This window comes from Centroberyx gerrardi, chromosome 18 (assembly GCF_048128805.1).
Source record: "Centroberyx gerrardi isolate f3 chromosome 18, fCenGer3.hap1.cur.20231027, whole genome shotgun sequence".
In the NCBI taxonomy this organism is placed as follows: Eukaryota; Metazoa; Chordata; class Actinopteri; order Beryciformes; family Berycidae; genus Centroberyx; species Centroberyx gerrardi.
In genome coordinates, this window is record NC_136014.1 from 4,310,298 (window position 1) to 4,382,386 (window position 72,089).

A 72,089-nucleotide genomic window follows, 5' to 3' on the forward strand; every position below is an offset into this window, starting at 1 on the left:
TCTACTCCATTATAACTCCGAAATCTATTTTGACCTAGAAAAATGAACGTGAAGCCTGCTGGAACTGGTCTATTCGTTAAAAGATAAATCGGTAACTGTCGAAAACTTCAAAGGCCCAGAAATGAAGCCAACAAAAGAAAACGTTATATGGATTTCACAGTGAATGAATATGATTAAGTTTACACAACAGTGTTTAAAGGTAAATTAAAGGTAATCGTGTCAATTGATCCAAGTGATGTACGCAGCCTCATTCCTGTTACCTGAGGCTGGCTGATGTCTAACAGCTGCGTACAAAAGACTGTTAGCTACGTTTACATGTGGCCAGTTTAGTGATCGATACAACCAGGCTACCTTCACATCAGGAAACCTGTTAGAAGAAGGGAAAGGTACAGTTAGAGTGGATAGAGCATTTTAAAATATCTATTCATGTCCAAGTAGTGGTGGAAATTGTAAGATAGCATTACATACACTGGATGTACAAAATATTCTTGATATTGAATTGCAGGTCCTTCTGCACAATCCACATTTCAGTTGTCTCAAAGCTTAAAAATCCTTCTTTAACTCCTCTGCTTGTCTTTATCTACATCTCCTCCTTTGTGATTGGTATAGATTTAACACGGGGAATCAATAAGGGATAATGGCTTTTACCTGGATTCAGTTTACTTCATGAAAAGAAGTGTCCCTAATATTTTGTACATTCAGTGTATCTTACATTGGCTGTTGACTGTGCTGTCGGTGGCCTCAGCAGAAAGGTCTGACGTCTCATTGGAGTCTTTGGTGACACTTTCATCTGCCTCTTTCTGGCTGTAGTCTTCCTCGCTGGAGCGGCGCCGAGGTAGGACTTTGCAGGGGCTCTGTTCCAGGAACCTGTGCGAAGTGAATGTACCAGGCTTAAGGTTGAGCTCAATGTCTTTAGCTTGGAAGTTTATACATGCTAGGGATGGGACAATTCGCTTAGGCTATTTCGCGATACGATTTGATACACGATGTGGGGTTCACGGTTCGATACAACCACAAAACGATGTAATAAATAACTTATGTGCAGAATTATATTTATTTCTGAGCCACATATCTTTCCTGCAATGGCACTGGCTTGCTAGAATGTAAAGAATTTAAAAATGTCATTACAGAGTGCATATAATACAATATATATAGATGGAGAGTTTGTGAAATTGTGATGGTCAAGCATCTCATTTGTGATTACTACGGCAAAATAAAATGGAGCTGATATCACCATTAATTTTTCTGCCCCATGATACGTATTGATACATTTTTGTATTGCGATATATTAATTTTCGATATATCGTCCCATCCCTAATACACACAGTAAAACATCTGCCTAAAAACAGCCTAAGTACATGCAATGATTAAAAACTAAATGTTGTTCATCTATCATCTCAAAGAAACGTGCTGTATGTAATTAAAATGAATGATGTGAAAAAATTAGTGGAGGAATAAAGAAATAAAGGGCTGATTGAAAGAATGTGTTAATGATGTACATGCAGGTTGATGATCATACCTCAGTCCAAGCATGACGTCTATGTAATTGGCATGTCTGGCGTCCACCAAGTCCTTGGCAACATGGACGCCGTCTGCCAGGAGGTCCACCTCCCAGTGCGCATCTGAAACAAACTCCCTGAAGAAGATCTGGAGGTTCTTCTGGTACAAACGCTCCTGGAAGAAGACCGCTGCTTCGTCCGTCCACTGGCCATCCGCTTGAATCGGCTTCACTCCCCTCAGGACGCAGGGGTAGGTCACCTTAGGGAGTCTCATCAGCGCCTCCGGAAGCCTCTTCAGCTTGGCGCGGTCTTCGTACGCCACGGCCACACAATGGCCGTAATCCACCAGGTTGACCACCACTCTGTCGTCGGCGTGCGCAACTTCAGCCCTGCACCACTTGTTCTTGGCGTCCGATTTCAACAGGCAGCAGGAGCCGGGGACGAGCTGGGCTTCGGGAAGAGGAGGCGTCTCCCCGGGGACGTCGTCCAACATGATGGACACGGTGTGCATGATGAGGAGCAAGTCTTCCAGGACGAGGTGAAACTCGAAGGGAGTCGTCACTGCGGTGGCGAAGCCGAAATACGCTTTGTCCATATGGATGGGAGCGAAGAAGAGTTGCCGGGGAGGGCTTGGGTCCGAGGTAGTTTCTCTTTCTGCCGTCGCATTTCGAGCCTCCGTGGGTAACGGGGTCATGTCTTCGCCACGTTGCTGTAAGGTTGCGATTCTTTTCGGAATGAGGAACAGTCCATTCATGACTATTTCAACCAGCCAAAAGTTATCTGCTTTGGAGTAGGACACAAACAGCAGCTTTACATCACTGCCTATCATTGGTCTGAGTGCTTCCTGCCACAAGCTGTGAGCATCCTCTCCCACAGTGAAGCCAAGGTTATTCAACCTGCACAGTACTGCAAGGCTGGGGACTTCTGTAAGGTTAATACACAGCCCTCTGAGGGAGCCAATAGTCATTTCTTCTGTGATTCCATGATCCACAAGGAAGACCTGACATTTGCCCTGGTGGACATGCTGAACAACCGCCCTGTGCCACTGGTTCACCCCTTGTACTTTCGTTAAGCACCTGAGCCCTTCTTTTACCTCCTCCTCAGCCAACACCTCACACTTGTACAGGTTTTCAGCTATGAGACTTTCCAGTGCAGCGAAAAGGTCTGTGGTCTTATTAAGTCTCACGTAAAAATCGCTGTTACATAGGACAGATAGAAGTGTCCCGGTCTCTGTCTCTCTGGCTTGAATAATTGGAGGTACTGTTATACCTCCAGGATCACTCATTGCTTCAACAGAGGAGTTGGAGGTCTTGCTTGGTTCATCCGGGATCTTTGGAGAGTAATCGGTGTCTCCGGAGGGTTTTTTGCTATGGTAATGCTTGCATGTCTTTAACTCATGTTTGGTTGACGATGTGGTAGGTGGTGATTTCAGCATGAGTTTTTCACTTATGGCAGTGAACATGACACCTTCAGATTCAGTTCTTGTCTGATTCGCTCTCTCTTTGACTGTAAAGGAGCTTTGCTCATAGGGTGACAGTGCCTCTTCCATTTCAGATGACCTCATGGGCAAAGCAGGGGCCTCCTCTTCCTTTTCAGTTACATCGCTACTTTCAACAGTTGCTTCAGGTGCCACTGGAAAAGCTGGGATCTCAATCCTAACTTTCCACTGAGTGCCAAATTGACTGACAAAGTCAACCATGAGAGGCTTTTCCACTACAGCGTGAGTGAAACAAGCATCAGTTTCGTAAGTGCTTGTGTCTAGGGAGCAGGGTATGCTGAATCTTGGCTGAGAGAGATACTCCCTTGTTATGGAGTAAAGCTTCTCCTTCCCAACGACTGCGGAGTTTCCATAGTCCACAAACTCAACTTTGAAAGAGCCACTCCCTTCATAGCCCTTCACAACAGAGCGATATAGAGCACTATCTTCTTCATACTCAGCTAGAACAAGGTCGTTGATTCTCAGATCCACTGGTGTGGTCTTTGTCAGGGCATCTCTGCAGAGATCCGAGTTGAGATCTTGCCCCATTTTCAAGATGGCCGGTTCATCCTCTTGCATTTGAAGGAAAAAGCTGTTGACTGAATCAATGTGGGAGGTATAACACTTAGCCTTGAATCCTGCACTCACTTTCTTGCCAGGCAAACAGGAGAGTTTAGGCATTTTATGTGTGTGTGGTGGTTGTTCTGATACACTGTTTGTATCATGGTGCTCCATTTGTTGCTTTGCTGAATTTGAAGACGGCCTTCTTTTAGGATGGTTGTTGTAGCCCTTGACCAAAGTCTTCATGTTTGTGTGGTTCTGCATTTTACATTTTGTCTTTGTGTGTCTGTCTGTGTCAACACTCACCACCAACTTTGGTTTGGGTTTTAGACTGAGAATGAGCTCCTTCACTTTGTCATTAATGTAGACGTCTCCATCAAACAACTCTATTACAAGTGAACCATCTTCACTCTTTTCAACTATGACGGCTCTCACTTCCTTATTGAGGATGGTTTCATCAAGCCACTGTTTGCCCTCTGCACAGAGCTCTTCCTTCGGGACTCCAGCAAGGCTACATCTCACAGCCTGCATGGGTGTGTACAGCAAGTCAGCAGAATCCATGGGAATAAACATCACATTGGTTTTCTCAGATATGCTCACATTTCCATAGTCCACAAAGAACACAGCAAGATGCAGAGGTGACTGAACAGGGCGTGCAAAGCCCCTGTACCATTTGCCATCAAAGTATTTTGCCAGGCACAATTTCCCTACAACAGCTCTTGTGTTGGCTTGCATCATTTTCTCACTCTCCACTGAGACTTTCTTTTCAAGTTCTTCAATGACTTCACAGTTTCTGTCGAGGTGGCAGTAGACTTCCCACAGATTGCTCACGTGAGTGATGTAGACTTGTTCCTCACTTCCGGTACTTAGTTTGAACGAGGAGTAGACGAAAGACTCAGGACATACAGTTGACAGTAGCTTTGTTGAGATTTTCACTTCTCTTGCCAGGCCCTGTTCCACAAGCATATTTGTTATGCTCTGCTGAGTTTGAGTGTTGTAGAGGTCCACAACATTGCACAGCCCTTTGTTTTTCACATGTAATTGAGAAACAACAGAACATCTTAGACTAGAGTTGTCTCGCACAAAATCCTTCAGTGAATTACACACGTTTGCATTCCAAACGCCGCAGCTCTTGGGGTCAACAGGTTCGATCAGGTTGTAAAGACTGCATCTGAAAGCTTGTCCTTCGAGTTCAACATATTCTGGTAGTATTGTCTGAAGATTGTGCTCCTTGATTTGGACAAACATGCCATAGTCAACCAATATCACTTTGACATAACCTTTCTGTTGTCCTGTGATGCAGGCCCTGTACCATCTTCCATCCTCGGGTGACTTGGCAACACAACATGAAACACCTAACTGGACTGGAACTGTGTGAGTTGTGTAATACTGCTGAATCTTATCCATCAACTCATCCAAAGCTGGAACCTTAGTTAGAAGCTGGCACCAAAAATCCGATGGAGAGTTGACGTGAGAGCAATGGACAGCAAACTCACAACCAGGCTTGAAGCTAAAAGCTTTGAATTTAACAGGAGCTTGGGCCTTTTCAATCTCATTTTTTTGTGTGTACTCTCCCTGCAAGATTTCAGCTATGACTTCAGTGGCCTTTTCATTCTTCTGCTTACAATCCTCCCATTGCGCTGTATTCCCACTAAATCTTTTGTGTGATGTCACACTACATTGTGGGCCTTGTGTGTCTGTTTTTTCTGTCACATTTTTTTTGTTTTGCATCACAAGCTCTGAAGGAATGTTGTTCCAGTACTCAGCTTGATTTGAAGAGATCAGAAGCTCAGTGATGCTGTGATTGTTGTCACTTCCCATCTCATAGAGATCCACAACGAATTTGTGTTTTCTCAAGTGGACAACATGGCTTAGTAGAGCTTTGTTTGACACGGCTTGTCTGAACAAGTCGGCACTGGCGCTGGTCCACACGTCACACACAGGAACAACATTAACAAGAGTACAACAGAAGGCAAATGCTGGTTCGCTGGCAAATCTCTCTGGTATTTTCTTAATCAACATGTGTGGCACTTTCTCAATGTTTCCAAAATCAATGAAAAACACTTCAGCTCCATGCTCAAGAGTGTCTGTCACTACACCTCTGTAGTAATGCATGTCTTTCTCATACATTGCACAGCAAAGTGTGCCAACCTCAGGATTCGTCAGTACTTCCTCATCCAGTTTTACTTGACTGAAGTGATCAGCCATTTTTTTCATCATTTCTTCAAAGTCATGATTGCGTTTTTGTGTTCTAATCCAGAAGTGGCTAGGACTCAAGACATGCTCCACGTAGCCCACAAATACAGAGTCCACCTGTACGTTCTCTGCTTCAAGTGTTTCACCTAAGGCTTGAGCCATGACTGTCTCATAGTATAAATAACCACCCTGAGGTGGCATTTGCTCAGTCTCGAACACTGTCTCAATCTTCATTTTGGGAAGTTCTTGGATTGGTTCTGGTTCCTTCACATGATCTTTTGCACCGAGTACTGTGATAGTATACAGATTCTGCTCTTCATCAAAACTTCTGATCTCCACATCTAATACTCCTCTGAGCAAGCCTTTCTTGAGGAAACTCAACTGCTGAGTTTTCACTGCCTCATCTTGATCAGTCACAGAGGAGAGTGAGCATGGGAAAGCCATGATGGGTGTTGAATGGAAATCAGGTGGCAACCAGTGGACATTCTCAACTTTGACAGATTCACAGAATCCATAATCAACAAACAGCACTCTTACTTGAGAGTTCACTGGGAGAAACTGTACAAAGCCTCTGTACCATTTCTCATCTTTGCCTTTGACTGAGCAGAGTAGGCCCAGGTTTTCTGGAGGCTTCTGCCTGGGATCTTTGGTTCTGGACTCACAAGTTGTAGCCAACTTCTCTGACATTGCCTCAAGAGCTGTTTCCACACTGGTCATCTGACAGTAAAACAGCCCAGGGTTGACTGCAGCAGTTACTCTCACTGTAACACGTGTCCCAGCAATCAATCTAGGCCCACAGAATGACAAAATATCCTCAAATCCCTGCAAACTGGTTGGTTTGAAGCAAAATTCTTGTCCCCTTGGCTTTTCAATCAGCAAATCAGGAACAGGTTCGATATTCTGCTTGAGTGGCACCTCTGTGAGCATCTCAACCAAGAGGAGGAACGTGTCTGTGTCCACATGCCTCCCAAAACCCAATCTAATGAGATCGTTGTTGACATCAGGGGCTTCCAATATGAGGACTTTGTGGGGAAGGAGGGCTTGGAGGTATCCTGTGACATTTCTCCCGATTAGGTTTGAGAAGTACTGCTGCACTACAGAATCCCAGCAGTCTTGAAGTGGCAGCACATTCGCAAGAAAGCCGCAAACGATCTTGGGTGGAAGAATGAACAGATCATTTGAACAGGAAGACAAGTGGGCAATGTCGACACTCAAGACATTTCCATGATCTATGAGAAACACATCAAACAAGTCGTTCTTTCTGTTCTGAACTCTTCCTCTGTACCAGCGGGCTGAAGTCAAATCTTCTACGAGGCAAAACTCACCTATACCCACTGCGGTTTTTGTCTTTGGTGTGTTTTGTATTTCTCCCTGCACGATGTTATAGTCAAGTTCACATATACTGAGATACTGTCCCTGAAAGTGTATCAAGGTTGCTTCAGGGCTCCAGTCCAAGTGAGTTAACTTGAGGTCCACCGGCCAAAGAGCACATGGAGCAGATGGGCCTGGATCCTGAGACCTGCAAATTAAAGTGGACTATATTAGCATTTAAGATAACTTTCACATTTCATATGTTCAGCATCAAAAGACTAGAGTGACTTCTAGAGGCACACAAGTGACTAATATTTTCCCAAAAGCGTACCCATTTGCAGTCCCAGTTGTGAAAGCTCTTTTCCCCTTGTATTCCCACCAATCAATGCAAGACATATTTCAACAAATGTCATATTTCACAAATACATATTTACTGAAAATGAAATGGTGGAGCCAAAAATGTATGTGAAGTCAAAGGAATGTTATACATTAAGTTGTTTTGCCAAGCAGGTAAAGAAGCCTACTGACAAGAAGCATAAACTTCAAATTCCACTATGGTGAGCTTTCACAAATCTTTGTGAGTGGGAGTTGGCAGTCAAAATAAAGCTGCAGGTGGTAGTGATGCTTCTTTTCTTCCTTAAGGCATTCTTGGGCAGAAGCACTCTTAATCTACAGTGATTTTTTTAAGAGCATTAGTTATGATGCTTTTGGGAAACCCGCCGTAACCTTAAGATGTTTCTTACAATGTACTTCATGAACATTATTAGCTTACAATGCTTTTGGGAAACGCAGCCCAGGTCCTTAAATTAAAGGGAGCTGTTAGAGCTTATTTTCTATTTAATTTCTGCTAAATTTGTACAGGGTAGGCCCCTAAATTGAAGTGAGCTGTAACTGTAAATTCCTCTTTTTGCTTTAATTTCCAGCAGATTTCTTCAGAAAAGGTCACTACAATACGTACAAAGTTTTGCCTGACTGTAGCACAGTGTTTCTCAAAGTGTGTGGCGCGCCCCCCCTGGGGGGCACAGAGGCATGACAGGGGGGTGACCGGGGGGGAAAATGTAGTGCGGAACTAATGTTTTGACGTCGGAATCTTTTTCATGGCGGAACAATAAACAACCCGTGCTTTCACGTTAGCAATGGTGTTCATTCAGACAGAGAGTCTGTAGGTTTACAGAATGGAGAGATATTTGACAGGGACGAAAAGAAAAACAGGCGATGCTTCCGAGACAAACAAGACAAAGTGTGACGGTAATCAACCAAAAACCAAGTCAAGAAAATATGACGAAGCCTATCTTGCTCTTGGGTTCACAGTGAATGTGGTGGGAGATGAGGAGAGACCAGTGTGTATTTTATGTCTGAAAACTCTGGCAGCTGACAGTATGAGACCCAACAAATTAAGAAGACACTTATTTGATTTTTCTCTATTTTTGAAAAAGCACACAGACTGATGGAGCAATCTAGTGACAAATGTCACAAAAAGTGGTTTGATAAAGTTGAAGTGGAAGTTGCATTTTTTATTTGCACAACATAAATTACTGAAAGAAAGGTGAAAGGAATGTTCTGATCTTGATGTTATTTCAATAAAGTTAAACTTGGCCCATTTTGTCACCATTTTGTTGGGGCGGGGGGCATGAAAATTTTTCTTCCTCCAAAGGGGGACATGACAGAAAAAGTTTGAGAACCACTGCTGTAGCACAAGTTATAGAGTGATAATCAACAATTTTTATACAGAAAACGTATTTCATCAGTTACATCCACTCAAATTCAATTACATCCCAAAAAAGATACTTAAAGCCCTACTTCACTGCTGTGAATGATGATTTATCAAAACTAGGTCACCCATGTAAATGTGCAATTATTTTTTAAATTGGAGCCCTATGACCAGAGAAAACTGAGAAAATGGCTGTAGATTCCCCATATCGCTCTTAAGCGGGAATCCTACAACAACCAGAATGCATTGCACGCGTCACTGACTCTGACGGTGTGTTCACGGCCAGTGTAGCACCAAAGACAAAGTTAGCAGAGACAAAGTAGCATTATATCTCTTTACTGAGGCTTATTTTCATTTACAAAACATTTTTCCTCATCGAGTCTGGATAAATCACACCCGTTTTCAAAGGATCATAAAACAAACCAGCGTGCTGGAGTCAGTTACGTTATGTGGATCAACTTACCGAGTGCTGAACGGTGACGCTGGATGTAGCCACAAGTTACAGGTAAAGTTAACACAGTCGCTGTTCGCTGTTGTTCTGTATTCAGAGTTGGCAAAGTCCGATATAATATTCTATCAGAAAACAGTCAGGTTCACCAAAGCACCGTGAAGTTTGTTGCAGCGCAGAGTTTTCTGTCTGTCCCCCTGACGATCATCACCGGGCGTTCACAGGTGTTCAGCCTGCAGGTGCGTCTCTCTCGGCTGACGCTGTTACAGCTCCCGTGGTCGCCCTCTCCTCCACACTCTGTTTTGTCTGATTCCACAGCACTATATTCGGCCTCATAAGTTGTAATAGTGGCGCCACATCTCTGCTCCGACATTATATTGTAAAGCTAGTTGTTTTTTTGTGTTAGATTCAGCTCTTCTGGATGAATCACGGAGAAACTTAGCAGCTTAGCTTAGCTGCGGCTGAAACGTCGCTCCGGTCCGGTGGTCGCTTCCTCTTCCAGACTCTGTTGTGTCTGATTCAACAGCGCGATATTCAGCCTCGTATCATGAAACTAGTTTTCTTCCAAATATACTGATATTTTAAAGTATTTAGTAGTATGATATTTTAGTGTCTGCTTTTCCCTATCGCTAGCGTAGCATGGGACGGGAGTGTTTTGGGAGATCCACATTTTACCGTCCTTGAAGGCACCACTACAGAAAATGCGGAAACGTAGTTTGTCGATCTCCAAAGTCCGCCGGATGACGCGTTTTGCGTCACCCGGCGGACTTTTGCCGGCAAATGAGCGGGGAGCTCTGGGTGCAGGCAACATGGAGGGAAGTTAAACATTGTTCATTTGTATATACTACCCATATTGTAATGATACAATGCTGGTTGAAAATCGGCGAAGTTGCCCTTTAATGACTGTAATTCAAATAAACCAGTGCTACTATCTTTCCACTATAGGTAATCCAGAGCCAATCATGCCTTAAGCTGGGGACAAATAAAAATATTTTTCCAATCATAAATGACAATGGAAAGATTGAACAACTGAAATTTGCAGATTTCCAGTCTCTTGTGATGCACACACACAATGGCTGTCTTTGAGGAGCACAAATCAAAAGACCACAGACTGTATACAAAAGACTGAGACTAAGCGGCCACAGTTCTCTCGCAAGAATGCGATTTTTTGTGGAACACCTGCACTTGTGAGAATGTATTTTTCTGCTATATTTTGATACCAAAAATAAACGTGCCGCAATCATAGTTTGTGCCGCAATTTGCATTTTAAAAAGGCATTCAACACATTCAGGTTTCTTTTTCTTTCCTGCCTCAGTCACTGTACACGTTGGATCTTATGTTTATATGCACATATTTTTTCCCTCTTGCTTCGTCTCTCGAAATCTCCGTTTTCATTGCCTATTGAAAATTTACGTTAAGATTTGAGTCTTTGACAAGCACACACCACAGGATCACGTAAAGACGAGCCCCGATCAAACATGTTTGATCTAATCGTGAGGTTGCTGATTGGGATCATAGGAGAGAGATTTGAGTCTTTCACTTCCACACACACATAACGATTACAGCCGCAACTAAGCAACGCGACCACCCTGGTCTACCCTGGACTACCACCGACTCTGCCCCATCTCAAATCGTTGCCAAATTGGGCTTCAAAAACGGGTAATGTGTCTCCGGCTTTAGTCAGAATTTCAACATAATAAACAGCATTGCCACTGCTGTGCAAATTACAGCCAAAGACTGGGGAGCAGTGTCACAGTTAACACCTGCTAATCGTCCAGGTAGCACTCACAACGTAGACAGGTCTCAATATAGTTGCGCAAAATGAAGGCAAAATGCGCAAAATGAAGGCAGCGATCAGCTGATGTTAAATGTCAACTTATCTTGCAATATTGAAGAATGAGGAGGGGAGTGGTCTCTGCTCCAGAAGACAGTAGAGAAGCAGCAAAACAGTGGCAATATGCAATGCTTGTTAGACTGCAATCCTAAGTGCAACACTTAGACCCACTGTAAAGGGTGTCAAACGTGTGTGTTAACTTAACTCAAGATCTGCTGGGATTCGGTCTGTTGTGTTGTCAATAACAAATGCAAATCTCAATTTGATCACATGGGCTAGGCAAAGAGAAATATACCACAACTTTGTTGAATTAGAGTGACAGAATCTGAATTCTTAGCGTGTCTTATTATGGGAAATTCTCACTTGCTCCCCCTGCAAACTGACATTAATTTTACCAGCAGCCATGTTAGGGCTGGGCATGACAGTATATACCATGCGACGGTAGAAATTTGTCAACCGGTAGAGATTTGTTTCTACCGCGGTAGCCATCTCTTTAGTATCTCTGGCTACACATAGCTACTCTTGTTATGTTGTAACTTGTAAATCAGGGGAATGAGCGCTTTACGACAATACGTCACGTGTTTTGGGTAGGACTGCTTTACGTGATTTCCATGTGGGTGCGATAGTAAGACATGGAGGAGCGAGATTGCAAATATAGAGCGGGACGATGCCTCCCAACCAACTCAAGATGAAGGAGGAGAACTCATTACTAAAAGAGGTGCAACTTCTGTTGTGTGGACATGGTTTGGATTTAGAAAATCTGACACCGAGCAGAAAACGATACTCTGCACACTGTGTCGCATGAGCTCAGCTTCAGAGAAGTCTGGAAGAGTCTTTTGCCCGAGGCACTCCGTCCGACAGAAAATCAAGAAGATGTAAGGAGATTTAGTGAAAACACTCAATCCAAGATACGTAATGCCAAGCCGCAAGCACTTCACCGAAGTTGAATTGCCACGCGTATATTAGAGTTGTTCCGATACCGATACCAGTATCGGAAATGCCTCCTATACAGCCTAAAATGCTGGATCGGGTATCGGCAAGTACGCGAGTCTATGCACCGATCCGATATCACGTAATTTATTAGCCCCAAAAAAACTTTTCAACTTTAAAGAAGTTTCACCCGTATAAAACGGCCGTTTTCCCGGAAATCAATTCTTCTTCGCCGCTCTAAAACAGTAGCCTACACAGCAAGTTGTGCTGTGCTGCCACTGGCAACTAGTGTTTTAGAGTGGCGAAGAAGAATTGATTTCCGGTTATTTATCACGTGACGATAGCTCATTTACGCTACACAGGCAAACAACAACATGTGCGGTGCTAGCGGAGAGTGTAACAGTAGTCCGAGCTAGCAAAATGTCAGCAATTTGGCAATACACTGGAAAACCCCACCAGTAAAACGGCGATGTGTACAGTATGCAAGGCTTTAGTTTCGAGGGGTGGCACTAGTGTTGCCAATTTCAACACCAGCAATCTTATAAAGCATTTGAAGACTCATCACGCGAAAGAGCACGATGAGTTCACCAAGGTAAAGGGGGAAAAAAAGGACGAACTGCAGCAGCAAACGTTGGAAACCGCATTCCAACGACGCGATAAATTCCACAAAGACAGCCCAAAAGCGACAAAAGATAACCGACAAACTTGTCGAATTCATTGTTCTGGATGACCAACCCCTGTCGGTCGTCGAAAACGTGGGATTTCGCCACTTAATGGATCATTTGGAGCCACGGTACAGTTTGCCAGGTCGCAAATACATCTCCGAAACTGCCCTCCCCAAACTATACGAGACAGTGAGGGAACACATTTCATATAGGCTAAAAGACATGCAGGCGATGAGCTTTACAACTGACATTTGGAGCTCCGACGTGTGCCCAATGTCTTTGCTCAGTTTAACTGCACAATGGGTGGACACGGCTTCGACATTTGCTCGTCAAAGTGCGGTGCTGCAAGCAAACGAATTCCATGGGTAGGGATGGGAATCGAGAACCGGTTCCCGTTGAGAACCGGTTCCTAGTTGTCCGATTCCTTGGAATCGCATGTCTCCGTGACTATCGATTCCTCTTATCGATGCCATGTTTTTCCGACAGTTGCGCATGCGCAATGACGTAACGCCATACGCACGCTGTATCATGTTTCAGTTTGTTTGGGACCGGAGCCATGGCGGAAAGAAAAAAACGCTCAAAAGCGTGGCTGCATTTCACAAGAGTAGATGACAACAGCGCAAGTTGTAATATTTGCAAAATGTCAATTTCATCCAAGGGGGGAAATACTAGCAATATGCTGAAGCATTTGTCAACACAGCATGCCCTTAAAGTGCAGGAACGTCGTGTTTTTGATACTCTACGGGTGAGTACTGCATCCCCTCAACCCAGCAGCGCCGCTAGCGCGTCGTCCATTACCGAAGGTAAAATCCTGACCCTGTTTATTAAAATAACGTTAGCGCCATTTGTTTCCTTGACTAAGAAAACCTAGATGAAAAACGAATGCTTTCACTTTATGAATATTCTCCCATTTCATCCATTTTAGATGATGACAGTCAGACTGAGGCTGCAGCTAGTGCTAGTAGTTCTTGCGCACCTCAGGAAAATCCTTTCACGCTAGCACAGCGGGGTAAAATGACTCAGGAAAAGGTGAACGAGTGTCATCGAGCAACCACTAGATTTGTGGTGAAAGGTTTGCACCCTTACGCCACGGTAGAAGCCTCTGAATTTCGGTAGGTTAATTTATTGTATTTTTCTGACATGGGGGCTCAGAAATGTCAAGTTGCATGTTGTTATGCTAACCAGCTTAGTTCTGTTTCATTCCCACAATATATTTTCTGTAGGGAGATGACAAAGGCTCTCAACCCAAAATATAACCCCCCATCCAGAGAGTTTAACCAACCGCCTGATCCCTGCATGGTATGACGTTGAGAAAGGCAATTTGATTTCGGAGCTAAAAAATATAACGAAGGCAGCCATCATTGGTGATGGATGGACAAGTTTTAGTCAGGACCACTACCTCACAGTAACACTGCATTATGTCAGGGAAGGTCAGATAAAAGAGAAGGTCCTCAAAACTAAAGTGGTGTACCAAGCACAGACAGGGACAGCTGTGGCTGAGGAGATTGACGGGATCCTGGAGGAGTTCGGAGTTAGAGAGAAGGTTGTGGCAGCCACCATCGATAACGCAGCCAACATGGATGTAGCAGTGAGAAGGCTAGACATTATCAAGTTCCCATGTTTCGCCCACACACTGAACCTGGGAGCACACAAGCTATACAACTGCGATGTAGTTTCCAACTGGGCGGCAAGGATCCGTGCCGTGGTCGTATGGATGAAGAGATCCCACATGGCCAAAACAGTCCTCAAGGAGAAGCAGCGACTCCTCAGTAAGAATACATTTCAATACTTTCTTTAGATTATAGCCAACATACAATGATAATAACACATGATGATAAATGAACAGATGATGGTCAATATAAATGATAACAAACTAATGGTAATAATATTATTTATTGTTATATAAGTGTGATGTGCTATTAATATAGATGTATGTTTGCCTTTCAGACCTGCCCCAGCACATGCTCATCTTGGATGTGAAGACACAATGGAATTCTCTCTTTTTGATGATTGAGAGATTCTTCGAGCAGTTCCCCGCCATCCAAGCTGCAGCTATGGACCCACGGCTAAGAAAGCCGATGGAGAAGGACAGGTAAGGGGGGGGGGGGGGGGGGGGGGGGGGATTATGTGAATAATTCAATATGGCTTATTTAAAACTTGGTGGATTAAAGTCATCAGAAGGATTGTTTTAGTTTGCTTATGCAATATAATTATTTATATTGCAGACTGGACAAAATGGACAATGAGGACTTCAGGAAGGCAGAGGAGTTTGTGCAGCTGATGCGTGTGCTGCACACGTCCACACTCTGTGTCTCCAGTGACAAAAGTCCAACCTGTGGCCAGATTCTTCCCATCCTCCAGAAGTTGCAGGACTATTTTACAGTCCAGGTGGAGGACTCCACATTCATGAGGAGCATCAAGGAGAAGATTTGGAACGATCTCTCCAAACGCTACAAGGTACAGTGACTGACATTTATTCATTTATCATGAATATGACAGTTAATCACACTAAAGGATATTCACATTCACATTTTTTTCCCTAATTTTGTGTTATACATGGATGTGTCTTCCATTTTAAACGAAAGGATGACGATGTCCAGTCCTTCCTGGAGGAGGCCACAGTGATGGACCCCAGGTTTAAATCTAAAATGGATAGGGATGCCATCTGGGATAGGGTTAGGGAAGCAGCAGTGGCAGCAAATACTACAGAGGCAGCTGCAGAAGAGGTATTTGAATTTGACAATCCCTTTGATTGTAGCACATTTCTATTGTGAGACCTTTCCTCTGGCTCTGTGGTACTTAAATGGTGAATTTCTTCTCAAGCTGTCAGAGCAAGAAGAGACACAGACACAGAGGCAGGGTGATGAAGAAGAGGAGGAGGAGGAGTAAGAAGAAGACTATGTAAGCTTAGCTCATTGTGATGATGATCATAGATGGCATGGATTAAAATATTAAACTTCAAACTAAACCATTTGGTTATGGTCCATTTAATTTCAGACTCCACCCTTAAAGCAATGCAAGACAACCTTGGAGGAACTGTTTGCAGAGGAGGACAGCAAGCTGCAGACAACAACGCAACAGAACACCCTGTCCATCACCGAGAGAGTGGATCAAGAAGTCCAACTCTACAAAGGCCTGCCTTCCATCCCCATGTCAGCTGACGCTGCCCTCTGGTGGTGGCAAAAGATAGACACTCTGCCCCTGCTGTCAGATCTTGCCCAAACATATTTATGTGTTCAGGCGTCTTCCACCCCGTCTGAGAGGGTGTTCTCCACGGCTGGAGACACCATTAGCCCAGAAAGATCACGAATCCTCCCAGAGAAAGCAGACATGCTTATTTTTCTGCAGAAGAATTGTTGATTCAGAATTGTTGACAGACTTGCACTTGACTTGATTGTATTTTTTGCCAGTTTTATTTTTGGTTCCAGCTTATACCCTTTTAAAAAGGAGCATTGTAATTTATTCTAGTAACATGTTCAAATGTTATTAGATAGACATGCTTATTTATTTTCTACAGAAGAATTGTTGATTTTATATGTCAGTTTTATTTTTGGTTCCAGCTTATACCCTTTTAAAAAAAGGAGCACTGTAATTAGCAATAACATGTTCAAATGTTATTACCTATTTTTTAGTTTTGTTCTTAGGTTATTTAAAATGTTGTGTGGTTTACTGTATATGCTGTATGTTCTGTTCAGAGATTAAGAAATAAAAGTAAGTTAACGCTAATAAACCTGTATGTACTCTTTTCCACCCAACAATTTATCAGGAATCGATAAGGGAATCGATAAAGAATCGGATTGATAAGCAGAATCGATAATGGAATCAGTATCGATAAAATCTTATCAATTCCCATCCCTATCCATGGGTCACATACTGGCACGTCAATTGCCGAAACAATTGAAGGGATGCTGGTAAAATGGAACATCCCCAAGTCCAACGTTCATGTTTTTTTGCATGACAACGCAAGCAACATGAAGAAAGCGATGGACGAGATGGACGTGTCGAGTTTGGGATGCTTCGCCCACTCGATCCAGCTGGTGGTGCACGGTCGTGGTCAGCTCCATATGATGAAATTGATCGCTTCTGCTCCAGTAGACTCTTGACCATATAGAACGTGCTGTTCCACCTCGTCGCCACGTCTTGGTGCAGACGTTTGGTGGGCATTTGGAAGTCTTTCTGGATATCCTCCAGGCGTGTAGTAGCCAGTGGCGAGTGTTTAAAGTGCCCAACTATCTTTCTATCATTCGCCAGCACAGCGAAGTGTGAGCGATGCGCTGGCGAATGGTAGAAAGATAGTTTAAACACTCGCCACTGGCTACTACACGCCTGGAGGATATCCAGAAAGATTTCCAAATGCCCACCAAACGTCTGCACCAAGACGTGGCGACGAGGTGGAACAGCACGTTCTATATGGTCGAGAGTCTACTGGAGCAGAAGCGATCGATTTCATCATATGGAGTTGACCACGACCTGCCAGCGACCCTGACAGCCAACCAGTGGGCTTTGCTGGAGAAAACCATCGCCGTTCTGGCACCATTTGAAGAACTGACCAGACAGATTAGCTCCTCCACCTCCTCTGCAGCTGAAGTTATCCCCTCGGTCACAGTGCTAAAACGGCTGCTTGCTCGGGAGAACCAGGAGGACACGGGTATAAAAACGATGAAAACTACCCTCCTAGAGTCAAGAAAAGATTCGGAACCATCGAGGATGAGCCCTTGTATGCAGTTGCCACTCTCTCCCACCAGCTGAAGCTGCCACAGATGAGCCAGAGCTCCCTGCTAAGAAGAAGAAGAAGAAGAAGAAGAAGAAGAAGAAGAAGAAGAAGAGTTTGGGCAGCTTCTTCAAAACTGCACCATGCCAAGGCCAAGCCGTCCTTCAATCAGACAGCGAGTCCATTGAATTGGAGCTTAACAGCAATCTACAAACGGTGACAGCTGATGGTGAGACCAATCTCCTGGTATGGTGGAGGCAGCATGAAATTTCCAAGAGTGGTTAGCCTGGCAAAGAAATACTTGTGCATCCCTGCCACAAGCACCCCATCAGAGCGGGCTTTCAGCACAAGTGGGAACATAGTCACATGCAACAGATCAGTACTGAAACCAGAGAGAGTTGACCAGCTTGTGTTTCTTGCTAACAACCTGTAATTGGTTTTGACTGAGAAGTATCTATATTTATTTCATATTTATTTTCTTAGCTGCACTTTAAGGTGGAGTTACATGATTACCAGACATTTATACACTGTAGATTATTTCAACACTGTTTTGGCAGCTTTTGAAACTAAAGATGAGCAAATCCTGTCAGAAAATAGGGCTGGGTATCATTTAAAAAATTACGATACCAGTACCAATACCAGTACCCTTAAAGTGATACCGATACCAATAGAGTACTTCATTCGATACCTTTTAACGTTTTGGTGGCATCTCGGCACGCTGAACTGCCAACTCCGTCACATACACCGTGCTCGACTTCACCACAGACTGTATGGGGTGTAGCTGCTGTGGTAGTGGGCCAATCACACGTCGCATTAAATCGAAGAACGCTTGCGGTGATTGGCTGCGAGCAAAACCATACAAATAGTCATTTTTTTCTAGATCTGTGTACAAAAAGTATCGAATGCAGGTATCGTTTGACTGGAGAAGTTTCGATACTACTTGGTACTGGGTTATTTCGGTCGATACCTTAAAGGTATCGAGTACCGATACCCAGCCCTATCAGAAAATAATATTTTTTTAATAATATCCAATCCTTTAAAACGCAAAGCTGTGTGATTTTATTTTATATTGCACTGACTCAAGCCAAACAGGTATTTATTTCATCCTTATTTCTTTGAAGCAGGAGTTACAGTAGTTTATTATGACACTTTTTTTTCAGCTGTTCAAGAAGTAAGCTGAACAAATACTGCAGGAAAAGTCAAGTTTTTGTATAAACTGTCTGAAACCAGACTGCTATTTATTTGCACCTGTTACAACTTAATAAAAGAATGTCTTTAGTTTGTAAGTGTTTTCTAATGTGAGGCAGTTCATCATCCTCATTCAATTGTTATGTTTATCTTCTCTTTTGGTTTCGATCTTAAAGTTTGTGTTATTGTTCAAAATAAAAAAGGGAAAATAATCAAATGTAATGAAGTACCTTTAATTTGTCAAGTATTTAGTTCACTGGATTAGCCAAAAACAGGCATTACCCTACGGTTATTTTATATATAAACCATTTCTTAATTGAATTTCCAGAAAAATTACTATATCGTGGTATATATCGTTACCATGATATCAAATTCCATATACCGTGATAGAAGATTTTGGCCATATCGCCCACCCCTAGCCATGTTATAGCCCACGTCTGGATTAAATGTCAGAATTAGACTAATCCTTGTTTGTTTCCCTAGGACATGGATGAAGTTCCCACCTAGAGTGCCATAGAAGAGAGGAGGAAGAACATCTATGGTCTTGGATGAGAGCAAATTCTGGCATAAAAGAAAGATATTGTTCCACATAAGAACAAAAATATAGGATGGCGGTTTACATATGTTTGACAGTAAATGTAGCCATGTCAACTTAATTGCTGCAACGACTAAAAACTACATTTATAACCAGTTTTGATGATGATGATGGAGTGATGGCGTGGCTGGTCGCCTTTTCAAGGACATAAGGGTGTTCTATAAAGTGTGAAGGGGGGCCAACATGACAACTGAAGGGACATGGAAAATATGTGGATATTTGGCATGCCCTATGAATTTTTCATTTGTTAAACAGATATTGCTCAGCTGCACTAATAAAAATTAATTTCCTTTATCTTAAAATCATCAAAATATTTGTGTCAAATTATTTTTTTTATTTTTTATAATTTTTTATTTAGTGTAATTTAGTTGGCCTACTCGGTAGAAATCTGGCAGAAACTAATAAGAAACTAAGAAGTAAGAGTTCACTTCAGTTTAATGGCCTACACTGGAGAAATCTGGCTGAAATTAATTGGAAAATAAGATTAATTTAATGGTTTTCTCCATAGAAATTTGGTCGAAAGTAACTAGAAAGAATGCATTAAAAATACACTTTAGTTCTGTAAACTTCAGGGTAATTTTCTTGATACTGTCAAGTAATGTCACAGACATTTCTAATATCTGGGTAAATTTATGTAATTTAAATGAAATTATTTATCTTATCGTAGAACCCTTTGGAAATCAGCAACTGATGGTAAATTTGATTATTATGACTTTTATTATTACATTCTTCTTATTACTATCATTATTATTATTATTATTATTATTATTATTATTATTATTACGCTGAAACTCTTCATTAGAAATCTGTATGGAGAAAGGTCCCGGTAGAATAGATGTTGTGTTCAAATTACGAGCGACAAAGCTACAAGACAGGCAAGCGTAGCCTGCTACAATGTCGCAATGGGTCATGTTACGACACTTTTACTCAGCAGCACTTATAATTCAAAAGGTAAACACCCAAGTGTGGTAATGAGAGATGATGATGAGCAACATAATTACAGAGCAATAATGTTGGCAGCATATGGCCTATAGTATGTCTTTTTTGTGGTATTTTATTTTATTAAATTTCTAGGCTACAACTACTACTACTAATAACAGTAATTATTATTATTATTATTATTATTATCACCACCTGTTGTACTCTACAGAAGGTGACATCACCTGGCACAAAGAGCAGCCAATAGCAGATGGCCAGTTCAGTACCCTATGTTTCACCATTAGGTGTCAGGCTTCACCACAGATTTGGGTTTGGGGTTTAGTTACTCTTTAAGATTTTAGTGTTACTTACTTTTGATGTTCTGAGCCCAGCCTCGACTTCATGGCAGCAGCAACTGGAACTGCTAAATCCTAAACAGAACAAGAGAAAGAGAAGTAGTAGATAACCAAATGTATTCAGAGGAAATACAAGTACTTTTCCAGCTGTAATGTGAACCTTCAGAGTGTATGCCTAAAACCTAGGTCAGACTACAAGACAACAGACTAAACAACATCTACCTGCCATCCCATTGGAACTGTTCACACTACATAACGGGAAAAAAGATGAAGGATCGCACACTACCCGTACTCACAATCTCATGCTCCAAAGACCAGTGCTTAACCACTCTGCCAACTTCCACTTTGGTATTCCAAAGTGGGGAAATAAAACAAAGGGTCATAGGTGATAGTCCCACCTATGTTGAAAGCCTCAGAAAGAATATTATAACTGTATCAGTGCCCCACATTAATCAATTTAAACATGGCTTTACAAACATCATCATGAGAGTACAGACATTTGTCTTTAGTTTGATGAAGATTGATCAAACTATCTTGAACATGTCACAACGTCAATTTATCAAACTATTTGCTGCTGGGCTTTTTGATCTACTGTACACTCAGTTTTCAAGATATCATTAAAATGTTTTGTCGGTTTAATGATGTACGTATGACGATTAGGGTTCGACCAATTTATCAGTTTACGGATTTATCGGGCCAATATCCGCTTTGCAACACTCCTGAACATGTCTTTCAAATTTTGGTCTGATTAGATGAATGGTCGATAAGTTATGGACAATTTTGTGATAGGGCGTTCTTCATTAAAAGTTTATTGGCTGAAAAAAGATAACAAGATGGACCACAACAAGTTGTGTGTGACTCTGATGAACGGCGCAGGAGGAGTCGTGAAAAAAGTGGAAAAAATGGCAGAAAATCCAATATGGAGTGATACCTGTATGGGATGAACTCAGCACCATCCAAAGAATCTAAGGATACAATCATTTTCTCTATGACAAACGGTTCAGAAGTTATTGGCCAAAACATGAAGTTGCTTGTTATAGCGCCACCACGCGGCCAATTGATGTAGTTTTTGTTTCCTGAGTAGTGGGGGGCCATAGCTGCCCACCTGCCGAATATGGTTGATGTAGGACTTAGTTTCCAAGCTGCAGACACTTTTAGCAAAGAAAGAAAGAAAGAAAAAAAATGCTATAGGGTGGACCCTTAATAACTGTGTGACATTTTCTCATCTTCATTCTGTCACTGCAGCACAGAGGAGCTCTGTGCCACTTGATTGACAACATAGAACACCAGCCATCTAAAAACTGCTTTGTTCCAGGATACGTTTTGTCATTGTTTTCAACCAAAACCACTTGAATGCGCCACAAGTGCTATATGACTTCTGAACTCAGATGAGGGAGTTGAGACCCTGAAGACAGCATCTCTATGCAAGTCAACAGCGCCGTCCAGCGGCACTGGACTGGAACAACACCATGAGAGGACGCCGAACGGGCTCAGTTTAGCGGCACTTACTAAATCATTAGCAATGAGCTTTACTGTCCTTGCTTCACTTTAGTTTATTCCGTTTATTTTTTACAAGGGCAGCGCGCATTAATGAGCATTTCTGTAGCTTAAAGTTGTTAGTATTGCCAGCTATCTAGTTGACTGGGCATGATGTTAAAAACCATCAAAATGACAACAAATACGACAGAGCAGTATAAAGCTTTATGAAATGGCTGGACAGTGACACAAATAATACTCATAGCATGCAGACGGAACATTTCCAAAAAAATCGTTTCCCCGAAGCAACTGCAAAGAACGACAACACAAGTGCAATAGGAGCGGGCGCCTTGGCAGACATTTTAACAGCGGTGTTGCGTTAACGATCCTCTACAGCTAGCGGGGCTTAACAGCTAGCAAAGACAAGCTAACGACGTGCTAGCTGTGCTCCGGTCCGCCTACACGTTTGTCTCCAATTAACCCTAATCACCAGGAAGACCGCCGGTTAATCGGTGATAACTGACTAGAGATAATTTACATTTATGATTATTTCCATACCTTGTCCACTGCCTCGTCATGTCCGCAGCCTGAGGTCAGGGTGATGGCGATTCCTATCAGACCATATAGAACCTCCTTGATCAGACCACGTGTTTGATCTCATTTCCTGCTTCACTGACTAGCGATGTCATAGGTTATTTTTAGTTCAACCAACTAAGATACATTGTCATTCCACCCAGTTAAGATCATATTAACAATACATGAAATCCATCCTTTGATTGATTACTGAACAATAAAGTGAATCAACTGTAAAATTGTATGCTGAATTCAAAATATAGGTGGAACTATAAATCCTACTCAAATTTACACTGCAAGCTTACACTTTGTATAATCTTGTGCATTTTTGCTACATCAATACAAAAAAATATATTAGCTATTGGCAGAAAAACACACACTGATGACAGAGGTATTCATTTGGCAGGTCTGAAGGGGGTTTAAAACATAAACTACACAATTTTAGCCTAAATCACTGTGGTCTTTCTTACAGTATAACTTTACAAAGGGACAGCTGATCGTCAGGTTGTGGAAAGGGAGGATGGCTAGATGGATGGATGGATGAGGGGGTTTTCTGTTAATCATTGATAACCTGGATCAGCCCCGGTCTTCTGTAAATATGATGAATGCATCCACAGCCTCATTAGCTCTGCCTTCCCACAGCACTGCTTTATTAGTCTAAGGTTGTTCTGTCAGGTTTATCAAGGCCCCAGAGACACACAGACTTTTCTTGCTTTCCTCTAGGCTTCTTATGAACTGACCAGGCTTAGAAAATGCTGGACATTGCAATATTGCATATTGGTTTAATCTTTTCTTGGACTTGTGTGAGGATGGGATTGGCAAACGCAGAACTAGTTCACAATCTGAAGGACAAATGATCTGCAGTGGACTATTTTTTTTTCCACAGCAGGCTGACGTCAGTTTTCCCCTTATTTACTTTGGTTGATTTTTTTTATTGATGTTCTTTACGTTATTATGCCAATGAAACGCAACAGTGAGAGTTCAGTGCGGGATGGAACGTTTCTTATTCACTCCTCAGCCAAGACCTTGTGCAGCTCTCCAGTGGAAACTCACAGAGACTTTATTGGACAGACACATTTCCAACAAGAAGACGATTCTGGGATTAAATCAGGTAGAGTACCCAGTGTGACATTTTATAATCAGTCTAAATTGATGTATTATTAGTAGTAGTAGTAGTAGTAGTGGTAGTAGTAGTAGTAAAAGTAGTAGTAGTAGTAGTAGTAGCAGTAGCAGTGGTAGTAGTAGTAGTGACAGTAGTAAAACTAGTAGTAATAATGGTAGTATTAGTAGTTGTAGTGGCCTAGTAGTGGTTGTAGTAGTAGTTGTAGTAGTAATGGTAGTGGTGGTAGTAGTAGTAGTAATAGCAGTATATAGCTTGTGTAATAGCTATACAATGAAGACACAGTCTTAAGCTACTTTTCATATTCATAACACAATGGTGAATGACAAAAAGGACAAATTGTTTTCAAACTGACATTATTGAATTATTATTATGTAGAGGTACTTCATAAATTTTCATTACAACTAAAAAGACAATTTAAGAATAATAAATAACATGATTATTATTATTATTACAATGAAACTAAATAGGAAAAATGTAAGAGAATTGTGTTTTTTCAACCCCAACAAAGAATTTCACTCTTTCAGTCAATTTATATTTTTCATTCAATTTAGATTTTTTTTTCAATTCAGCCTGATTTTCATAGAAAAATCCATACCTACATATTCTTGTATGTTCTGTTTAGTTTTCCACTTCAGCAGGCATGACTGCTGCCCTCTTGCTCAACTCATTTCATTCAGTTTAAACACACACAGACTACACTCTGCTAAAACCTCTTTGCTCTTTTATCTCTATTCATATTTTGTATTATTCCTTAATATTCTATGCTATTCCTTGCTATTCCATGCTATGCTTTCAAGTAGCCCAGTTTTGATCTATCTGGTTTTGTTCCATTCTATTTCACTGTATTTTCTTGCCTGTTTCTTGTTAAATTGTTTTTCACCACCCCTCCTATTAGGCCTATCTTTAATTTATTTCATTTTAGTCCACTCTGCTATCAGGGTTCCACAGGTCTGCAACGTTTTGAAAAGTATGGAAAAATATATTTGTACTGTCCTGATATACATGCAATTACACATTTTCTGTGGTTTTAGAATTTAGATCCCTATTATCTCACATATTCTGCTATTCGTCGCAGTGAAGAATAATCATCTACATAGGGCTTTCAGGTGACATAACACTCCCTCTAGCAGCCATATTGGAGGTTTGTGAGCCTATGAACAACTTATTGCGTTTCTAAACTTGGCCGTCTCAACAGAATTTAATCGACATAGTTAATGTCTGTGCTGTTTTTGACTGAGAACTTATCATTTCATCACTGATAAGCCTACATCTGATTAAGGGTGTTTTCACATATAGGCCTAGTTCTTTTCAAAGGAACCGAACTCAGTTCTTTTTAAGTGAACCAAAAAGTGAACCAGCTGCATATGAACTCAGTCCTTGTGTTCACAGTGTAAGTGGACTTACAAGATGACTCAGCTCTTGGACTGAGTCCACTCGAGAGGCTGAAAAGGACCAAGTGTGAAACATTGTGTTTACATAATGTCAACTTGTTAGGTAGCTAACCATAGTATCTGGTCAGCGAACTATAGAAGCTAGCATTAGTAGTGGATAGTAATTGCATGCTAACATCTCTTGCTTTGCTAAATTAGCCTGGCTACTGGCTAGTTAGCTAGCTAGCTAACAAACACAAAAACAGTTGTTTGTCCAGATTAACTGAGCTGACTAGCTACAACTATGCAAATAAACTTTACCTGACCTTTGGAGTAGAGACTAAACTCTAGAAAGACAAGACAGTTTACTGTGTCACAGTAACCTAATTTGAAAACAAATTTGTGTTATCAGACCATTCACTTTACTTATGATGTTACTAAATAGACCTACAGCTACACCACAATCTTTTTCAGGTGTCTCTCTTTTTCTAGCCTGGTTGTTAGGTATATATTTAGCCATTATTTGTACTCAGCCAATTCTCCATTGGGAATATGACATTTGTGATCCCAGAAATAGAATGAATTTCTATTTCTAATAGGCCCTTTTCACAAACATGGCTACTTCTGCTGGGCATAGGCCTAGATCGGTTCTCACCATTGCCAGCAATGTTAAAAAAGCAAACTTTCTGTCGCCCATAACTCTGTCTGTAATCACTTCTTTTGTGTTTCAACATAATGTTTAACACAATACAGGTGTTGTCACTGACATACCTGCCCTTCCTTATCTGCCCTTTCCCTGGTTATTGTACTCTAATCTGTCTACTGTATTTCTCTGTACGGTGTCTCAGAAGCAGAGGACAGTAATGAGACGCCATCCTCTGAAGAAGACCAGGACCTGGTGGACTATAATACAGACCTGGCCATCAGACAGAGCAGCTCCTCCTCCAGGAAGACCATCACTCAGATCATCAAAGACAAGAAGAAACAGACACAGCTTACCCTGCAATGGTAAGGCCAATGGAAGAAGTGTTTGCTCCATTGATTTTGGATTATTAAAGGTGCTACGTGTAGCATTTTTAAACATCAATATATCATTGTTAGATTTATTGTGATACCTTGTTGTAATTACCCTAAACAAATAAGACCATGGTTTATAAGCTTTAGCTCTGATTGTGCTGGAAGAACGGCGCGCTCTTACTTTGTTGTGCCATAAAGCAACTTCCCTTTGTGCTGTAAAGCAATCCACATAGTGAACTATGGGCAACAACCGTCCAGCATCTCATAAACAAAGCATCATGACAGTGGGTTGAAATGTACTCAGGTATCGATTTTAGGAAGTTTTGAACATTACATTACAAATAAATTGTTGAAATTCTAATCATGTGCAAGCTGTTTTGGTTTGGCAAACATAAGCTTGTGAGCTAACGTTAGCTAGCTCACAAACTAGTGACTAGCTAGCTACTCTTCTTCTGTAAGACAAGATCGCATTGCATTGTGGTATACAGGAGAAATTGTAGGGTAGGCTACGTCTGTTCACTACAATTTGCAGGCATTGTGGGTATTTTATAGTGAACTATATACTGAATCAAATTAACCACTGACAATTCAGACACTAGTACAAAATGGTGGACACACGTGTATAGTGCACTATTTCTGTAATAGGGAACGGTTTCGAACAGAGCTTAAAACTTACGATGGTAGTGATTTATTGATGTTAAAGCACTTCACCTTCAAAGTGAAGAGAACTTACATATTGAGAAAAGTCAACAATGTACAAGCGTCTTGCTCATCATTGTCCCTTTTTATGTACATACTGTATGTTACCACCAGTTGAACAGCTAATACTCCACATGTGCAAATCTGCACATACTACATACATTTTATCTACCTAAGGTAAACATTTTTTCCTCTTTCATAGACACTTTCTGTAGGGTTAGGGTTAGACAGACATTTGTTTTCATCATATTCCCAAATTCTCTCTTGTATATATTGTATGTATCTCCATATTTCTGATTTCTCTTTTTTACATTTCCACTGAATATGTTCTTGAAACATTGAAATTATAAGTCACATTAAGTTTGCTCTATTCTTATTTATATTCTATATTTCTTCACTGTATCCTATTACAGTTTACTACTGCAGCAACCCAATTTCCCCACAGGGATCATTACAATTTCATCCTCTCTTACCTTATCTATAAAATTTGGCCTTGTACAGTGTATTGATTATGCATTCTTACAATCACAGCAACATCAATCACTCTTATCCCTTTTATGGAGTTTATTGTGTCCAGTGTGTATTTGCACACACTATATTTACTGGCAATTAAGTGTGTGGTGATATACCATATGAGTGATTTTCTCTATGATGTGTTTCAACAGGCTGGAGGAGAATTATATAGTATGTGAAGGAGTGTGTCTGCCTCGCTGTATCCTCTACGCTCACTACCTGGACTTCTGTAGGAAAGAGAAACTAGAACCAGCCTGTGCTGCTACCTTTGGAAAGGTGTGTGTGTGTGTGTGTGTGTGTCCTTTGTCTAAATGTCTAAATTGTCTAAATCTAAAGCCTTAAAAAGTATTAAAATGTCTTAAATACAGTAAATAGATGTCTTAATGTAAGGTTTAATTGATGCAACTATAAAATTAGATAGGGGTATTGACAGATTATTTTCATTTGGTGATATCTAGTTGGAAAGTAAGGCAAACTCAATATGACAAATGCCACTGAATTGTATAGTTTTACCAAAAGATGTGAATGAGACCAGCAGTGGTGTTGGTTTTATTTTCTGATGGTGATTCATTTTGACCCACATGCCTTTCCACTCTTAGATGAGTACAGAACAGTATTGTACAGTACAATATGACAAACATGTCGGGCATCATGTCCCTAAACATTTAATTTCCTGGTGCCATTTTTCTTATACTGCCCATTTATAGTTTCAGAGCTTTCATTTGCTATGTTCAATAGCAATGTTTATTTCTTTTTGTGGTTGTTAAATTGGTCTCAAATTCAATTCCAGGTAGCCTTAATAAGGTCAAGGTCAGGCTTTCTGAAACCTGCAGATACCGCGAAAAGTGCAGTACAGTACAGTTAAACATACAGTATATAGCAGTGGTTCTCAACGTGGAGTCCAGGGACCACCAGGGGTCCTTGAGGGGGTTCCAGGGGGTCCCCAGCAAATTCATAAATTGTTAACCTTCACCGTTATTTCATTTACAAGAAGTTAACACAATTAGAGAATGTAGAAGAATGACTGTTTTGATCATAGTTTCTCTGTTATCTCTCTACCTACAATACAGATAGTCATGGAATTCTGCACAAAATCATATCTAACGATAAAAATATTCTCAGATTTGGGTCTGAGAGACAAAATCTCATAATATGGGGGTCCGTGGCTCTAATGTGGACTAAATTAGGGGTATCCTTGATATCCTATCCTTGAAATCCTTGATATGAAAAAGATTGTGAATCACTGGTATATAGTATAGCATAATAGAGTGCCTTGTGAGTGTGGAATCCTATTGATATTGTGTGTGTGGTGATAATGGTAATGATAATGATAGCTGATGAATGAGTTACAATATTAACATTTGAGATTAAAAAAATGGATGCCTCTGTAAAATTGTTAGGCTAATATTTTAGAGGGAGCAGCTGACATTGGTATAACCCGAACTTTTTACCTTCTGTGCTCATCAGACAATCCGACAGAAGTTTCCTCTTCTAACAACGAGAAGACTGGGCACCAGAGGACACTCAAAGTAAATGCAAAACTTAACTTTCACATGGAGAAGTTGATTTAGAAGCGTTGCAATATATGATCATTATTTGATGATATTATTATCTTGACGTTTTACAGATATCATTACTACGGTATTGGCATCAAAGAAAGCAGTGCTTACTATCACTCTGTGTATTCAGGAAAGGGCTTGACCAGGTGAGATCAATGTACAGTATATTCATATTTAAAGTGGTAATCCTTGACTTCCAGAGATCACCTGTCAATCAAACTGTGTATAGTACTGTGGCGAAATTTGAGACATTTATCTATATGAAAATGTCACAGATTATTACTTTACCCTTTCTAAAAGTAATGAAATGTACATAGTTAATTATATATGTTTTGTTTACTCAATTCATACTATTATGTTCTGTCAGTATTGATATCCTATAATGCATAGAGCATTGTTCAGCTGTGTTTTTTTTTTCAAAGATCTCAAATTGTACATGCAATGAAAGCTTTGTATTCTATTGTATTTGTATTATTATTATTATCTAAGATCAAATCTGTTTCTCTGTGATCGCAGATTTTCAGGGAGCAAGCTCAAAAATGAGGTAAGAAGAAATGGTTACTTCTGCTTAAATAATAAGCGTATTATCAGGGCCAGCTAAGCAACTATCCTAACATTGTTGTGTTTGGCAGGGAGGCTTCACCAGGAAATATTCCCTAAGCTCTAAAACTGGAACGTTGCTCCCGGACTTCCCCAGCGCTCAGCATCTTCTGCTGCAAGGGAACATCTCCAGAGAAAAGGTTGGGTACTAAATGTCCCCTTTCATTCAAAGGTGCTGCGTGTAGCATTTTCAAATCAATAAATCATCACCACATTCATTTTGAGGCATTAATATAATTGCCGTGCTTTTTACATGGCGTGCCACCTGGTCCGGCTTGGGAAATCTGCTGAATTGCAGCGCGAATGCCTGTTGCTTTGTGGCACAAAACGGGAACCGTTTTTACTTTGCATGTAATACAGTACATAACTTTATTCCAGTTCCACTATTCTAACTGCATACTTTCAACTTCTTGTTAGGTCACCTGGTCAGAATGTACAGTATGTTGGCTGTTATCAAGGCCTTTTATCTTTCTTCTTCTCTTCTTTTCTTCAAAACAAACAACGGCAGGGAGGAGGAGAGGGGACAAGTAGCAACATTCTCTCGCGACAGGAAGCAATGGGATTTATGGGAAATGTGGTCTTTATTTTGAGATACACACAATGTAACATTGATAATGGCTGGCTGGCTGCAGATGGTTTCATCATTCTTGTTTGTAAATGGATTTACTGTCAGATTTTTATTTCCTATTGTAGGTGGACACTCTCATCATGATGTATAAAACACACTGCCAGTGCATCCTGGACAACGCCATTAATGTCAACTTTGAAGAGGTGATCCTTATTACTATTATTACTATATTAGAGCATTTTAATGTTACCATTGGATATTTGAGCCCAGTGAAGAGAGAAAACTAAGAAAAGAAGGGTGTGATGGAATTAGGATTTCAGCCCATGCAGTCATGGCATAGCAAAACAGATCACCCTCCACTCGAACTCTTACAGCACTGATATGACTCTTCTAATATTTTGTTTCAGATCCAGAATTTCCTGCTCCACTTCTGGCAGGGTATGCCTGACCACCTGCTGCCACTGCTGGAGAACCCTGTTATAGTGGACATTTTCTGTGTCTGTGACTCCATTCTCTATAAGGTAACTTCTACAGTTCCAGTTTACAGAATAACAACATGGGTGTGCAGGCCCCATAATCCATTGAAGACTAACTGTAAAGAGTTTGCACTCACAAATAGATAAAAGCTAAATAGAAAGGTAGATAAAACTTCTCAAACTGTAATGTTTAATGGATAAGTTTGGCAATTTTGGACCTATATATAATTTGTCTCTTACATACCTGTAGTACTTGGATCCACAGAGAATATTGACTGCCGATTCAGCTGTCTCAACCTTCTAATCATGAATCAAGATAGATAAAGTATCCAGGTCTGCATTCTATCTCAATGATAGATATTAGCTGCACCATCCATGTATTTTTACCACTGTGTTCTCTATTTTGTCAGGTTCTAACAGACGTTCTCATTCCTGCTACGATGCAGGAGATGCCTGAAAGGTTTGTCATTTCGACTTAGAGTAATGCTTTTCACCATGTTCATCAATGCCAAATGAATTGTGATTCCTTGGTTTAATTACTGTAAACAAATGAGACCATGTTCAAAACGATTGGTAGCCTCTATCTCGCAGTACTAGTGTTTCTCAAAATTAAGACTACATTTCCCATAACCCCTGATGCTCCATGTACGGCTCCCCCTCCCTGGCGTCTTTGTCTTTCCTGAAGAGCATAAACATGTTGGAAGTGATTCCTCCATCGGCCTTTCACTCCTTCCACCATCTGCCTTGGCCAGAAACTCTGAAAGCTTTAGCTCCATTTGAGCTGGATGAACCAGTCAGCTGGGCTTGGGCCAATATTCGATATTATTGAACATTGCGATATTTCGTAAATAACGTGATGTTTCCCGCGATATCCAATATCGTTCCCCACCCCTCCCGGCCATGGCACCACGTGTTGCTTAGATCACAATTGTACAAGCTTTTAAACTTATAAACCTATAATCTACTAGTGGTAGGACAGTAAAAAAACAAAAATAATCATACTTTGAAGTGAAAAATTTGTCATTTTAATTCAAATGGGTTCCCTTTTCCACAATCAGCTCATTTTTCTGCCAATGAGCAAATTATACCAAATGTTTCCTCCAATGCTTGAATAGTAAGATCAAATTTCTAGGCTGCGAATAATAACAATAATAATTATTATAGCCTAGATAATATTGTATATCGCGATATTTTGGCGGGACAGTATCGCGATATTACATTTTGAATATTGCCCCAGCCTACATTCAGCAGATTTCCCGTCAAATCAGGTGGCACACAGTGTAAAATGCAGTGTAGATGCCGGTAGAGGCTGCCAATCTTCTCCGCGATGGTCTCATTTGTTTCATTGTTTAATGCAATTATACTAATGTCTCAAAACTAACGTCATAATGATTTATTGATGTTAAAACGATACAGTGACCACCTTTAAATAAAGCAAGCTCTTTTAGTCAGTCAACAAAGACTATTCTATCGTGCCTTGACAGCATAGAGCAATGTCAAGCTTATATTATCATCGAGTGAGTGGGACGATGAGTGATTGATGATTTGACAGATTGATTGATTGATTGAGATTTGTGAAGACGTCTATGTGAAGACCAATTTGTTCCTTAGTCTGTTGGCAGACATCCGTAACTTTGCCAAGCACTGGGAGCACTGGCTCGTCTCCTCTCTGGAGAACCTCCCAGAATGCCTTACAGCCAAGAAGCTCCCCATTGCACGGCGCTTCGTCTCGTCCCTGAAGAGACAGACCTCCTTCCTACACCTTGCACAGGTACAACAATGACCGGATCATAGAATAGAATTGGACAGAAGATAGAGACGTGGAACAATTATTAACTGTAACCCTTTCTCTTAATTTGATTACGTGCAATAGTACTCAAAAAATATGGGTAGGATTTGCACTTAGGGGGCAACCCGATTGTACCAGATAGTATCTGAATCTATTTTAATATTAATTTAAAATATTAACTTGTGTAAAGGTAGGCTACTGTACACTGTGGTTCAAATACTTAACCTTCTACGCACTGTGATTTTGCACTAGATTATGTAGTGTGATTGAGAAAACTTGCCCTGATGTTGATGGGCTGATGATGGGCTGATGTTTTGGTTAGAGGAGCATCACTGGGATATTGGTTCTCCTATCTGTGTCCCAGGCTATACTCAGGTTAAACTGACTATATACTGTAACTATTATGTCTCTCTACTAGAACAAGAACTAGAATTTCTGTTTTACCTCTACTAAGTTGTAAGAAGTTTTGGGACATTCACAAATGAATGTCTTCAGTACAATTAAAGGTGTCATGTGTAGCCTTTTTAAACATGGTCAGGATGATTGGTAGCCTCTATCTCACACCAGTGGTATTGTTAGTGCTAGTGTTTCTCAACGTTAAGACCACATTTCCCATAAGCCCCGTTGCTTCCTGTCCCCCCCCCGAAGAGGATCAATATGTTGGATGTGATTTTTCCATCAGATTTATTGATGTTAAGATGATACACGTAGCACCCTAAATCAAGGTGTTACATGGACCCACTTTTTCCTATCTCCTCTCCACCCTCCCCTCCCATCTCCCCTGTTCCTCCCATCATTTCAGATAGCCCGTCCAGCACTGTTTGACCAGGCCGTAGTGACCGGCATGGTGCTGGATATTGACAAGGTGGATCTCAGCAGCATCAGCTCTCAGCCACTGCTCAGCATCACCGCTACTGGGGACCAGGACCCAGACATGTACTCTGAATGTAAGCCATCAAGCCATCAAGCCATGGTATCCATCAAGCTCATATTTCTTCAGAACAGTGCTGCTTGCTGGTGGAAATGGAAAGAATTGATATTAGATGAGATGAAATTTGAATAATTCTAATGATGTGGAGAAACTGGGTCGTTGCAGCAGCAAATAATAGAATATAGCAAAGAAAAATAAAAAGCAAAATAGAGCAAAATGGGCGTATAACATAACAACATAACTCAACCCTCAATTTCAACACTAGAGCATGTTAAATAGAAATGTATGAATAAAAAGTGTAGGATTACAGTTTTATTAGTGTGGAAAATAGCAGCAGTAGAACATACTGAGGCAAAGAAAAAAGGAATGAAAAATATACAAATAATATCAATATATTCAGCATGAAAAAGTGAAAAATATAAAAATATCAAGGTAAATGTAATAATAAATGCGTAGAATATAAGATTATGAAGAAAACAAATATGTGAATTCATATCAGCAGGATTTCAATAAGTGTTTAGATGTTAATCTGTTTGCTAACTGACAAAGCAAACACCTGAAATTGTGAAGTTATTGGATTAAAGTCTTGGTTGCAAAAGTAAGCTAGTAGGCTACAAGAACAAACTACTAGCTAATGTAGCTAGTATTGTTAGTAGTTAATATTGCTATGTCATATAGACCTAGCTAATACCAGTTCAATACAATAGTCACATAAGTTGTATGCTCTAAAGATGTATGCTGAGCAAGAAATATATTTACATATATTTGCAAGTATTTGACATTGAGGTGCACTTGATTTAACCTCCTAGACATCAAGGGCTCAAAAGTAGACAAAAGCGGACCCTTGCAAAACAGGATAGGGTTCAACCGACATGGGTTTTTGAAGGCTGATACTGATACCGATATTTTTGGATTTTAGTTGCCGATAGCCAATATTTGTACTGATATATCTCTAAATCTGACAATTTCCATGGCACAAAATTACAAGTATTCACTGTTTACCCCAGAATTTTATTCTGGGGTAAACACTTTAAGCCTCTGAAACAACATTTAGACCATCATGGGACACTAAAACTCTCCACTGAAACCCAGGAGAATACTACTACTGCTACTACTACTTCTACTACTATTACTACTACTGCTTTTACTACTATTACTACTAGTACTACTGCTACTACTATTAGTACTACTACTATTATTACTACTAGTAATACTACTACCACTACTGCTACAACTACTACTGCTACTGCTAGTTAGAATAATACATTTTCATGCATACTTTGTGGAATCTGATCAAAATGTCTCATTCGAATCAATTCAGGTTAAGGTCTTCCCATAGACAACCAATGTAATATCGATCAATTCTACAATAAATATGTAATCAATCAAACTGCTTCACAGAGTATCTATAATATCAGAAGTGGACCACACTGACTGGACCGGATCCGGTTGGACCCATATATCGGCAAACCCCTATATTGGTCTTTCTTGTATTCAAAATGGAACCAGCTGCTATTTCTGTGGAGGTCTGACGGTCCCTTCTATTAACCACACAGCTCCATGTCTGTCCTCTGGTCTCTCCTCCTGTCCTTCCAGACGACTCAATCACTGTCTTCCAGGAGCTGAAGGAGCTGCTGAAAAAGAACGCCACGGTCGAATCCTTCATTGAATGGTTGGACACGGTCGTGGAGCAGAAAGTCATCAAGGTGCCCGCTCTTTACCTCAGTGTCGTCACTGTTTATTTCTGTGTGTACTCATGTTTGTGTGTGTGTGTTTGTGTGTGTGTTAGGCTTGGGCGATATCCAAAATGTAATATCGCGATACTGTTCCACCAAAATATTGCGATATACGATATTATCGCGGCGGGAGGGGGAAGAGAACCAACTTGAATTAAAAGGAAAAAAAATAAATTTCACAAGTATGATTATTTTTGTTTTTTTACTATCCGATATTCGATATTCGACTGTCATTGATTTAAACTGATTTTAAGTATCTTTCAAGACTAGTATTACTGACTTTGTCTAGGATACTAGACCAAGCTGTCATTAAATAAACTGATCACATCTGAAATGCAATATGCAATATAATATAACTGATAGGGTTAGACTGATATTGGCTGATATGGTCCAGTCAGTGTGGTCCTCCTCTGATATGATGGATATAATGCAGTTTGATTGATTACATATTTCTTGTAGAATTGATCAATACTACACTGGTTGTATATGGGAAGCCCTTAACCTGAATTGATTCTAAATGAGACATTTAAGGATGCATGAATATGTTTTTCCTATTACCGCCGCCAAAGAGGTTATGTTTTAGTTTGTCTGTCTGACTGTCAGAAGAATATCTCAAAAACGTATGAATGGATTTTCATGAAATTTGGTGGACAGCAAGGCCAAGGAACAATTGATTAGATTTTGTTGACGATCATCCGGATCAGGGATTTCTGCCAGAAAATCCCTGTAGCCATAACTGAGATAGAGACTTGATTCCAAATCTGAATGGTAGCCTATGTTTGCAGAGTCAAGAAATCAATTTAACTTAAAAATTTAAGTGAGAGCAATGATGTCTGAGGGTGTAACAGCAAGTTGGAGAATTGTTCAGCATTGGCGGAGGTTTGCGCTCTCCGATCGCCTTCTAGTTATTTTTATTCTTATTCTTATTCCTACCACACTGAGTTCCAATGGAGAGTTTTAGTGTCATGACGATCTAGCCTAGATGCTATTTGAAATGCTGAAATTGTTGACTCTCTCTTTGTCTCCGATCAGCCGGGTAAGCAGAGCAGTCGGTCAGTCAAGAAGCGAGCTCAGGACTTTCTGCTCAGGTGGAGTTTCTTTGGCGCCAGAGTGATGCACAACCTCACCCTCAACAACGCCTCCAGCTTTGGTAAGGGACGCTTCAGAAAGGTTTAGAAAGAGCTACCAAGGGCTTCATTTCTGCACCATTTGCTGCATTTGCCATAACATCTTCAAACTGACATTTTAGGAAATGCTGAGATTATTGAACCTGGTGGTACATGCGTCATATTAACACGAATAAATCATTACCGCTTTAATTTTGAGACTTTAGTATAATTACTGTAAACAAATGAGACCATTGCTGAGAAGATTGGCAGCCTCTATTGGCCTCTACATTGCATTTTACATTGTGTAACCACCGTGTCAGCTTTGGCGGGAAATCTGCTGGATTGCTTTACGGCACAAAACAGGAAGAGGGCACAGTTCTTCAGGCGCAAACAGAGCTAAAGCTTTCAGAGTTTCTATCAATGGCAGATGGTGGAAGGAGTGAAAGGCCGATGGAAAAATCACTTCCAACATGTTGATCCTCTTCAGCGCAGGCAAAGGGAGGGGGGGGGGGGGAGGGGGGCAGGAAGCAACGGGGCTTATGGGAGATGTGGTCTTCATTTAGAGAAACACTTACACTAACCATACCACTGGTGTGAGATAGAGGCGACCAATCGTCTCCACCATGGTCTCATTTGTTTATGGTAATTATACCAAGGTATCACAATTCATTTATCAGTGATATATTGATGTTTAAAAATGCTACATGTAGCACCTTTAACATGATAAAAGTGGGATAATTGTTTGTGCTAGCAATCCAGCTAATTCAGTTTGTGCTCCTTTCTTTTACGTTATTCAGTCTACGGCAAGTGCTGAGCCACACACACACACACACACACACACACACACACACACACACACACGCAGGTCTAATTCAAGCCAGCTTGGAGCAGATTGCTACAATAGGACCATAAATTGTAATGGCCAGACTGGCCTGAGTAAACAATGCCTTATCTCTGGGTCGCGTGCTCTCTGTTTAAACACTGGGCTCACACACATGGACATATATACTTTCAGCATGGTGTTAACAAACACACACACACACACACACACGCAGAGTATGTGTATGTGAATAAACACCAGCCATTTGGTGGGTCCCTGTTGAAATCCAACTCAAACACAGCGTGGTTTCAACCTGCGACCTGCCAGGCAAACAAAGAGCAGCTTGACCCCAAAGGTCAAACAGTAGATATGGAGGAATGGCCAGGTGAGAGTTGAACTGGAATCAGGGAGTCAAATGAAATGTATACAGTGCAAAATGGATAGCACACCTTAAAGACGAGATGAAATGAAAAATGCCTTTTTAACCCTTTTAGATCACATCCCCGGTCATACTGTGCACCTATTTAACAATATATGCCAAAAAAAATACCAAAAATCAATTTCATTGTATTCTTATATCAAAATTCAATCATGTTTTCTTCCTGTAAAACAAAATATGCCGTGTGCTTACGTAAGCATGCCCGTAACTAATTTCAACCAATAATATCATGACATCCACCCATCAATCAATCTTCAACTTTTAGCACACAGAGCTAAGAGGCTAAGATTCATTAGTTAGCTAGCTAGCAACAGCATGGTACTTCGGTGTGTCTTCGGGTGTTATGACGCACCCACTTTTCAACGTTCAAATCAAATTCCTCCCAACGTTATGTCCCGCCTGTCTTTCCTGTTTCACTCGGAAATACGTCACGATACGGAAGTTAGATACTCTCGAAATGCCGTTTCATCTCGACTTTAAAGTCATTCCACACACACAATTAATTGAATATTATATTTATTGGTATCTAATATTTTATGTTTAATGGTTTTTATGATATGCCTGTAGATTCACAACTTTTAAAAGGAAATATTAAGTCAATATAGCTGATGTAGCCAGGTTTTTTTTTGGAACTATTACAGACTCCCATTGCCCACCACCTTGTATGCATCACTCCATGTGGAAACAAAGAAAGTAGTCCCTGCTAGTTCAAAACACTACCGCTTTTTTCAAGCATCCTTCCTATAAATTTGACCGATCTACTCAAAACTGCCAGACATAGCCACATATCATTTAAGATTACTTAGCATTTAGCTTTAGAGCCGCTACAAATTCTCATTCTCACTTTTGAGATAATGCTAATAGCAAACACTAAGCTGAGTGATCATAGGCAGGTAGCGTTATGCAAAATAAGAAGACTGACCTTTTAGAAATATAAACTTTTCAGTGTTTTTTTTTATATATGACCTTTAGATGCATACATTTTAAAAACTCTCAATCTAGCTGATGTAACCAGGTTTATTTTTGGAACTGTATGCAGTATCTTTTTGCCCTCTACGTTCACTTTACTTCTAAAAAGTGACAAGTATGTTGCTTTTCTCTCATATTTATGTAAACTTTACAAATACAATAGTGGCTTGATTTCTGGAAAAGCTCAGTCTCATCACACACTATTTCAGGTACAGTGGCTTTCTTTACCAACTTTTTTCACATTTGTGTTTTGGCATTGGCAGGATCGTTCCATTTGATCCGGATGCTGTTGGACGAATACATCCTGCTAGCTCTGGAAACTCAGTTTAATAATGACAAGGAACAGGACCTGCAGAACCTCCTGGACAGATACATGAGAAACGCAGGTAACGGGCACAATGGCAGACATCGATACAGAAAAGGACAACAGCTCAGATACATCCAGGATGTTCAACTCAATTGCAAAACTCTGGGATTGTTTTTCTTAGCTTGCCTCCACTAGGTTTTTGATGCCAATGAGTTTTGTTGTTTTGTTTTTTCTACATTTTTCTACATCAAATTTCAGTGTGCCATTACTGTCCTGAAGAAAGTATGATTCACTACACTATGCAGCGAAGACAGAAAAATATTGATAAGCTTATGGGTTTTGTGAGATGCCCATGGGTCCTTGAGAGGGTTCCAGGGTCTCTGGCAAAACGAGAAATAGTTTAATTTCATCATTTCACAAACTAAACCATTCCTCTTTATGCTCTGGACCCTGGAACTCCTGGGGCCCCCTCAAGGACCCCAGCAAAATGAGTAATAGTTTCTACAATTCAGTACTAAATCCTCAACTAAAATCTTCCCCTATGGATCTCTGAGACTAAATCTGAAATCTCAAATGGGGATCTGTAGTAGAATGTGGGTCTATTTGGGGGTCTGTGATATGAAAACGTTTGATAAACCTTGGTTTTTTATTTGTTGAAGTTCTGTTACCTTGTCACTTTCAGATGCCAGTAAAGCCGCGTTCATGGCCTCACCTAGTTCCTGCTTCCTAGCCAATCGCAATAAGGCCAGTGTTGCCATTGACCAATCAGTGAAGAATGAGTCTCTGGCAGAACATGCCTACATGTCTCTGTCCACCAATCAACAGCAGGGTCTGGAAACCAGCATGGTTTTCTACCAGGGGACGGAGCCTGCTGGGTTCACAGTTTCAGGTAAAAATCAGTTTCCAGATATGATGTCACACTATAGAGAAGCACAAACTTTACTTTTCAATCTTTTTTTCAAAATGGAAATAAATGGACTCATTACAATTTACACTTTCCTTTTCCATTTACTAGCTAATTCCTCAGAGTACAAACATATTCAACTAAAATATAGAAATGAGAGCTGAATATTTATTTACAATTGTACTCCAGTGCAAAAAAGTGCAAAAGAGAAAAACAAAACGTGAGGTAAAGAGAAACTGTTTCGGTGTTACACCACTCTCAGTCCTCAGACTCACCTGAAACATGTAGACTAGGTGTAGTACATGGACAATTCAACCAATCACACTCTAAGCTACGGAAAGGGATTAGGGCCACATGAAAAATGTTATTTGAGTTCTGGGTTTAAAGTCAGAATTCTGAGTTTAAAGTCAGAATTCTGCGGGAAAAAAAGTCAGAATTCTGAGAAAAGTCAGAATTTTATTCGCCAAGTACAATGTACAAGGAATTCATTAACTAATGTTAACTATTTACTAACATGAATAACAACATTAACAAAGATTAGTTAATGTTAAATGCACATGAACAACTGCATTAATTAATGTTGTTATACATGTTTGTTAATAATGTTAACTAATGTGTTTACTATCAAGAATTAAACATGAACAGTGACATTAATAAAGATGAGTTCATATTAAATACACAATAAACAACAGCATTAAGTAATGTTGTTATACATGTTTGTTAATAATGTTAACTAATGTGTTTACTAACATGAATTAAGCATGAACAGTGACATTAACAAAGATGAGTTCAAATTCATATGTTCATATGTTATACATGTTTGTTAATGCCAATGTATTGTCTAAATTGAAACCCTAACTCTTCATGTATTACTTAAACATATTCTGGCATTAACTAAAGTGAGTAAGTCACAACAAGCCTAACATTACCTAACGTGAATAGTGTGTTATTCATGTAATTTGGTTGTAAAGTGTAAACTCTTCATGCATTACTTAAACATATAACATTAACAAATAACGTTATCAGTAGTGCAAGTAAGGAATTGTTTAATAGAATAGCTTTCATCTGTGCTTTCATCAATTGAAAGACCTCACTTGTCTAGGGGGATACTTCCATGCAGCACAGTCTGTATCGCATTGTTACTCTATGCACCAGTATTAAATCTCCACCTATTATATCTCCTTTTTTCCCCTTTATGTCCACAGGTGGTCAGATGGACTTCTCTCAGGTCAGCGGTCCCTTGATGACGCCCCCTATCTCTCCGGCAGCGCTGGTGCACCGAGGCTCCGTCATCAACCAGGGGCCCATGGCTGGCAGACCTGTGACGTCCTCCTCTTCCTCCACCTGCTCCACCTCCTCCTCCTCCTCCTGCCTGTCCTCTTCCCTCAGTGCCGTCGCCCAGCCCAGCCCCTGCTCTTCCTACCCGGAGACCCTGTACCACTGCTTACCTCAGACCAGCTCTAGTTACTACCCTCCAGCCAGCGCCTCCTCCGCCCCCAGCTACCAGCCTGCACTCAGGTCAGCTTCATTTACGATTATTATACACTGTGTATGTATAATGTGTTAGACTGACATATTGGTTTGCTGATATTTTGGGCCATATTTCATATGATGCAGTTTGATTGATTAAATATTTATTGTAGAATTGATCAATACTACACTGGTTGTCTATGGGAAGACCTTAACCTGAATTTTCATCAGATTCTAAAAATACTTTTTTATACTATTTTATTATTATTTTTATTGTTATTATCCTCAGTTTCAATGGAGAATTTCACTGTCAGTGCCTTACAAGAATAAAATTCTGGGGAAAACACTGAATACTGGCAATTTGTGGGAATTTTTTGCCATTAAAATAAAAGATAGCGGCTATCAGCAGCTTCAATCCAAAAATACCAGTATTGGCCCATCGATCAAACCGTAATGTAACGTAATGTGAAGGTATGAAGTCAAATCCTTTCCATCTTGGATTTTTCAGTCAAACCACTTCAGAGATTTGTTTTATTTGTGTTCAGGCCTCACACCCAGAGCCAAGGTCTAGCTTCAGTTCAGTCCCAGGCCTCATCCCTGGCCTACCACCTCTCTCGGTATCCCTCCTTCAGTGACCCGCACCTCGCTAAAGACGTATTCTTCAGCAGCGGTCATCATCCCTCATCGATGCATCACTCGTCCAACAGTAACAGCTGTTCCCTGACTCCTTACGGTTCTGCGGTCCGGCCCACGTCCGGCTACAGCTCTGGCCCAGATCCAGCGCAGGCTCCTCCAGACCAGGGGCTGGATGCCCAGGCGGCGGCTCAGATGCTGGACTCGGCAGGGACGTATGGCTTCGTGGGGGCCGGCCTGAACCCTTCAGGCGGTGGGTATCAGGGACATGGCTACTCGGCTGCAGGAAACAGTGGTAAGGAAGACTAGGACAAGTGATGGCAATGTGGCAATCCTCAAGTTCCTTGTTAATTTTGTCTCCAGCTTTGGCGCTAAGCGGCCGCAACTGCGATGTTTTGCGCTGCACTTCCCAGAGATCACTTGTTAATCAATGTGTCCAGTACTGTGACGTGCATGGATTTTCTGTTGATGACGTTTGAGGCCCAGATTCACTAAATGTTTGTGCACGAAAGAGCTATATTACTAAAATGACCAAATCAGAATACCATGCTATTCACTAACAAAGCCCAGTGAGTGGAAAGCTGCCTAACAGCACAGGTCAAAAAAGAAAAGACTCTATGTTGGCACCCAAAGGGAAGGTATTGTTCCATTGCTAAGATGCTCTGGATAGCTGAGGAACCAAATTACTAGCACAGTTCTACCTAACAGGACAACTGATTGGCAAACTTCCATCTTACGGCAGGTTACTATGGCAACAGCAGTTACCTGGACAGCCAGCGGATGACATCACTGGTGGACCAGCACGTGTCGGTCATCAGCAGCGTGGGTAATCTCCGCCCATTCCCTCCGACATACTCTGAGGTCCACGACCCGCTCAACATCCTGGACGACCCAGGAAGGAAAACAACAGGACCGTACTACACCGAGGCAGAAACTGGGGCAGGTTAGCACCAAAACATACATGGGTGGATGGATGGATGGATGGGAGGGGGAGATACATGAAACATTTGTGTTAAGATTTGTTTTGTTCTTTCTATTCTGTCTTGTTAAAGGGGCATTAATAGTAAGCAGTAAGCTAATTAGAGCAGAGATCCGACAGAAACGAATACTGCTTTGTCATTTGCTTTTTGGGCTTTTTACAAGGCTTTTTAGCCTTCGTAGGTGAAATGTGTTGTGATGCCAGTCGCTCACTCATAGCACCGTTCTCCATTGTTGAGCAGTTGAGAATGCCAGTCAGTGGAGGTGGGGGTGGTGTCTTGAAACTCCAATGGGTCATCAACCCCCACAGATACATTATGGTCATTTTGTACTATGGGGCAGCAAAAATATTACTTATTGCCCCATTAACGTTGTGCCCCCCACTGTTGCTGTTGTGTTGCTCCTCTCAGACAGATAGATATCACTTTTTCAAAAGAAACCTAAGAACATACACGATACAATTCAGCCACATATTCCAGCAAACAGTCAGCAACATAGATTATAAAATTTGATAAAACATAATAAAAAAGTACATTATACAAAGCAATTTCACTGAAAATGTGAGAAATTGTCACTGTAAAATCATTGTGGGGGGCCATGAAATTCTAATTTTGAAATGCTTTGCAGTCTGTTCCATTTATAACGTGCATACTACCAGGAAGCACTCTTGCCAATAGATTGATAGACAGAGATATAGATGCATTTTGAAATTTTTAACAAAACAATTTTGAGCATCAATATGTGTAAAGATGAGTGCTGTCTGGAAACTGAAATCGTTTACATTACTGTCGTTCCCTCCGCAGATCCTCCCCTTCCCTCTTCAGCCTCTGCCCCCTGCATGTATGGAGGGCCCTCTCACTTCAACTCCCAGGATGCACTGCTCTCCCAGCGTGTGGCGTCATCCTCAGAGGTGCGGGACCTGGTGTCGTCGCTGCCACCCATCAACACCGTCTTCATGGGTGCAGGAGGAGCACCGTGACAGTGGAAATACAAGCTTCCATTGGAGGAAGGTCCCGACGGGGTTCAGTTTCCACCAAGGCAACCCATATTCAAACTACACTCACCAGCCACTTGTGTGTACACCTATCTAGTACTGGCTGACCATCTGTTGCTGTAGCCCATTTATCATAAGGGCCACAACATGTGTGTTCTGAGATGCCCTTCTGCACACCACTGTTGTAAAGAGCTGCTATTTGAGCATTTGTGGCCTTTCTGTTAGCTTGAACAAGTCTGCACATTCTCCTCCGACCTCTCTCATTATTAACAAGGTGTTTTCGCTCACTGGATGTTTTTTGTTCATCGCACCATTCTCTGTAAACTCTAGAGACTGTGAGATGCTGAACCAACAGTCAGACCGCGGTCAAAGTCGCTTAGATCACGCATCTCGCCCGTTCTAATGTTTGTTCGAACAAAAAACGAAACCACTTCACCATGTCTGCATGCTTTATATACTGAGTTGCTGCCACATGATTCGCTGTTTGGAGGCTATTTGCGTTAACGAGCAGGTGTACCTAATAAAGTGGCCGGCAAGTATATGTGTATGCACTCATGGTATTGTGAGGCGGTTCGAGAACCGCTAAATGCCATGCAGGCAGGCAATTAACCCTCACCTTTTTGCTCAGGTGCCCCTCTCAGATCGAGCAAGCATTTCCTAAGAAACGAAGAGGAGCAAAGGGCAGTTGAATGACCTGTGTGGCACTTCTTTGAAGGAATACACCAAGATTTTGGGAGATTGTCCCGTTGGTCAACTTAGATCACAGATGCTAGTGCTCTGCGCCTATATAACACTTAGCCTTTTTGATATTTCACAGTGGAGAGAGAGAGGGAGATGACACGCAAATTGGAACCCAGGATATTGCGGTTATGTGGTATGCACCTTAGCCAACTGAGCCACCAGGACACCCAAACACTATGTTAAGTGATAGTAGGCTCCATGCTAACACTTTAGCATACACTATGTTGAGTGATAGCAGACTCCATGCTAACACTTTAGCATACACTATGTTGAGTGATAGCAGACTCCATGCTAACACTTTAGCATACACTATGTTGAGTGATAGCAGACTCCATGCTAACACTTTAGCATACACTACGTTGAGTGATAGTAGGCCTCCACCATTATCCAAAGTAAGAAGACTGACCTTTTCGTAATAAAAAGTTGTTAGTGGTTTTTATTATATGGCCTGTAGATTGATACATTTATCAATTCACACAATTTGATGTTCCTTTGTGCCATAATCCAGTGTGATTCATATAGAAGCCCAATTCAGATATCAAAAGAATGATGTAGTAACCCACAAATAGTGACTGTAGAGAACATCAGGGGTGGCGTCATAAATCTACAGGACCATCAAACAAGCGCCATTCACCAGTCTCCTAATCTAAATATTACAGGGTTGAGTGTGTGAGTGCAGTTATGTCACTGGGGTTATCAAGTGGGCTCCTCCCATCACAAATGTTTAGTTGAATAAGGCCCATGACACCTCCAGAAGGCTCAAACAATGGTTTCGACACCTGCTCTCAGCATTAAATACAGCTAAAGTCACCTACACTACCCTGTACCTATACTTAGGCTTATCCCTAGTTACCTTCTCAGTCAGTCATTTTAATACTTGCTATTGATCTCAACAACAATAGCGTAATAGGACGGCTGACACTTCTAAAAACAGACTGCTCAGCAGTTCAGAAACCGAATTGTATCAATAGGCTAAAGGGCCTACTACTGTACTGTACTACTCACTCTGGCTACCATATCTATACTATCATATGACATATAACTTCGGTCTTAATCATGATGTTTATTAGTCATAAGATCCCCAACCATTTCTTTTCAGCCAGAGCAACCATGCTACTAGCGAACAGTCAGCTAGCATGCTACAAACAATAAAATATCATTACGTTAAAGTAGCTCATGTAGCCATGTGAGAGTAATTTTTAGCTGTGCAATCTCTATCTCCCACCACCTTTACTTCCTACAGAAACAAAACAAGTCATAGTGAAAACATTACCTTGTTTTCCAAATTTGACCAATCTCCTATACAAAACTTGTCATTTTAAATCACTTGCAATTTAGCTTTAACTTAGACTGCTGCAAGTTCTCGTTTAGTCACTTTCAGATAATGCTTGTGGCCTACAATCACCTTAACATCTTTACATGGTGTATGCTAATGTATTAGTATGGAGCACCACAGCCAACAATCTACAAGGTAGTGTAGCTATCGACTGCTCAAAAAGTCACTAGAAGTCGCCAGATGACATCATATGCTAATTTGCATATACATATATTTGCTACAGTCCTCGATTTTAGCAGAGGGAGGGGCTGGACTGTGTATGGGAAGCACTCTGATCATCAGACCTCTTTGGATTAGACAAACAAGTACTGCAAATCTGCATCAGCCATACAGACTAGTCAAAAAAGACTAGTCAAAAAAGAGAAATAAAGTCGTAAATGTAGCAACACAATTGCCAAGTTTGGAACTGCTACCAGAGACACATGGATGAATTTGGTGTTCATGTTCTCATCACATAACAGGTATGTTGACCAACGAGGCAATCTCCCAAAAACTTGTATTCTTTTAAGGTTATACCTGAACGAAACTATTGTTTATTTACTACATAATGCTGCCCCATAAGGACCTCTTCCTTATATTGTAGGTCATCTTGAGAGATAAGAATAGCCCAGGTCACCCACTATGGGGTGCAGGACACCAACAATAGTGGCCCTTGGGAATTATAGTGACCACTGCTATTAGTTTTTTTTTTTTTTGTCTCCATCATTGCAGCTAAGCACTCATTGCTGTGGTGTTTCTGCACTGCGCTTCCTAGAGATCACCTGTAAATCAAACCGTGTGGACAGCACTGTGTCTTTTTCCTTGGATTTTCTGTTGATGCTGTTTGAGTTTCTCTTTTCTTTGTCTGTTCAGCCATGGTGGCTATCACTGCTCATGCTAACTACCCAGTTCTTCTATTATTTAAGCAAAAATGTAAAAGACATCACTTCCTCTGTGGCAGAGGATTTTTCCCAGGAAAGAGCTACCAGACACCAAGTGTTTAGAACAGCAAATGTAACAGCTTTCATGAACTGGATATAGGTTGAGTCACTAGTGTGTTTTATCAATTGGAGATAGAGAATAGCAAAAAAGGACATTTATTCATATGAAAATGTCACAGATTATTACTTTAACACATGCAAACTATGATAACACTGATCCTGACAGAATTATTTCCACTATATCCACTGCTGTATTCTTCAATATGTAATTTATCTTGTTTGCAGTTAATGACAAACAGTACTATTGTCCTTACATGATGCATGCCTGAGGGCTTCCATTTGTTCTGTGTTGCTATGTACAACACGCACTACGGTTTTCTAATAGTTTCGACTTTTGTGCCAGTGATCTCTTTGTAACACAGAGGCAGAGATTCACTAAAGGGGCAGGGAAGAGCACACCATACCACCAAAATGACTAACAGCGCAGGTCAAAATATAAAGACTCTTTACACCTGCTATGGTGGTCCATATTTTTACTTGTAGGCGAGACCGTGCAAATTGCAACCAATTCAGTAACAGTTCACAACACCAGTTCCCCCAAATTATTGTAGCGCATATTAGATCCTTTGAAAGGTGGTGGAAAGACTTTGTACAAAGACTTTGTCGGTTCAGAATGATTGCTATCATCACTGCAAGGTGCACCAGCAAAGCAGGCAAACAAGGGAGAGGGTTTCCCATCCTAGAATCTCAAATCAGGTTGCTAGTCTTGGTGGATTTGTCTTAAAGCTGAAGCACACAATTTGCGCTTGCAGTTGGTGATGAAGGCGTGTTTACTTGATTTACATAAATGTCATACTGCACTCTTTGCTCAAGCAATTGAGGCGCAAAAAATATGCACCTAAACTCAATATGCTTACACCTATATTATACTGCCATCATCGCTGTCTGCTGGGGCTTTAGCGCAAGGGGAGTACGAATATCTAAACTCCTTATTCTATACAGGGAGTCACAACCTACTCAACCATCACATTACTCTGTGTAACACGTTCTAGGTTGTATACTGCTAGTATATCATAATTTGCAACTTGAAAGGTAAAGTAGCATGTAACTTGTACTAGAAGCACCTTGAGCAATTTACCCTGCCAGGATGTATTTAGAATTTATAACATCCAGCATCTATTTATATTAGTAATTCAACAATCACTGCACCAACACTGTAAATACGTGTAGAATATCTTGATTTTGTTGTAAAAAACAGAGATGTTTCAGTTGTTGCATTGCTTACCAAAGGTTTAAATATCTTAATATATTATGCGGTTTACGTTATTTATTTTTGTTGTTATGTATTGAACCGTTGTAAGGTCTCGCTTTCATCGTTGTTTTAGCTTGATTATTATAAAAACCTAACTTCATAAAGTTTAACTTTAAACCAAGTGAGTTTTGGATTTGAATTTAACTGTCTACTACAACAGGTGAAGGAAATATAAAAGATTATGTTACTAGTTTCCATATTATTCAGTTTTCATGATTTTGTTTTCAAATATGCTATGGCTCAGGATAAGAATAATGCTCTTCATGGTGTTTTGCAAACAAATGTAGTTTAGTTAGTCTTTTATTGAATGAATGTGAAGACTAAGTCCTCACAATGCTGGATCCTGATTGGCCAACAACACCAGCTCTGACACCAGCAGTCAGAAACTGCCTGTAAAAAAAGGGTGGATTTTTGAAAATGCAATAACTTTAAACGTAACCACAAAATCAAATTTTAACAATGTCTTCATCTTCGATCATATAGTTATAGGCCTATAAATGGAGGAAAATTTGAATTTCTATAATAGTAAGTTCATAATAATAACATCTTGATAGCATTTTGCATTTGTAATACATAAATAGGTTGATTCTTTAATGCTTAATATAAAAAGAGAATGGTTATGACTTTCTGCGTATACCAATTTATGATTATTCATGTTGATATTCATTCATTCATTCACTGTTTATCTTCCAAAATGAGGGTTTTAAATGAGGTATTGGTAACGCTTTATTTTCCGGGTCCACAATTTCCTAATAATTTCCTAAGTTTCCTGGAAAGAACCATGAAATTATGCACTAATTGTAGAGAAAATAGAGAAGTAGTTCAATGGTAGCTGGTAAGTACCTCCAATTTCTTCTGTTGTTTCCAAGACAGAACCATGAAATTATCTAGTAGTTATATAGAAAATTTGAAATTAACTCAAATTAATTAAGAATTCAACAAATAACTACATTATATAATTATATGAATAATGACTTCTGATAATTGACCTCTTTCTATTATTTTTCCAATAAATGGTTTATAGTTTTGCAGTTCTTTCCAGGACATTTTTTTAGAAATTGACAGTATCTTATCAACTCCACCAGACTGCTGACATTTTCTGTATAACTGCTACATCATTTCATGGTTCTTTCCAGGAAACTTCCTAAGAAATCAACAGTTCCTTTCTAGTCAATGATTAGCAAATTGCAGACCCGGAAAATAAAGCGTTACCATTATTATTTTTATTTTTTTTTATTTTTTTTATTGTTACAGTACCTTATGCCTAGTCAGATTGCCATATTACAAGTGAAAAAAAAGAGCCTACAGTAGCTGCTGCACCACTAATGCAAGACAGATGCATGGTAGTGGACTGGCACAAAGACTACAACTGTACAAACCTACAGTATATGAATTGTTACCACTTATCTGTTCTTTCACTTCTCTGTTTGGCCATTCGTTCATTCGCTCACTGTAATAATGGAAAAAGGGGGACAGAGCAGAGCAGAGCAGGGAACATTCTGTCTGCCTCGTCACCAGATTGACTTCCAGCTAATAACAGACCCCAATACAACGTCCTTATCTCCTCCCATTCAAAGACGCTGTGTCAAACCACTAAACACATGACTCTTTAATGGTTAAACTGGGAGATTACAGGACGGAAGTGCGATTGAAGACCGCGGATCAAAGTTGGGACGGCTTTGTGTTTGCGATTATGTGGTTTCTCTGCGGCACAATGGAGGGAGATAGGCCTCTGATAAAAGTGTTGACCAAAATGTTACGAGAACCAACAAAGAGAGAGAGAGAGAGAGAGAGAGAGAGACAGAGAGGCGGTGAATGCAGCTCAAGCTGTTAATATCACACCAGAAACCTGCCTCTTCTCCAGTGAGTCAGCTGATAGTCCTGGAACCAGATGGGACCCAATAAAACCGTGAGATCAGAGGAGATTGGGAATGGGTCCGTTTGTGTGGCCGACTTCCATCTTCACCCAAGCGAAACATACTTTTTTACAAGACAAAAATACCCCTATCCTTTCAGGATTGAATTCTCTGTTGAATTTCACTTCATGGATATGGGGGAACATCTGTTTTCGGGGGCTTAAAGCAATGTTCCACTTAGTTTTAACATGGGGGTTATTTGGCACTTGACCACCATGAAAACCAGAATATAAACTAATCACCAAGATCAGATGCAGCTGGATGAGTTTGTAGTGTTAGGATTTTCACTTCCCATTCATCTGACTGAGGCCAAGAAAATAGAATGAAAACTGACATTTAACACATTGGTGAACAGATTCATATACATAGTAATCTGCCTCTGTGACTGTATGTGAGGTTGGTCCAGTAGAGAGGCAACTTGCTACACAAGCCAAAGGTTTGTGGGTGCAAGTACCAAAATCTTATTTATTCAGATAAGAATGAATGTAAAGCTATTACTAATTAAAAAAAAAGAATAGTAATTTGGATAGTTATGACAACATCCTCCTGACAAAGGTCCCTTCCCTGAGCACACAGCTTCACTAAACCATTCAAATTTATTATCAGATTATAGCTGACCCTTGCTTTTATGTGTCACAATGTATAATTATTTTGATTCCTTTATAAGAAAAAAACTGGCACCTCAGGACACCAAAAAAGAAAAACACAGATTTTCATTATTTATTTTCAGGTATATAAATTGCTTTTACATTAGAGTGTTTTGACTTGTTTTGACTGTTGTATTCAACATACCTCTTATTAAGACAGTGAACATTTTTGTAGTTGGACTTTTGGCTCTAAAATATTTAGTATCAGAAATGCAGCCACTGAGACAACTTACCCACCGTGACAACTTGCCCCACTCTCCCCTACCACTGAGCCACCAGGATGCCCGATATTTAGTATCTTTAACTTCGATCATGTTTATAGCCCCACAAATGCCAAATATTCAGTGTTTCCTCAAGCATTTTATTCTTCAAGGTGGATTTAGACCATCATGGGACACTAAAACTCTCCACTGAAACCCAGACGAATGAAATTCAATTAGCCCTTTAAGGTTTCCACCTATTCAATGTCAGGGGAAACTCTGGCCTTTAGATGAAGTGAATGAATTTACAGAAAACAATTTTATTGAACAATTAAATGAACATATAACAATGTGCAAATAAAATCAAATGTTCTACAATACATCTCTCTGGTCGGTGTTGAAATACAGGAGTTCACCCTCAGAATCAGTGTCACTGTTTTTAAATGAATGGCGGTGATATGATCCTCCCTCCTCCCTCGATCGGTTTTTATACGTTATCTACTCAGGGGGAAAAATCCATTTCAGGTCCTCATGCTGCGGCACAGGAACAGATGGTGGCATATGTAATGATTACAGAATCCCCACGTTAAAATACTTTAATTACTAAGTCAATAATGCCTCCAACAATTGCCGGGCCTTTAGTGTAAAAACAACAGAAGGCGGAAGGCAAACTTTGGGCCAATGTTTAACCAGAACTTTGCATTAGGGCCGATTGAGCCAGCCTCCATATGTCTCTCTCTCTCTGTCTCTCTGTCTCTCTCTAAATGAACCTGATAGTGTTAATGTTATATAAGCTGTGGATCCAGCTAATAAAGTCCTAATACACAGTGTATCTGTTGTAAGTAATAAAATATGTAGAAGTAAAAACCCTCCAACCCATGATATCATGGCGTCAGATAAAATCACCTTTATTCTCTATCTTTAATATGAAGGTGTGATGAAAATCTACTTGACTTACAAGCACTCATGCACTGTAAAAAATAAATAAAACATAATGTAAAATAAAAAGGAGGCTAAAGTATGACCACCAATATGAACAAAAATCTCTCTCTCTCTCTCTCTCTCTCTCTCTCTCTCTCTATATATATATATATATATATATATATATATACCATCTAAGACCTTATCCTCATATAACTTATATTAGTTTGATACTACTTTTTTTTTATTTATTTATTTTAATTATCATCAGCATCAGATATACAAAAATATCCAAAAGCATAAATGGAGTAACAGAACAGTAACAAAAAGTTAGTTTGATACTACTTACTATGATGTGTGCTATGAATGTTGGATGTTAGGTGAATGTTGGAAAGATTTATTTCAGCCTATAAAAGATGGTAAACTCTACAAGCAAATGAGAAGGTGGGTAAAGTGAGTTTAGGTGGCTTTATCCTCCACTACAGCTCTGCTTACAAGCAACGAAAAAAACCAGCATGTGTTTTCTTCATTCGTTTTTTGTTATTTACACTTTTTAAACATTATTTCTCCTGTTCTTGTGTCCCTTTATGATGATCTCATTCCTATCCCTGTCTTTTTCATGACCCTGAACTTCACCATGCTTATACAGCACTCTAGGTTACGTTGTTGTGTGACATCCCTTACAAAAAACAGTCACATGTGAAAACCCAAATGTGAATTCAAAGCGCATGTGCTTTGTGGACACATTGGTTTTCATATGTCAACATGACATTTCCCATTGACATTTTCACCTGCGCATTGCCTCTTTGCATGTGAAAAGTTCTCACGTGAAACAAATATTGACATATCTAATGGCAGGTGAAAATGTGAAAAAAACAAAAGTTCATGTGGAAAAAACCCCCACTTGATCTAGAAATTGTCATTTTTACATCCGAAGTAAAAACTGTCACGTGACGTCAGAATGCAATGTGAGAACAATTGTTCACATGTGAAAACCAACGTGTCCAGAAATTTTAATTCACATGTGTGTTTTCACATGTGACTTTTTTGTGAGGGATGTGCTATATAAATACAATTGAATTAGATTTATGTAGTCCAACAAAAAAAGCTATGACTTATTCTACCACATAGCTCCATCTTGTAATACGATATATCAAGATGGATTCGAATGACGTCATCCAGTGGTATTTTTACCCGCTTCACTAAAAAGCATCGACCTGCTCAGTGAAACTCCTCACCGGTTGCATTAGGATTCGACTGATAGGAGTTTTTGAAGGCCGATGTCAATACCAGTACATTTGGATTCAAGCTGCTAATTTTGTGCCAATATGCAATAACTTTAAATTTGACCATATTCAGGAAAAAAATAAATCTATTAATTCCAGAATTTTATACTTGTCAGGGTGGAAAAGCTTCTGAAACAGCATTTAAGTTTAAGTTTATTTATTTCTATAGCACTATTCATACATAGAATGTAACTCAAACTGCTTTACATAAAATGCATTGATTAAAACAATAAATGAATTGAAAACAGAGAATGGGTTAAAACCATTACATTGTATTTAGACCATGGGACACTAAAACTCTCCATTGAAATCCAACCCTAACCCTAACCCCCATAGAAACCAGTGTAGTATTGATCAATTCTACAATAAATATGTAATCAAACTAAATAATATCCATCATAAGAGACTTGGCCAGATCCCATTTCTAATAAAAGACCAATATCAGCCCCATATACAGTATGTGCAAACTGATATACTAAACCTGATATATTAATCCCAATTTGTGATGTGTGCATTACCAACACCAGGGCTCTCCCACTAGGAGTCAGCAGAGCACTGATGTCATCAGCCATCTGATGACACCAGATTATCTCAGTAGTAATAGGGTCCTGTTTTCACTGTCTTCTCTTGAAACAGACTGTAGGATTTTAGGAAAGCACATAACATAGTGCAGGAAGAAATTGGCATACAGTCATATGGAGAGTCATGAATGTTTGATGAGGAGATTCAGGTAATTTAATATGCCACCTCTGGCATTGGAGAACTTTTATGTAGCACTTGAAGTGAGGCTTATGGGCCCTTCCATCTCATTTTTGAAGACCAGAAAACTGAAGCTGCTCTGAGTTCTGAGATTTGGAAATGTGGAGTTTTAGTTTAAACATTTCTCAGAGGTCAGGAAGCAGAGATGGGCAATATTTAAATGTAATTTGTATCAAGATACTTTTGGGCGTGGGATTTTTGTATTTAAAATACGCAAATTACTTTTTCAGAATATGTAAGACTAAAAGAAATGGGGAGTTCCAATATTTAGATTTCCATAAGTTTTGAGATGTAGCCCTGTTTTGACTGTTCCTGTGGATATGTGTCACATGACTTGCTTGATGCATGTGCCAGCTGCTAGTGACTACATGAGTCAAAATTGGTTGTACTCAAAAGCAACTAAAAAGAAATGGAAAGAGAGTGAACAGTAATTTGCTAACTGGTGAAATCTAAGGAGAAGTAGTTGTACAACTTGTACTTAAAATCAACTAAAAAGAAACAAAAACAAAACAAACAAAACAGTAAAGAGTGACTTGTTAAATAATTATGTTCATTTTTCTCCTTTTAATTAATTAATTTAAGGCTAATAGACAAAATGTAATTTTTTGATCCACTCCATTCCAGTTGGTGGCGGTACTGCTCAAAGTTAGTGGTTGCCACCTGCCAGTTACAACCAAAAAGAAGAAGAAGAAGAAGAAGGAACTTTTCTTGGAAGAGAGTTGGCAACAATGCTAGAACATGGTGACAAGTTAGGCCTAATACCTATGTTGTTGAGAAACATGCTAACATGGGGATATTTCATGCTTGGTTTAACACCTAGTTGGTTTAGTTGGTTCCTATGGTTCCTATGTTGGGTACTTGTGGTCTATTGTCCTGGACTTTCTGCAGAAACAGCCTCTTTGATGATCACAGCTGGGCCGCGGTTTAAAGAGAATGTGCGACTGTTTGTGCAGCTGTTTATATAGTGTAGGTGACAGTAGCGTAACGAGTCAGCGCCAGGCCCCAATGCAAGATGGTCAAAGCGGGCCCTGCCCATCACAATGCATCATAATGTTCCGCTTGCTATTCAGTCTGCGGCCTGCCTTCCTCCTGCCTCTCCTCCTCCCCTCTCCCTTCAGTACAAACTGTTCCGTTACGACCTCACCAGAATTTATTGTGATCAGGTTCTCATATAAGATTTGTTATATATAAGATTACGTTATGTTACGGTAACATAACGTAATGTCAGTAGCGAATGAAAGAAGTGAAAGCACGCAGCTTTAAAATGACCATCAACAGCGAAATGCACTGCACAGTTGACGCCTAAATGAAATGATTACTAGGAAAACAGACCGCCATGCTATACTTGACAAAATCTGGTGTCGGAGCACCATAACAGATGAAAACATAATCGGTGACAGCGCACCTTGACACAGATGAAAACATAATCGGTGACACTTACTTGCTGTCTTAACTCTTCTAACTCTTCTAACGCAGTAGTAGCCTACGCATGTGTCCATAATCACCATAACCCAGAATTCCGCGGGGCGGGGCACATTTTGCACATTTTTGAACATCAAATCGCCCATTAATCCTTATTTAAACTTAATTTAGAAATGTAACATAGAGGAATCAATAAACTATATGTAAAACTGTTTTATGTTGTATTGTTATTTATTTGGTGAATGAATGACATCAAGTATGTGACACCATGGAGCAGATGACTTGGCTCATTGAGTACTATAAATACTTACCGCTTACAATTAGAGTTTAGTGGCTGTGAGTATACTGTAGACTCAGTGCTCAAGATCTTATGATACGATAGTGGCGAGATAAAGAGCGGCCATTGCGGGCCCCAATGCAGCTGCATTACCTGCATATATGGTATTTTCGCCGCTGGTAGGTGACATCATGGCTTTGAACTCACAGGTGCCCAACCGACTATGGTACAGATGTTGTGGGTGTCCCGAGGTGCCATTTTTGACTGAGGTGAAGGAACTTGGAGTCCTTTACTTGCATTTAGGAATGTACGGTCCCTGCACAGGTAAAGAGGATAGAGAATATTACAGTCACAAAACAGGTGCAACAATTAAAATAATACACTCAGCCTGTAAAGCTAAGAGCTTCTTAACAACACACTTAACATTGGATATAGAAAGAAAAAGACATGGATACATGATAGTTTAGCCATCTCAGATTAGACCTTCGAACACTGACCTCAAGACTTGAAACTGTCAAATTTTAGGTTGATATGACTGAATTGACCCCATTGCATGTAGCTAACCTAATAGCATGGAGAATACATTGAAGCCTTTACTAGATAATGACTAATTCTGTTGTATAAATTATGGTGCTATGAAAAACATTATTAGAACATAATTTTAATGAAAGGCAGAAATTAAGGTTTAGTAGCTAGCCAGCTAAGTGGGTAATGGAGGCTTTTCCAAGTTTGGCTAACATTATGTTCATGTCATCTTTCTAGCACACATTGAGGTAACACATGAACATTTGACAATTACATCATTAAAGTAAATGCATACCGCATTCACAATTTGCTTACTGTAGAAGGAGACAAGTGGCCTTTGTTTACAGAAACTGGCTGCCATCTTGGATTGACGCAATAGATCTTAATTGGCAGGTCCCTTACCCAGAATCTGACAGCGCAGTGACATCATACTCTGGGAATTATGGGAGGTAGCAGGAAGTAGCAAGGAGAATTGACTTCACTCACACCTATGGACAGAGCCCAGTTGCCTCTGTACTTTGTCAGTGTGCACGGATTTAAGTTGGGCTGGGTTAAGTTGGGTTGGTTTGTTTTAGAAGTGTGAAATCACAAATTGCCACATTTAATGCTCACAGCTTCTTAGTGAGTCACCTACACTACACACACACACACACACACACACACACACATATACACAGAAATTACATGATGAAAGAAACTAGCTATTCACCCATAGAAAAGAGAGAAAAGACAACATAAAAGACTCTGTAGTGGCTTCTGCTCTTGTAAGACACTTTGCTGACTTGGCTCACCTTGGCTAGACCAACAGACATTAACAAGACTCCTAATTATGTCCTTAGCTACGCCTCAATAGCTGCTTCATCACAGCAAAGTTGAATTAAATGTGTTTGAAATATGGGAGCTTTGTGCTTTTTGGTGATCGTCTCTCCGATTTAGGCTGCTTTGCCTTTTGCGGCCTTGTGATTCATGTTTTTTACTATTCACAAGTTTTTTTTCACATTCTCAAGTATGTATTTGCATAGATGCTTTCTTTAAGACATAAACCAGCAGCACTGTTAATAAAAGTGCTTATTGTGAAGTGAAGTGTTTTTCTTTTGCATTCAAAAGGTGATCTTGATTTTGTAAACTCAAGTTTAACAGTGGCAATTAAAGCATGCACACACACACACACACACACACACACATGCACACATAAAACACACACTAAACTGCAAATTGGCCATGATGATACAGGCATCACAAATCTCATAAAACCACGACTGGTGCCATGATAGAGGTCCACTGGAGAATTGGTTGTGTGCAAATAATGTCTAAATATATAGCAACCATGCTAGAAAAACAAAGATACCTGAAAAAGATTGTTGTGCTCTGGCTGTAGGTCAATTCAGTAATGTTATAAGTAAAAATTAATAGTCTGATAAGGTAGATTTGTTTCCAAATGTAGGTTACTGTGACACAGTAAACTGTCTTGTCTTTAGCCCTAGTCTCTACTCCAAAACACTCAGAGTTGTAGCTTGAGAAGAGTCAGCTCAGTTAAAGGATAAGTTTGGTGGGGACATTTTGACAAACCCCATTTGGACTCATTGTTAGCAGCAAGAGGCAATGGAGCTCGCTTTCAACCGACAGCTGACTCGGAAGTCAGTATTTTCTGCGAGTCCAAGTACTACAGGTATGTAAGAAACAAATTATATATAGGTCCAACATCACCAATCTTATCCTTTAACCTGAACAAACTGTTGGTTTTTGGCATTGTTAGCTAGCTAACTAGCCAGCAGGCTAATTTAGCAAAGCAACTGATGTTAATGTTAGCATGTGACTTCTAGTTATTGCTAACGCCATATTCAATTTTGGTGTGACGGCCAAGTTGTATGTTTAGAAACGCAACCAACTCATCACAACTACTCATTACAGACCTCCAATATGGCCACCAGAGGGTATGTTAGGTCTACATCACCTGAAAGCCCTCTATTGGCAATAAAAAATGACAATGGCCATTTCAGGCTCGTATAGCCACCGAAGACTCTTGTCATGACTGTGTTGTGAAGCAACTCCACTATTCAGAACCTTTGGCAGAGTGTAAATACACAGAGTTGAGTTTTCTACATGCTGTTGTGTGTAAATGTATTACTCTGCTTTAAATAGGCTATGCTATCATTGCCTATCTTACCTAAATCTTAAAAATCTATTTTACACCATGGCCTTGCACAATATTAAATTCTTACTGGTTTTAAGGGAGGAATAATATTTCGACAAGTTGTTAATTTTATCAAACTGTAGGCCTACATTATGAATATGTTACATGTACACACATAGCTGTACATGATGTTAAAGGCTATAGGCTAGATACTATGTGTGTTATGTGTGTATGTATGTGTTAGTTACTGTATGTGTTGGCTTACTATTTTAAAAACAGAGCAATAGTCTTAGTAAAGAAGCTTAGCTGCTAAATTAAAGTCTATAAACAATAATAAGCGTAGCCACCTGTTTTGGGTGTCAAGTACTCCAGTATGAAGTTTTCATAAATCACAGTAAGTCATGTTTTCATGTAGAAACCACTATTCAGCATACAAAAATTTCCCAGTTTGTCTGGGAAAGTTTAGGAACAAAGATTTTGTGAAACTTTTAATTGTTACAGCTAGTTATTTTTTTTTTTTATTCGTGGTGATATTTTATAGTGCAATTAAACGCTACATCACATTTTTTGAGATGTAAACGTGTTTGCATGCCTTCTATGTGGTGAACGTATCAGTCCTGGACATAAGTTCAACATTTCCAAGACAATATCATACAACTGTTTTTAATTGATCTCATTAAGTGTGTTGGAGATTCAGTAGTGTGTATGCATTGGGTGGCTTGGTGTGCGCTGTTTCAGTTACATGGAGAATAAGATGTTTTGAAATAGAATGTTGAATTTGGAATGCAAAGTCCTAGTTTTGGCCTGTACAGTGTGTTTTTTAGTTTTGAGTTTATAGTTTTGGGTGAATGGAGTGGTATTTCAGGAGATGTTTCTAAGTGATTATAAGAAAATGTGGTATTTCTAACAAAATGGATGTTTTTTTTATAACATAACAAATGAAAGAGACCAATAGAAGTCAAAATACAAAGATAAATCTCTCAAAACCTTCATCAATAGCATTAATGGCAACTTATGACATGTCTAGCAAACATTTCCCTGTTGCAAGTTGCTCTCAGACAACCAAATACAATCTGCAGTCAAGTGTGCTGGTTCCTCATCCACCTTAGTGAAAAGTTATGAACGAAAGCGATTCAGAGGACACTATAAAGGATGTCCTAGTGAAGGGATATGTACCTCCTAATCTCTTATAGTCTTCCTCATGGAAGGAGCAGCAACCAGAAGGTGTAGTTCTTCACATGTCCATAGGAGGACAGCGAACACTCATAGTAAACGTTCATCAGCGTAGCCCTGCTGCCAAAGGAGCATGTTTGAGATTGTGTGTTGCTCTATGTATATTCCGGAGAGGCCAGATTAAAACAAAGTAAGAGCCTATTAGTTTGACTTCAACACCTGAAGAGAATCCTCTGAAAATGCCTTTCAATGCAGCAGAGCCAAGGTCTCCATTCACAAAATTAATTAATCCAGTGGGAGGATTGTCTGAGCAGAGATCAGTGAAATGGAATTAGCCCTTACTCATTAATTACATCAAAACAACAAAACCCTCAAAAATCTGTTTAATATTCATCAGTATTATGCTATGAATCTGATACATTGCAGCACAAATTACAAAAAAAAAAAGAGAGTAGTATAGAATGAACAGAGAACTTTCTGCGTAGGGTAGGTACGATGTGACTGTGTCTACATGTGTCTACATACATGTCTTTGTGTTTGGATTGTGTGTGTGTGTGTGTGCGCGCGTCAGCCCAGGTGACATGACTGTGAACTGATAAAGATGATGATGGTGATGATGGCTTTTTTTCCCCAAGTATTTTTTATTGAATCTTCAAAAATATATTGAACAAAAATATGACAACACGTAGTACAACAAAACAGGTGATATCATTATGAATGGTGGACAGTTGTGCACTACACAACTATCCAACTACTATATATATATAGCTGCAAATATATATATAATTTTTGCCAGCCATAGACAGGGGGAGATGGGACCACCGGTACAAATCACTTATAACACATTCGATAAAAAACATCAGAAAATTTTAATTTTATCTAACTGTACTGATGTTTCTCTTCAATGATTGGGTCTTTGGGTTCATTGAGCTGAAGCATAAAAAAAAAGTCTATAGTCTCTACTGAAAAACATATTTTAGTCCATTTTACTAGGTATAAACGCTGCTGCTGAAACCAGCCCATAGGGTGTTTTAAAGGGAAGGTCCAGTGATTTTCGAGGCCTATCCTATTTATCACTAACCATGTCCACTATTATAATATTCAAAACATTTTTATATCAGAGTTTTTGTCTCTGAGAAATCAGCACCAGCCTCCTGTTAGCATTTGTTAGCAATGCTAGTGCAAGTCAATGTGGTATGAAACCATTGCTTTCAAAATCCCATTCAAGTGCTTTGAGCAAGTTCTATTACGTATTCTTACATTGGCAGCTACTGTAGTTACAAGTTGGCCACTATACGTTCAACCGGCACCGTGTCATCGAGTGTGCTTGGCCCATTTGGGCGAAAGAAGACGATCGTCCATAATGAAGAGTATTGTTTGTATGTGAGATAGTGAGCTTGAGACCATACCACATTGTTTAAACAGATTGAAAAACATGCCGAAAAATTGCTGTGTTGTGGATTGTACCTCCAACAAGTGTAAAAAATCCCTATCTCCGGTTCTTAGAAACGTTAGCAGTTTACTGCTAGCTTGCCATCTAGCTATTGAGTTGGTGGCTGCTTGGACAGTGGAATCAGTCAAGTTAGCAGCATAGGTAAACAGGACTTCCAAAATAATGAAGCATTTACTTTTACTAACCTGGTGATTGGTAATATTGGTGATATGTAATGTCTGGCTGAGACTGAGGACACTTAACCTTCATTTTTCCGTTATATCAGGAACACCCAATTTCAGCCAGGGTCACACAATAATCTATAGACAATACTTAAACACAATACTAATAATAATCTAAACGCAATACTTAAGACATATAAAACACATTGACACCAATACATTTCTCTACTTTCTATACCCAAAGTATAAGCAGAGTTGTATGTGCCGGTCTGATTTATAGTGAAAGGGCAAGCATATACGTGAATTCAACTCAACTTTGGAATATACCTTTCACGCTCTGCAGGAGGTAAAAATGAAGCTACTTGTGTTGCCTCCGCAGTACATATATTAGATTATGGCTCAATCTATTTACTACTTTAGGGAGTGGGAAGTTCTCGTGTAGCTACCTAAATAGCTGAGCACAATGGTGAGAGTGGTTTGTTTATCCCCCAGAAGGGGGCGTGTCTTAGATGTCCGTCAAACTTATGACAGTTATTGGTGTTTGTTTACGCCAGACACCAATACTTCTTCATTTGTAGCGTAGACCATGTAATGGGCCTTAGGCCGTTGCCATGATTTGTAGCATGAACATGCACAAGTCAAGGAGGGGTTCCAAGATCATTTTTTAAAATAAATATTGGCAGAAAAATGCTCTCATATTAATATTTTATTGAAAAAAAAAATTGCTAGGGAGATAAAGGGAGATATACATAAACTTAGGTACGGTGCAGGACGAAGTGCTGCTCTGTCTCCAGCTCTTATAGGGAACAGAGTTTGAGCTATCTGTCAGTGTAGACTGTCTGTACTGTCGTCTATGGTGCTGTCCATCACTTCCTAGTTTAAACTAACAGGAGCTGCTAGAATTCCTCAGCTGTGTGTGTGTATGTGTGTGTGTGAGTGTGTGTTAACCCCACACTGGCCAGCACTGCAGGCATTTCTCGCCCTGATGGTGAATATTTGGGGGAATTACTGCACAAACACACATTTCACATCGACACAGGCAGTAGGAGTGTGTGGGCATGTGCGGGTATGTGTGCGTGTAGACATTTATGTATGTGTGTGTGTTTGTATCTCTGTGCTTGTGTGTATGTGTGCATGTGACTGTGTGTCTACATGTGTCCACATACATGTGCATGCTGGTGTATGCGTGTGTGTGTGTGTGTGTCAGCCCAGGTGACATGACTGCGAACTGATAAAGATGATGATGGTGATGATGGCTTTTTTTCCCCAAGTATTTTTTATTGAATCTTCAAAAATATATTGAACAAAACTATGACAACACGTAGTACAACAAAACAGGTGTTACCATTATGAACGGTGGACAGTTGTGCACTACACAACTATCCAACTAATATATATATATATATATATATATATATAGCTGCAAATATATATATAATTTTTGCCAGCCATAGACAAGGGGAGATGGGACCACCGGTATAAATCACTTATAACACATTCAAGTAGGGTTACTATTACCACTAAGTGTTTAAATGAATCTTTAACAACTTTGAATGGAAATTGAGAGTATTATTGAATCTGTGCCATTTTGTTAATGTGGAATAATTCATTCTTAGATAGGTTAAGCTTGTAACCGGATATTATACCAAAAACTTAGAGACATAGACATGACATTTGGAATTGATTCAGCTCGATTACTAACATATATAAGTAAGTCATCGGCATATAAAGACCTTGTGTTTTCTCCCCCCTCTGAATATGCCCTGATATCCAATAAGTGTGTGAAGAGCGACAGCCAGGGGCTCCATGGAGACTGTGAATAATAGAGGGGAGAGGGGACACCCCTGGCTGGTACCACGTTGCAGCTGGAAAAACTTTGATCTAAAAGCATTAGGCTGTATGGAGGCGAGAGGGGAGGCTTATTTTTTGATCGACCCGATCGAAAGCCTTCTGCGCATCACAGGAAATTAACACTTCTGGACATTGGTTTTGGACTGGGGGAATAGATGATATTAAAGAGTCTATGGAGGTTGGAGAACAGAAGCTTCTTCTTCTTAATAAAATTCTTCTAATTCTTAATAAAACCAGTTTGGGGATTGTTGGAAGGATCTTCTGTAGGCAGATAGCTAATGTTTTTATCAATATTTTGACCTTTGAATGGATTGAGAGGCTCAGATCTGTGAGTGCGTGAGAGTATATTTGTGTGTATGTGTGTGTGCGTATTAAAGACGAGATGAAATGAAAAATGCCTTTTTAACCCTTTTAGATCACATCCCCGGTCATACTGTGCACCTATTTAACAATATATGCCAAAAAAAATACCAAAAATCAATTTCATTGTATTCTTATATCAAAATTCAATCATGTTTTCTTCCTGTAAAACAAAATATGCCGTGTGCTTACGTAAGCATGCTCGTAACTAATTTCAACCAATAATATCATGACATCCACCCATCAATCAATCTTCAACTTTTAGCGCACAGAGCTAAGAGGCTAAGATTCATTAGTTAGCTAGCTAGCAACAGCACACCCACTTTTCAACGTTCAAATCAAATTCCTCCCAATGTTATGTCCCGCCTGTCTTTCCTGTTTCACTCGGAAATACGTCATGATACGGAAGTTAGATACTCTCGAAATGCCGTTTCATCTCGACTTTAAAGCATATGCATATGTATGCTTGTGTGTGTGTGCGTGTGTGCCAAGGTACATTGCCCTCTCCATTAATTTTTTTACCTCACCCACAGAAATACATACAATTCATGCATGATGAAAGAAACTAGCTATTCACCACAGCCCAGGCCGTCCCCCATAGAAAAGACAACATAAAAGACTCTGTAGTGGCTTCTGCTCTTGTAAGACACTTTGCTGACTTGGCTCACCTTGGCAAGACCAACAGACATTAACAAGACTCCTAATTACATCCTTAGCTACGCCTCAATAGCTGCTTCATCACAGCAAAGTTGAATTAAATGTCTGAGTTTGAAATATAATATGGGAGCTTTGTGCTTTTTGGTGATCGTCTCTCTGATCTAGGCTGTTTTGCCTTTTGCAGCCTTGTGATTCATGCTTTTTTTTTTTTTTACTTTTAACAAGCTTCTCTCACATTCTCAAGTGTGTATTTGCATAGATGCTTTCTTTAAGACATAAAGCAGCAGTGCTGTTAATAAAACTGCATATTATTACTCAAACTACACAATACTGAATTGCAGAGAAGTGAAGTGTTTTTCTCTTGCATTCAAAGGTGGTCTTGATTTTGTAAACTCGGGTTAAACAGTGGCAATTAAAGCATGCACACACACACACACGCACAGAATTAAAAAGAATGAGTAGTACATATAATAATGCAAATGTTTTCCCTTCATTTAGCATCATTTCTAGTCTGAATAGCAACTTTATTCCTTCATTCTCTCACATGGCACAAAGCAGAAAGGGCTTGAATATGACATAGAGGCAAACTAGCCTGTCTGAGGATCAATGGGAGAGAGACAGAGAGAAAGAGAGACAGAGAGAGAAAAAGACATCATTCTTTGATGTCACAATGTACTATATATGTCTTGTGTATTCAGCCTTTAACCATTCCAAGGTAAAACCACTAGCTATTCTCTGCAGACTTAATTGCATCTTTTATTTGGTTGTTTGAAGGAAACAGGGAAATGTTCGCTAGATGTGCCATTACTTTGTTCTATTGATGCAGTCATTGTTGACTGATTTCAGTGATTTCCCTTTGCATTTTTACTTGCATTGGTAAGTTTTCATTTACTACCTGATAAAAAGCACCCACTTTTGTTTGAAATACTAACTAAATAAAATGCAGGTCCCTTATGTTTTCTTACAATCAGTTGCAAACATCTAGTGAAATTTACAAAAGTTTTCCCCAAAATATAAATACAGAAAACTGACACTGTACAGGCCAAAACTAGGACTTTCCATACAAATTCTACTAAATCATGTGTTTTTTTTTAAACTAAATGAAACATCACACACCAAGCCACCAAAATGCAAACACGCTACTGAATCTCCAACATACACTGGTGGGATCAATTAAAAGACCACTACAAAAAAAAGAAAAAAAAGAATGCATTTTACCCACAACTTCTATGAAGTTTGCACTTGCTGCTGTAATCGGAATAAATTATATACATTTTCTAATGTAAAATTAATAAAATGCCCTAACCATAGCCTTTCCTGGACTTAAACTGAATTGCCAGCAGACAAGAGAAGTCGCATTACAATTGTGTGGGTTTTTGTATTGTATTGAATCAGTGGTTTCCACATGAAGAACATGACTTTCAATGTGCTTTATGAAGAGACGTCATACTGGAGGATTTAGCTAAAAAGGTTTAACAAATGTGCAGTTTGTGTGAAACCAGGTGAATAATGCTTATTTTAAATTTAAACCACCTAAATATTACAATTATACCTTGTATATATTACGTATTATAATTAGAAAAATGTCTTTTGTTTGATACAAACTGTATAGTGAAATAAGGGATGTAGTAGAAGGAAAACCCACCCAAACTCAGTTTACAGACATTTGTATTTGCAGAAATAGTTTACCACCTCATAGTAAGTAGCTGCAAACTGATTTATGTTATATGATGATATAGGGTGAAACACAAATTAATACTGCTTTAATAAAAATAGAGTTGTTTTTACTCTATGGTTGTTTGCCTTATGATGGTCATAACTTCAACAACTTCCATCGTTTACCCTCCTTTTTTGTTACCCTCCTTTTTTTTTTACAGCTAGTTCAATGAGTAAGAAAGTATATATTGACGCGCGCAATACACACACACACACACACAAAAGCATTAATGTTCTGTACATCACAACCTTGACGTAGCAAGGAAGTATAGATGTAGTGTACACGCTCTCCAGCATCCACCTGTTCTCTCTCTCTCCCTCCCTCCCTCTCTCTCTCTCTCTCTCACACACACACTCTTTTCTTATTTCTTCCTCTATATTTCTACCTCCTCCAACAAGGACTTTGCGTAAAGCCTGCTTTCTCTCCTCCATCAAGAAGACGTCCGCCCTTTAATGAGCTTTTAAAAGCCGATGCCATTCATTCTGCCGGAGTCAAAGTGCTTTGGCCTCTCCTTGAATGGGAGGAGAGGCTGTGGGACAAGCGGGAGGCTGTTGAATGCTGGATGACGAGCGATGGATTTCACTTCACACACACACTGCTCTGATGCACTTTCATCAGGACTTTTGACTGTTGAAATGATTAGCCTACTTTCATTTTTAATGGTGTTTTTGCTTTTTTTGATAATCAGCAGCAGAGAGTGAAATGTGGGGAAGACTCCAACACACACACACACACACACAGAAACAGAGATGTAAACACACACACATACACAAATGTAGACACATGCACATTCACAGACACACGTGAACACACTAGGGATGGGACGATATCTCACGATACGATTTGATACGCGATATGGGGCTCACAATTCGATACAACCACGATACGATGTAATAAATAAAATTTCAATGACAGTCTGACTGTGCAGAATTATATTGATTTCTAAGCCACAAATCTTAAAAATGTCATTAAGTGCAAACAGTACATTTCCATGGAGAGCTTGTGAAATTGTGATGGGCAAGCCGTCTAATTTGTGATTACTACAGCAGAATAAAATGTAGCTAATACTGAGATTAATTTTTCTGCCCCACAATACATACTGTCCCAATTTTGTATAGTGATATATTGAATTTCGATATATCGTCCCATACCTGGAACACACACACCTCCAACTGTCAGCTCACAGGTGGAATACACCCTCCTGTTGCTGCTGGGAGTACACCAAGATTTTGTATTGTTCTGTTGGTCAACAAGCCATTATCAGATAGGAGTCTTTTTTCTCCTGCTCAAACACAAAGCTCAGCTGTGAGGGTCACTAGTAACAGAGAGAGCAAGAGATCAAAGGACGCAAGTATCATTGCATCATTCTGGTTGCTAACAAAGGGGATAACATTCGTTGAAAATAAAAATGGGTGAGAGAAAGTTAGCAATGTCTCTGCTTGCTCTTGAAGAAGAGGATGAGGAGCCCTTTCTGAAACATGTGGGTACATGACGTCCTCCTAGAGAGAGAAGAGAGCATCCACAGTTTTATCATCTCCTCCAAGAGCTCTGCCTAGATAGCCCCTGTTTGAAGGACTATTTGGCTCCGGTGCTCCATGCTAACATTTTAGCATACACTGTGTTGAGTGATAGTGGTCTTCATGCTAACACTTTAGCATACACTGTGTTGAGTGATAGTGGTCTTCATGCTAACACTTTAGCATACACTGTGTTGAGTGATAGTGGTCTTCATGCTAACACTTTAGCATACACTGTGTTGAGTGACAGTCTCCATGCTTACACTTTAGCATACATTATGTTGAGTGATAGTAGTCTCCATGCTAACACTTTAGCATACACTGTGTTGAGTGATAGGCCACTATCCAAAATATGACCTTTTAGCGATAAAAAATTGCTAGTAGTTTTTATTATATGGCCTGTAGTTTCATATTAAAAAAATGAAATATCATGAACTCTGTATAGGTGATGTAGCCAAGTTTATTTTTGTAACTATCATGGTGAGCAACCATGTATTCATCCGCTCTGTAGTGATTCTTGTAGCTGTACGCAGTCTCTCATTGCCCACCACCTGATTCATACGAAACTGCCAGACTTAGCCACATATTTAAGATTACTTACCATTTAGCGTCAGAGCTGCCACTAGTTCTCACTTCTCACTTTTGAGGTAATGCTAATAGCAAACACTAAGTTGAGTGACTATGGGTTGCTAGATGTCAAAAGTGAGAAATGAGAACTTCTATAGCAGCTCGAAAGCTAAATGATATGGACTAATTCTGTCAGTTTTGGGTAGGAGATTGGTAAAATTTACAGAAAATGTGACTGAAAAATTAGGTCGTGTTTTGAACTCGCAGGGACTACTTTCTTGGAGCAGGACTTGTTTTGTTTCCACAGGAGGTGAAGGTGGTGGGAGATGGGAGACCGTACAGCTAAACATCACTCTCACTTGAAATAGTTTCTAATAATAAACCTGACTACACCAACTATATTGACATAATGATATTTAATATTTAAAAGTTATGAATCTACAGACCATATAATAAAAATCATTAACAACTTTTTATTACTAAACCGTCAGTCTTTTCTAGATAATGCTAACTATCACTCAACATAGTGTATGCTAAAGTGTTAGCATGGAGCACCGGAGCCAATGATCTACCAGGGACACATGGATGATTTTGGCATTTATGTTCTCATCCAACCTGGTCTCACGGCAGTTCGTGAAATAGTCACGTAATTTAATCTATCGATTTGTGTTCATGGACACGATTTTTCCATTTTTTTCGTGACACTCAGCACGACTTTCAAACTAATGTATTTCAATTGGAAGTATCTTTCGTGCCTGCAGCACGTTTTTTTTTCTGTCAGTCGGGACTCGGGAGCACAGAAGCCGTAACATAACCTTCGATTTTAATGATATCTTTAACATTTCTCAACACAAAAACATGAAAGTGTCCTTGATAACTCAACAATAGGTTAATGTTATGGCCATCCGTTTTAATTATTTCACCTTCGATTCTGAGAAATCAATTTTTTTTGTCAGTTTTGGACGATAGCGGAAGGCTACATTAGCCTACCCATGATCCTCAGTGACCGTTACTATGGTGAAGCAAGACGCCAGCTAAAGCCGTAACATAACCTATGATGTCTTTAACATTTCTCAACACAAAAACATGAAAGTGTCCTTGATAACTCAACAACATGATAGGTTAATGTTATGGCCATCCGTTTTAATTATTTCACCTTCGATTCTGAGAAATCAAGTTTTTTTAGGGTTAGGAGTCGAACACACACACGTTGGATGATGTGGCTCACAGAAGGGCTGTTGTGGGTGGACTTGGCGCGTTCGACTCCTGTTTTGGCTAAAATATCTGAAATAAACCAACATCTTTACTTTTTCTTAACATAGATCATCTAGATGCAGTGTAATTACTAATTCGGCTGTACTAGATATTTGATATATTCAGTAGATATATCTTTTATATCTTTTTTTCATAGTAACGGTCGTTGAGGATCATGGGTAGGCTAATGTAGCCTTCCGCTATCGTCCAAAACGGACAAAAAAAACTTGATTTCTCAGAATCGAAGGTGAAATAATTAAAACGGATGGCCATAACATTAACCTATCGTATTGTTGAGTTATCAAGGACACTTTTGTGTTTTTGTTTTGAGAAATGTTAAAGATATCATTAAAATCGAAGGTTATGTTACGGCTTCTGTGCTCCCGAGTCCCGACTGACAGAAAAAAAAACGTGCTGCAGGCACGAAAGATACTTCCAATTGAAATACATTAGTTTGAAAGTCGTGCTGAGTGTGTAAATGCAAAAATTTACTTCACCCGTTGTGGGTCAAAATGACTAAGCAAGGTTCAAAAGTCTTCTGTGGATTCTTTATTCAGACATGCATGGTTCAGTTCAGTGTTCCAAACAAGCAACAAAGAAGTGACCAAGAACGGAGTTCAGGATCCACTTATATAGGTTAAAGTAAACAAAACTATAAATCTTGGCCCATAGCCAAACCTACTTGGCTCAAAACCAACCCACTAGTTCAGACTTTTAACTGCATGTCCACCTATAGAATCACTCAAAACCACACATAACCATATATAGTACACGTACACGCATACATGCACTGATTACATCATTATGGTATGTAGAAACAAAAAACACTCCACTTTCCAGGACAAAGGAAAGCAAGAACAGAGTGTACTATCCATATAAAAAAGCACAATATTAATTTTATTTCTTACAAGTGTCACGAAAAAAATGGAAAAATCGTGTCCATGAACACGAATCGATAGATTAAATTACGTGACTATTTCACGAACTGCCGTGAGACCGGGTTGTCTCATCACTCAACAGTAAGTTGACCAATGGGCCAATCTAAAAAAAAAACCTCACTGTATTCTTTTAAAGATGATTCACAACAAACGCTTCAAGTGACTGTAGCGTTGCTGTAGCACTTCTTCTACACAGCGTCCTGATCGAATAAATGTAAGAGTGAAAGAATGAAAGAGTATTCACTTAAAGGAATATTCAGTCCGAGGACACTGAGTCCTGTTCACAGGCTCCTGTTGTTTATTGGACTTTCACATTAATGGTGGACAATCCTTTTGTAAAACCCTCTCCCTTGAACCTTGAACAAGTTGTTTCCATTTCTTAATGCCACTTAACGCATCAAAAATACATTTTCAGCCTGCCCTGCTAATGGATATTGAACCGACCGTCTGGTGATAAGAAAATAAAAAAAATGCAACTTTTTCAAAATGCATCCCATAGAAATGATTCCCTTTTTACACAACTCATTCACTGAAGGGAAAAAAAATAAGTACAACTTTGTATTATTTGTCCTTGAGCAAACAACATCTTCCATCATCTGAGAAGTGGAGAGGACACTGGTTGCCACTTAGGAGGGAGAAGCCTCGTCTTTGAGTTGCAATGAATAAACGTCTGAGAACCACCAGCTTGCCTGCAACTGAAGACTTTCCGCTGCTTTCTACAGATGGAAAATGAATTCTGTGAGACTCCAGCCATCTGTGAGGCTGGAAAAATCATAATAAATAACAGTTAGGATTAAGATTAGACTTTTATTAAAATATATGGTCCAGTCAGTGTGGTCCACCTCTGATATGATGGATATGATGCAGTTTGTTAATTCTAATTACTTTGTTAGTTCATTAATTGATCAATACGACACTGGTTGTCTATGGGAAGCCTTTAACCTGTATTGATTCCAATGAGACATTTTGATGAGATTCCACAGAATTATATATACACTTATTATTACTATTATCATTATTATTATTATTTCTTTCAAGGGTTGGGGTAAAGGTGCTTTATATCACAGAGTAAACTGAAGCTGCAGTGAAATAAATGAAATGGCAACATACTCCATTATGTCAATCTGTGAACATGTACTGTACACACTACTGGACACACTGTTTGATTGACAGGTGATCTCTAGGAAGTGCAGTGCAGAAACAACACAGCAATGAGCACTTAGCACACCAAAGATGGAGACAAAAAAACCCCAAAAACTACAATGTTCTTGCAAATTGTCGAGTTACTAAAGCATGGGAACAATTTAGGTAAAGCATGGGCACAGTTTAAAAAAATAGAAACTGTTTTGAGAGTAATATTGCTACCATTTTCTGATGGTAGAGATGGAGATTGAGAGATTGCAATTAATTCATTTTTATTTTTACCTTGGACTCATGGCCGTAGCCACATATGAGGACATCATTTTTTCCCATTAAATTTTCATTTCCCACAGTATAGACTTTGGACGTAGAGGCCACATTCACAAGGGCGATGAGTTCCTTTGCCACACTTTGTAAAGATAGAAACCTTTACTACATTAGATACTGACTTCATAATTTCATAAAACCGAGTCCGACTGTGAAAGTGAGGAAGATGAGACATCTCCCACATGGTAACAGCAGCCTGAAGTGGCTGAACAGCAAAAGGAGGCAACGCCAGTGAAACTGCCTTTGTTAAGGAGCTTAACAGCAACCCCCCCCCCCCCCCCAAAAAAAAAAACAACAAAACAAAACAAAACAAAACAAACAAACAAAAACAAAACAAAACATAAATGTTCAAGAACTAATCATCCAAAACTATATGGCTTGTAATACACCATCTGTAAGCATTTTCAAGCGACTGCTAAAAACTTATCTTTTCAGCTTAGCTTTTAATTAGCCTTAATTTTAACTGTTTAAATTGTGTTCTTTTATCTTTCTATTTTACTTGATTTGATTCTTTTAATACAATGCATTTTGCTTGTTCTTTTACATATATTTTATCTTTTTTTCTGTTTTTTTATCTGCCTTCTATTGATGTAAAGCACTTTGAGCTGCATAAAGGTTATTATTATTATTATCTATCTGCTGAACATTTTCACATACGGCTTTACATTTTGATTTCATGTTGAAAAATGTACGTTTCATACTATTGTAAGCTACTGCATAAGGTTTTGGATATTATCAATAAGCATTGTGATATTTTACTAATCTGTTGAATAAAAATAAGCTATTTGATTGAGAACCTTGGAGAACGATAAGACCGTCAAGTGACACACACACACACACACACTTGCCACTCTGACACACACACACACACACACACCAGGTAAATTAAAACAGCTTCCTCCCCCAAGGTTTGGAATCTCGGCATCTTAGCCCTGCTTGGACTCAAATACCACGAAATATTGGAGCCACTTTCCGTCAGGCATGGAATCATACTGAGCGAGAGACACTTTGCCTCTTGAAAAATGGGCTCTGTCGCCACGGGGAGTATGCAAACCTGAGAGGGTTTAATGTGTACTGTCACCTGCTGTTTTGAGAACATGTGCTGTACTAAAACCTGCGCACTTG

At 39.7% G+C, this 72,089-nt stretch overlaps 2 protein-coding genes across 2 annotated transcripts; one reads left to right on the forward strand and one right to left on the reverse strand.

Annotated features, from left to right (window-relative positions):
- Positions 1-353: 353 nt before the first annotated feature.
- tdrd15 (tudor domain containing 15) lies at positions 354-7,805 on the reverse strand. Its single transcript, XM_078290068.1, has 4 exons — positions 7,771-7,805; positions 1,500-7,252; positions 713-934; positions 354-367 (listed from the first exon to the last, which is right to left on the reverse strand). The coding sequence occupies exons 1-4, from the start codon at positions 7,803-7,805 to the stop codon at positions 354-356; spliced, it is 6,024 nt and encodes a 2,007-aa protein (XP_078146194.1).
- A 15,598-nt stretch (positions 7,806-23,403) lies between these two features.
- Positions 23,404-43,438, forward strand: rfx6 (regulatory factor X, 6). The gene is made up of 20 exons (XM_071906855.1): positions 23,404-23,560; positions 25,797-25,950; positions 27,324-27,447; positions 28,639-28,700; positions 28,799-28,876; positions 29,247-29,274; positions 29,363-29,470; positions 30,024-30,101; positions 30,306-30,419; positions 30,785-30,834; positions 31,986-32,145; positions 32,966-33,110; positions 34,691-34,800; positions 35,863-35,980; positions 38,431-38,553; positions 39,157-39,363; positions 40,584-40,896; positions 41,394-41,776; positions 42,224-42,424; positions 43,263-43,438. The coding sequence occupies exons 1-20, from the start codon at positions 23,404-23,406 to the stop codon at positions 43,436-43,438; spliced, it is 2,889 nt and encodes a 962-aa protein (XP_071762956.1).
- The last annotated feature ends 28,651 nt before the right edge of the window (positions 43,439-72,089 follow it).

Coding starts and splice junctions, on each gene's coding strand:
- tdrd15 (XM_078290068.1), bottom strand. CDS start 7,805: ATGTTCATGAAGTACATTGTAAGAAACATCTTAAG. Junction 7,253..7,770: donor ATTGTAAGAAACATCTTAAG/GTTACGGCGGGT, acceptor TTTAATTTGCAG/GTCTCAGGATCCAGGCCCAT. Junction 935..1,499: donor GTATGATCATCAACCTGCAT/GTACATCATTAA, acceptor TCCCATCCCTAG/CATGTATAAACTTCCAAGCT.
- rfx6 (XM_071906855.1), top strand. CDS start 23,404: ATGCCAATGAAACGCAACAGTGAGAGTTCAGTGCGGGATGGAACGTTT. Junction 30,835..31,985: donor ATGCAGGAGATGCCTGAAAG/GTTTGTCATTTC, acceptor TTTGTTCCTTAG/TCTGTTGGCAGACATCCGTA. Junction 34,801..35,862: donor TGGAGCAGAAAGTCATCAAG/GTGCCCGCTCTT, acceptor GTCTCCGATCAG/CCGGGTAAGCAGAGCAGTCG.